This window comes from Papaver somniferum, chromosome 8 (assembly GCF_003573695.1).
Source record: "Papaver somniferum cultivar HN1 chromosome 8, ASM357369v1, whole genome shotgun sequence".
Lineage (NCBI taxonomy): Eukaryota > Viridiplantae > Streptophyta > Magnoliopsida > Ranunculales > Papaveraceae > Papaver > Papaver somniferum.
In genome coordinates, this window is record NC_039365.1 from 4,503,723 (window position 1) to 4,575,811 (window position 72,089).

General features: G+C 35.6%; 2 protein-coding genes and 2 pseudogenes across 2 annotated transcripts in view; 3 read left to right on the forward strand and 1 right to left on the reverse strand.

Annotated features, from left to right (window-relative positions):
• Positions 1-24,697: 24,697 nt before the first annotated feature.
• On the reverse strand, positions 24,698-27,539 carry LOC113304961 (polyamine oxidase-like). Its single transcript, XM_026554080.1, has 4 exons — positions 27,402-27,539; positions 27,050-27,299; positions 26,713-26,906; positions 24,698-24,777 (listed from the first exon to the last, which is right to left on the reverse strand). Exons 1-4 carry the CDS (start codon positions 27,517-27,519, stop codon positions 24,698-24,700), a joined length of 642 nt encoding a protein of 213 aa, XP_026409865.1. The 5' UTR covers positions 27,520-27,539.
• A 977-nt stretch (positions 27,540-28,516) lies between these two features.
• LOC113304962 lies at positions 28,517-33,038 on the forward strand (annotated as a pseudogene).
• A 4,853-nt stretch (positions 33,039-37,891) lies between these two features.
• Positions 37,892-45,064, forward strand: LOC113301667 (annotated as a pseudogene).
• A 23,990-nt stretch (positions 45,065-69,054) lies between these two features.
• The window catches only part of LOC113304964 (polyamine oxidase-like), a 4,244-nt gene continuing 1,209 nt past the window's right edge, over positions 69,055-72,089 (forward strand). Inside the window, exons 1-4 of the mRNA XM_026554081.1 lie at positions 69,055-69,112; positions 71,179-71,433; positions 71,629-71,773; positions 71,976-72,089. The exon at positions 71,976-72,089 is cut by the window's right edge and continues 19 nt beyond it. Of these exons, the coding sequence (XP_026409866.1) occupies positions 69,055-69,112; positions 71,179-71,433; positions 71,629-71,773; positions 71,976-72,089 (572 nt within the window). The remainder of the gene's footprint in view (positions 69,113-71,178; positions 71,434-71,628; positions 71,774-71,975) is intronic.

Below are 72,089 nucleotides of genomic sequence, written 5' to 3' on the forward strand. Positions count from 1 at the left end.
ATGTATAATGATAAATAAGAGGGTGTGTCTATCTACCACCTCTTCGATGTGATCCTTCAAACCTCAATTTGAATGAGGTAGTCTAATAAACTAATCTCAGGGGCGCTTTGAAGCCCCTCATTCCTTTAAAAAAAATTACAGTTTTTTTTTTAATTTTTTTTCTGAGCGGTAAAGAATTTGATGATAGCGAGTTTCCACCTCATGTCACTGATATCATCACCAGTAATAACTTTACCACTCCACAACGACTTTATAGAATTTTATTAGTTTTAAAATAAATATAGAGTTAGAAGACCGTATTTTATGTACCCTATATTTTTGTTTTGTTTTAATCTTTTAAATAAATTCTCCTCGGGGGTTTGTCAGAAAAGAAAAAGAGCACCTTTTTTTATAGTTTTGCTTTTCTCTTGTCACGTGTTCTCTAATTTTACAGTTTGGAGTGAAATAAGTTGTAAAATGAAAAAACTGAACGGCTAACCAACACAACAGATATAACCATACTAAGTAAGTCTTTAAATGAAAAAATTGGACCGCTAACTAACACCGCATAGACAGCCATAGGGAAACTTCTTTATCTGAGTAATCAGATTGGATTTGTTCCTACAACCCTACTTTGGCTTCTTCTTGCATATCAGTTTTTTTTTCACCATTTCAGTAATTAATGATCTAGATATCCTCTTGATATTTATTTCCGTATGGTTTATATGTTTTATTTTTCTTTCTTAATTTTCTATCTTTTTCTTTTATATTCGACCATCATGGTAAACTTTTATCAGATTGGGTTTGTTCCTACGGGCATATTTTGGTTTTTGCATTTCAATTTTCTACAACATTCCAGTATTTACTTCCCGGGATATTGGTTGAGGTTATGTTTAGAATTATACGTCCTCTCATTTACTTTAATAGGAACGTTATTGGCATGGGAAATGAATGTTGTTTTAAGATGCATTTATCATGAAGTGGAGTATACTTTAAAAAAAAATATCATGCAACACCATGACAGGTGATCGAATTTTATATAGTGGTAAGAAGGTTGTCGTTCTCTCGGACTTGTGAAGATTAATTTAAGATTTAAGATTATGGAAAGAACAGAGACTATGGATTCCACCATTGACCAATTTTTAAGTGATTCAGTTAACAACAATATTTATGCAATTCATACGTTCAATTTGATTCTATGATATTGCCAATATTATATTTCCAAAATATTAATTGTTAATCGCAAGTATGGAACATCAAGAGCTCTAAGCTAAGCATGCACCATCAAGAGAGAACACAACTAACTAATCAAAATATTATAATCAATTATAGTTCAGTGCAAATAATCATAAAGAAATTGCAATAATAAATTAATAAGAAAATAACACTTTATTATTGGAACAACGCTTCCTCCATAATCCCAGCATGTGATTCTAGTTCCTCATTATTATAAAGAAAACTAAATAGAAGAAATAAAAGAAAATTGTGAAACTGGCTACCGGCTCTCCAATAACTTCCCTGGTTTCCTGTTCTCGACATCAATATATAAGATTTCAACAAAATCTAACCTTCCTCTTTTAATTCTCTTCCACATGTCATGTCCAATGGGAGTGTGCCACTTGTCTAAGAATACACAATATCACCTAATAAAGACTCGCCACATGTCCGACCACTTGATTTTCTTTTTATGGGAAAGAAAATATTATATGAGCACATACTGATCTTATGTACGAGGTAAGTACTCATTTTGTCATTATCTCAATTCCAAAATAGATGTCATGTATTAATGTGGTGAAGTATATATTATGCTCAAAATCAATCTTCTTTAGTTGCAAAAGATATTTAGTTTCCTTTCTTCCTTCACCATGTCGACATACCTCGTACAATAATTATTGAGTAGGATTTTTCATTTTACGTGATACCTCCTAAATCTTTCGAGAACTAATCACCAAGTCCTTCATCCTAAAATCCACGAGACCAAAATGCCCGAGATCTTTCAGAAAATGGATTCCTATTCGAAGAGTGCATATTAATTTCTTAAACCAACTTCAGGCCATCATCTCCTTCACTAACTTAAATTGGGCCTATCCTATTTAGATTCAAAAGTATCCACAACCCCTGTACTCCGTAGTCCATATTTTTTTTCTTGGAATCCTAGGTTTAGCCGATTTTCTTGGAAGAGCCCATTTTATTCATTTACCTACAAAAACACAATAAATACCAAAATAAGCACCAACAATATATAACTTGGGTAGTAAATATGTAAGAATTAATCGCACGTCAACATGCCCATCGTAGCAGAGAAAGCTCAACATTGAAGCTCACAATAAACGGAGAACAAAGATCACACATGAGGCATGAGCACTGGATTTCAGTTTTGCAGGAGACAAAAAATACTTGGCCACTTGAAAGTCTATGTTTCTGATACAAACCTTTGTATTCTTCTCAAAGATATCAAGAATCACCTTATAACATCAAGTTGGTTCACTAAGAAGTTCAATAATTTTGCACCTAAAATTCTACTATCTTGGTTAATTTCATCTTGAGCCTTTAGCTGGTTTTAAATTGTTTTCAGTGAACTCATTAGTAGTTTGTACTGAACAATCAGTACCAGTGTCCTACAGGCTTTACTTAAATACCTTGCCAAATTACGCCTTGGTCCGCAATTTCCCCTACAAATTTAGCATTTCCGGTTTGTTTGCTGTTTGTGTTTTCCTTTGCTAGGTGTGAAATGTAAGTTCGTGCAGATGTTTTCCTTTGCTAGGTGTGAAAAACTAAAAAACAAAAAATCTAACCATTCTACGAGGAAAAATGCAAAGCAGTGAAACTAAAGTTGGGTTTTTTAATACAAGTATCTCGAATTGGGGTTGTTAATACGAACCATCGCCTACTTTCACCTATTACGGTCTTTCTAATTATTATTTTTATCAGATGTATAAAAAGGCCTTCAACAAGATTAATGATCCCCTCAACAACTAGCAAGAGCCAGATTGGAGGTACAGACCAGTCATAATAGATTTATGTCTTTTTGTCCATTGAGCTAGCTCATGAGCCCCAGAATTACATAACCTAGATTGAAAAGAAAAAAATACAAGCTTCTATAGTGAAGAAAATAACTGAATGTCTTTGAAAAAAACATTTGTTCTAGAATGAGATCTTAAGCATCACTTTCTACAATGATGTGAGTAAGTTTCTGCTACACTGCTTTCTTTAACACAACCCAAATGCTCTACCTTCAGTTTCAACAGCAGACTGGACTTCAAAAACCACGGTAACACGAAAAGCAGTTTTCCTTGTAAAGTCTCTCATTACATAGCGTGCCTCATTGTCCAAAGAAGTTTCATCAAAAGCAACATCAATATTGCATTTTATCCGACCAAGAGGAGGAGGCATCCATTTATCCAACAAACCAATAGGGACACAGATGCTAATATTGAAGTTTGGTGTACTAGTCAGAAGCATGGCTTTGCCTCTATTTAGGAAAACTAAGTGGGATTCCTTAGTCTTTTGAAAGACTAAGTTATTTCTGCTACTCCATAGGGACCAAAAAAGGATAGTAACAAACAAGCATTGAGATTCATCAGGAAACTTAGAACTAGGATCAATTAAACAAAACATCAACCAATCAGTAAAAGTCTTGTTACTAAAAGCATGAGTGTTAATAGGGCTGCACATAACCGAATCGACCCGCCGACCCGATCCACACCCGTCGAAAAATACCCGTACTCGAACCGACCCACCTAGGTATGGGTCGACTATGGGTGAGGCACGTGAAACACCACCGTATGTTGGGTCGGTTGCGGGTAGGAACTTCCTTCACCCGAACCGACCCACCAACCCGCCCAATATTCCCTAGCATGCTAGCCCTTAGATTTTCTATCCTAGAATGAATCTCAACCATTGGATTGAAAAAATAAAATACCTAACCCTAACTAAGCATCGCACTCGCAGCCCACACCTATCACTTCGGCCTCTTCTTCTCCCCTTCTCAGAGACAAAGTCACGGAGATTCTTCTTCCTTCGTCAATTCGTTGTTCTTGAATCTTGATTAGTGAATTGAAGGTATGAATCAACTTAAAACTTGTCCCAACTAGTTGAACTCTATGTATTTTTGATTGTTCTTGACTTTCTAAATAAATCTAGGGATTCATTTGAAATTGATTTCAATTACTGAGTTACTGAAACATGCAACTCAGTTGCTAAATAAATCTAGGGATTCATTTGAAATCTAGGGATTAGAACTCAGTTGCTAAATTTTCTGCAACTCCTAGCGTTCTTCAAGAAATGTTAGCAGCGGGTGTTGTTGCAAAATTATGTTTAGTTCTTCAAGTCAACTCTACAACCAGAACTCTTGAGAATGCCAAATAAATTCTTAAGTTGCATTCTAGGGTTTGGAGAAACTCCCCTTGCGTACCTCGTAATTTGCTCTCTTCTTAGTTCTTATCCCTCTTCTTGATCTCCAAAGAAGAATATTTTTTATTATTTTTGGTAGATTTCTTATAATTTTTTCTGTAGATATCATTGAATGAAACAATATGTAAAAATGGTTGTGATTTTTTGTTTACACTTTTCTAACTTAACATGAAAATTGCTAAAATTGGGATAATTTTGATTTCCTGTTAGGATCCTTCTTTTTGGATACTGGTTGAATGAAATGGTTGGGTTGTTCCCATTTTAAAAGTGTTATCTACAACATGACTAGCTAGTCCAAAATCTACAGTATTACGTGTCTTGAATGAAATTCTATCTAGTTTTTGGTTGTAAATATTATGTTAACATGGATCGGTCCTCAGTGGTAGACAGTGGAGGACATATGATGTTGATACAAATGTTTCTTAAGTGAAACTTGTTGTTCATTCACATGTAGTATCATGTGCTGTGGAGAGTGTCGTTGATTTTGATGCTGACTAAGTTGTGATTGCAAATGTCAGTGCGTTGCCGAAAAGATGTTTTGTTTTCCTTGTTTGTTCATTTGCTTTCCTACTTTTTTTTTCCTTGGATCTCTGTCGATGGGATTTTTTATCCTTGGCATCCTTTTTTGATTGCTAATTAAGCTAACACTGACCGTTGTTTTATCTGCAATCATCTGTTTCCCTGTTCTCTTAACTGTAGAGCTAGAGATACTTATGAAATGACTTTTGAACTAAGGAAATAGTTATCAATTGATTGTATGACCAACTTGCCTATATACATACCTGTTTACAGTACCATTGACTGTCTTTTTAAGTATAGGCCCAATCAAATAAATAACTAACTACCCATTTTCTAACTACCCATCAAATTCTTTACAACTCAACCTTCAAATTCATATCAGGGTTAGGCAATTTAATCATTAACTAACTACCCGTTTCTTCCGTTGCATCAGAATCAGTATTTAGTACCGGAAAAAGAATTTTGGATCCTTTTCGAAGTTCCTTAAAGCTCAAGACACTTGAGGCGTTAATTTTGTTGCAAAATTGGTTACGTTCACCAATAGACATGGATTCTTCTACCCTTGGAATCGAGGAGGAGGAGATTGATATTGCTGAGTCTGGTATGTCTAAATTCTCCTAGTCTCTTCTGCTGCTTGTTATTTGTATGTTGGTCGAAATGCATCTTAGACATAAGTGTCGATCTGTTTTCAATATATCAGAGATGTTTTCTATTTCATTCATTCTAATTATGTTTTATGGAGTGATAAGTTAATACAGTTTTGAGGAACTTGATATTGGTTGTTCAAACCTTAGAAAACTTAGGCATCTGGAGTATATTTATATATGTATGTGTGTTTGGGAATTGGGTTTGGGTTTCATTATGGGGTGAAACAAAAACAGGTAGATTCAAAATGATGATTTTTTCAATAACTGTCTTACTCTTGGATTGAGATATCAACAAGTTTATGCCCATAGAATTGAAACTTGAATTTGGTTGATGTTTGTTAGTTATACTTGATTAAAGAATTACCATCGGGTTATAACTTATTATTAGTGTTGTCTTATGGACTGAATTGGTTGGTGTTAAAATTTTTGTTCATCTTGAATAAGAAATTTGGTTCTGATTTTCGTTTTGCGTTCTTTTGTTACAGTGCTGCTGCTGCCTTCCTGGAAGAAAGGAGCACGTCTGCGTTGGCGTTACCAGCAAATTGATTAATGGCTGCTTCATCAGCTGATCAGCATGCCTCGTCGGAAATGGTTTATCCACCCCTAGTAGTAAATTAGGTCTTAACAAAGAAGTTTATGGAAAATATTTGTCTCTTTCATTTTTAAGTAACTTTAACTTTCTACACTTGAATTCTGTAATTCTTCATGAATCATGATACAAGTAATTTGCAAGTTATGACGGGTAACCCACCACCCGACCCGACCCAATCCTCCTTATTGTGAGTCGGGTGAAAAGCGACCCATTGTTATGGTGGGTCGGTTGCGGGTGAAAAGTTCAATTACCCACCAGCAGTGAGTCGGGTGGTGGGTGAGGCCAAACCCGACCCAACCCGACCCATGTGCAGCCCTAAGTGTTAACACACAGAGAGGAAAGGGACGTAAGACCAAAATATGCATAACGGATACATTTGGGTGACAACATATAGTATAATCAACAACATTCATAGGAATTCTAGTATTAAGAACAATCCTAGTTGTTATAGCATTCTTAGAAGCTTTCCAAACAAAAATTTGAATTCTATGAGGAATTATAAGTTTCCAAATTTGCTTCCAAAATTTTTACGGGAGGACCTAAATCCTCTGGTTCCCAAGTAGGCAGATTTAAAGAAAAATTTATCATTCTTTAACAGATCCTTTTGGCTTTGTGCATTTCAATTTTCTCCAACATTTCAAAATTTAGTCCTCCAATTGTCAATGTAAATCTACTAGATTATTGTAGTTATACAATCAGTACAGCTAGTCAATGATAGCGAGATCCTAAAAATTATGTCATGGAACTTAAGCTTAGTAGCTTTGGACATTCATGAGTCCCCTTACCTTTGGAGCACTAGATGCAACAACCTGTACCAAATTGTTTCATAGTGGAGTTACCTTGACGTGCCTCTGGCCTAGATCAGCCTAACTGGTTTTAATACCTGAATTTCTGCCGGGTTTGTATTATGGTCTGACCTTATTATTCTTGGTTCAACAGACTGTCAAGCACAAAATCATCAGACTATCAAGGGACACAAAATCATTTTAAAGCAAGAACGTGTTCTCTTAAATTGAGTCATGAACATAAATCCCCAGGAGGAATGTTGTTTCATGGCGATGAATAAGCTTGTCAAAATAGTAAAAACAATAATAAAAAAAACTCAGAGCTACATAGCTTCCCAGTTAGTATCCTTCATGTTTTAAGAGCGTAAGTATCATTTTTTCGGGACCATTTTAGATCCTCATTTAAAATATATTTATTTGCGTAATAGGTCCTACGAAATAGAAGGGATGGAAAAATAAATTCAAAAATTTTTAAGAAAGCAAACCAAATTTGCGCACCTCTCTAAACCGGGGTGACCTTATTGGAGGATTTTAGGACAAAACTAGATTTTTTTATATAGAAACCACCTATTAATTCTCTCCCTCTATCTTCTCTTCTCTCTCCCCGCTCCTTCTCTTATTTGGTAAAAATCACGAGTGTTTATAAACTTCACTCCAGTGTGCAGAGGATCAACTTCATGTAAATTGTGTTTGATTAATTTGATTTTGTGTACTGGTAAAAAAGAAAACATGACCGTAACACCTAGTCTTCGACTCCCTCCATTTTGAAATTCCTAATCACTATACATATAACTTAGGTATGTTTTTTGGTCCATCATTTTAATCATCCTGAACATGTGAAGCAAAAACTTAATAATTAGCACCTTAGTCTCCAATTGCAAATTTGAACTCAATCAGAATCATGGAATATGTCAATTACCTTTAGTTTTATATCACTAGATAGTTACTCCACTAAAAAAGACGAGATATATGTCAATTATTCTCTAATTTTTAATATGAAAATGCCAACATGTAAAATAAAACGGTCTTAAGTTTTAAAATAAAAAAATTGAACCGCTAACTAAAAGATAGCCATATGAAGGATGAGTTCTACGTATGTTTCCAAGTCCAGATTGGTTTTGTTCATATGACCCTTTTTTTGCTTCTCACATTTCAATTTTCTCCAACATCTCGGTATCTAAATATCTACATATTTTATTTTGAAGTAGTTTTACTTCTACGGCGAATTCAATGTTGTTTAGATTTTGTTTGTTCTCTCTTTGAAGCATGTTCTATTCTCTTAGATCATCACTTCAACAATTTATGCTTCAAAAATAAAAAAATCACTTAAATACTAGGATTAGGAACATTATTAGCATGGGAAATGGATGTGGTTTTGGAATGGATTTATCATGTAGTGTCGAGTTTGTTAGTCAAACGACTCAAACGGGAGGTGGACCTAAGACCTAGTGGGCCTATCACTGCAGGGAAAGCCCAAAGTTGATGCTCTTGGTAAAACGAGAACATTACATGACTACATAACATGAGTACTAAAATTCATTTTTGAAGCACAGTGATGTCAAAAGAATGCCTAGGTTTGCAGTTGATTCTGGCTTTTCAAACTTGCTCACATGCTCAAGCCAAGCATACTACTCTATTCTGGAGCTAATTAGATTTCATACTGAACACCCATTATCCCATTATTATAGTTGGGAATAAAATTTGTATATCCAATTAATCTGGATATACCCCAATCCGGCCAGTTTTCTTATGTGCTTCTATATAATTTTGAAAACAGGGTACAACTGGTCAACGATAGTGAGATCCTAAAAACTAATGGAACTTAAGTTTGGTAGCTTTCCAAATTTACGAGTCCCCTTACCTTTGAAGTTTGGAGTTGCAGCAACCTAGGGGTTTTGATTCATGAATTTTTGTGGCAGGTTTCTCTTATGGCTCAACTGTCTAGTTAGTTTTCTTAGCAGGGGTGGAAAAGTAGTTCAGAATGTCGGGATTTCCTTATCATATTAAACATTTTTCTAAGGAACGTTTCCCGATAGGTGTAGTAAGTGGTAACTACCATCTCAAGGTTCATTTCACGACTCAACGGGTCTAAAAAACACCATTACAGTAGATAATAACAAAATATTATTACTTTTAAGTTAACTAGTTTTTCACCCATACGATGCACAGGTTTATTTATTGCTTATGGAATGTTGGATGCTCTTTCTATTACAAAACCTATAAATAAACTCAAATAAATAAACCAAAGTAATCTCAATAAGTAATTTTGAAAGAAAATAAAATGTACAAAAAAGGGATAAACATCTTATCATAATTATTGGTAAAGAGTATTTTAATTATCGACTTGCAACAATCACTTCACACAACGGAGCAATGGCCTGCTATGTTCAACACATTTGCATATATATATATATATATATATATATATATATATAACATAATATGTTTGTTATAAGTTGTTGTTAAACAAAAACAAACTTCGAAGCACAAGTAAATAAATTTTCATTGTTTTCTTTAGTTCTGCAGACAATGAAAAAAGTTGAAAATAGCGAACACGTTCTTAAGCAAGGTAAATTTAAACTATTTATTAGGAATTGAACTTCTTTTGGTGGGTTGAATAAAATCATACTATTCTTATCAAACTGAATATTCACACCTCTTTCGACTATTGTTTCTTTGTTGTATTTGTTTGTCTTTTTTTTTTGACGTGAAGTTCTCCAAGGTAGAGATAAGTATATAAGGACGGAGGTATACTTATCTCTACCTTGAAGATAATATATAAAATATTTTAGTTAATATCTTCCAATTTTCCTCCACAAGATAATATATAGAAAAGAAAATCTTTCTTTATCTGGTTATGTTACCTCACAGGTGGAAGCATAACTAAATTGCCAAAAATTATTATGACCAAAAGTTGCTTTCCTTGCCATAGCATGCATTAGGGGCACATATCAAAGATCTGCAACTGCAACATCAAGTAACAGAGGACTGCAAATTTTATATAAAATATAGAAAAGAAAATCTTGATCAGCCAAATCTAATACTATTACAATTCAGAGAAAATCGTGTACAGTTAGGGTTTTGATATCTAATTATCTTATGATGTTAAGTTAGGATTTTAATATCTTATTAAATTTGCAAGAAAAGCACACCGGTTCTACTCCTTTGTTCCTTCAAATCCCACTTTATGTTGGCATGAAACAACATTTTCAAAAAAGAAAAATCTAACTATAATCCAATATTTTAATTAAATTAGATCAACAATATCGAAACCGAATTAAATCGAAGAAATGCCATAAAAATGAAACTTATTATTATTATTTCCACGTACTGCACATTAGTTTTATATTGTCTGAAACTGGTCGATCATAGGCACAAAATCTAGGAACGAAATCATAAGAACAAAATCATAAGAACTATATATAGCAATAAAGATAAGTATAAAATCATAAGAACTATATATAGCAATAAAGATAAGAAACAAAGATCACCAGAGAAAGTATAAAATCATAGGAACTATATATAGCAATAAAGATAAGAAAAAAGATCACCACAGAAAAAGATGCTCATTATTTCGTTGATCTAAATTAATCAAAATATTGGATCGACCGAAAATACTGATCCTAAAAGGAATAAAAGAAAAACAATGGTTGCCCAATAAAATATGTCTGATCGGGCAAACCACGTTTAAGAAAAAACTGTCATTGTGAAAGATAAAATTTCAAATCATCTCAAAAGAAGAAACAAAGATCCAAATAAACCAAATATAAAATATAGACAACCAAAAACACTGAACAATAAAACCCTAAAACGATCAAAAAGAACTGTGAAATACGAAAGATAAAAATTCGTCACCTCAAAAGTACACAAAATTATTCCATCAAATCGCTCCATCATGCGTTGTTGAGAATATAACACCATCATCTACAAAAAAACCCAATTTCCAAAATAAAAAACCAAAAAAACCACTTAACAATATTGAAGAAAAAAACCACAGTGTAAACGATAAAAGTTTGCCATATTCGACCAAGCATAGAAATTTCATAAATATAATACGATATTTGGAAATAATATCAATTTATATTCTTAAATTTATGATAGCCATACTTATGCAATGAATAATATGATCGAAATCCATGTCAATCACAATTTTAACTTCTTTTTTTATTTTTATTTTTTTTCCAAAAAATTTGGTTCAGAAAAAGATTATCTAGGTTTTAAAAAAAAAGGTGAGCATGCAGAGGATAAAAACCTAAAAAAAGTTCAAGTTGATGGAGAACAGCGCCCAGAAACAAAAAGATTTTTAGGTTTCGCTTGGACCTTTTATAGAGAAAAAAAAAATCACCGCATTCATGCACGGCTCCTTTGCATACTCCTATTTTGTTTGCATTGCCAATGGATAATAAAACAAATAACACAAGCATATCAGAGAAATTTTTTGATGGGGGCGTTTTTTTGATGGGGGCATGTCGAACAAATGAGATGTTAACATGTGTCATTTATATTAATTGTTTTCATAAATCATGTTTCCAAAAATACCAAACATTAAATATAAACAATTGAGATAAACAAGATTTTCTCCAAAAATACATTTCTTTTATATTTTTGGAAAAGCTCCGGATCGTCTGTGACCTCTTTGAGTGTTTCTTCCTGTCCCACCACTGAAACGTAGCCACGTGTCTCAAGAATTTTATCCTAAATATAATTATATACTACAGTTGGAAATTTGAGACAATTAAGGAAGAAAAATATAAACAGTTAATATTTACCATATTGCTAATGCCTTTCTACGGAACTAGTTTCAAGCCGTTGCATTCCTATTTTTTCTTAAATCTTTGTGACACGGATGTTCAAGTGAATTAATGAAACCTAAATGGTTAAGTTTTACTGCATATTGTTTTTGCAAGGAGCCAAGGACAACGAAAAAATCACTTTTGTACTTAAGTAGTTGTTAGTCTCTTGTTCTTTCATATAAGATGTTGACACATGTTTTTCCTCCCAACAAATTTTGTTTCCAAAAATATAAAAGAAATGTATTTTTGGAGAAAATCTTGTTTATCTCAATTGTTTATATTTAATGTTTGGTATTTTTGGAAACATGATTTATGAAAACAATTAATATAAATGACACATGTTAACATCTCATTTGTTCCACATGCCCCCATCAAAAAACGGCCCATCAAAATTTTTCTCCTTAGTCTCCTTTTCTACCGAGCTTCAATTTTGGGCTTTGCTATATGACAGGCCCTCTAGGTCTTCTTCTTGTATCACTACATTTTCATTCCAAAAGCACGTTCATCTCCCATGCTAATGATGTTCCCGTCTCTTCCCATGCTAATAATGTTCTCGTCTCTTATTTAATTGTGGTTCTATAAACTTAAAAAGTAAAAAAAAAAAGAAAAAAGGATTTATAGAATCCAGATTGGTAGCGAGAGAACTAAACACTGAAATGTGAGAAAATTGAAATGCAAGAAAGCCAGAGAAATAGATTGTAATTGAAGAAAGCATGAGATCGGTCATCTTAACAAACCCATTTCGAGTTACTTGTGTCCCATTAAAAGTCCCAACTTTGGTTTCATTGTTTTGCATCTTTCCTCGCAGATAAAAATCCATTCAAGGGATGAAGAATTTCTTCTTCAGCTATTTCCGGTTAGGTTTTGTAATTGCGAAAAATCTCACAACTACATCTTTATTAAAATCTATAGAACAATCTAAGTTAACTCCATGAAAATCACAAGAACATTCATTAAGATCTTCAAATTTGATATAAAGTAATAAGAAAATCCTAATTTGGGAAGCAAATTATCTTTCTCTTTCCTAAATATCTTGTCTAGACTCTCCAAAAAGCTCTCTCCAATACAAGGTCGCTCGGCTCCTTATATGGGAGTTTACATACTGGAAGATAGCTAATAAAGCCCATATTTAACACGCGTTTACATTGACTCTTCTCGCATACTCTATAAAATCGCATGACTCTTCATACTTTTCTTGTGATTAATCTGACGTCACTCGATGCGTCATTCTGGATAAGATGTATGCGGTCATCTTCGCTTGACCATAATGATCTCCACTTCGCATATGTAATTCGTGTGCGGTATTTTTGTATCTACAGGTTTTATTTGGGGGTTTAGTGTTTTTTTTTCATTTTAAAACTTATTTTGTTTGTCGTATTATTGGTTGGTGGTTCCGTTTTTTCAATTTCAGACTTATTTTGTTGGTTCTTTGAGGGTAGATTTTTGTTGGAAAAGGAAAAGAGAATTACTATGAGAGATGAAGCATACCATGGGAAAGACAAAACCAACCCCAACGAAAAACAAAAACAAACAGCGCCACAAACTTGCATTTCATACCCAGCAAGGCAAACACCACCAACAACAAACAAACCTTCTCATTTTTCTTGGTTGGGGTCCTCTACCCTCTGCCAGGTTTTTTATTGCTAAAAACCCCATGCCGAAATAATTTAGCACGTTCCCTCTTAGTTCTAAGACTTATTTTTTTTTTTTTATATATGGATATGTGTCTATGTATGTATATGTATGTAAAATGCAAGCAAAGAAGGGCCAAAATTCGAAGAGCCAGCAAATAAGGAGCTTAAATAACATCAATGTATATAGTATCTACGCAAAATTTGTAGGGAAATTGAGGACCAAGGCGTAATTTAGCCAGGATTGTTCAGAGATTTTTATTTAAGTAAAGCCTGTAGGACACATGCACTGATTGTTATGGACAAACTTCTAACTACCGTAATTTAGTAGATTTACATTGACAATGAGTTTTTTGAGAACAATTTAAAAGCAGCCAACGGCTCAAGCTGAAACTGACCAAGACACTAGAATTTGAGGCACAAAATTATTGAACTTCTTAGGGAACCAACTTGAAGTTATAAGGTGATTCATGATTTCTTTGAGAAGAATACAAAGGTTTGTATCAGAAACATAGACTTTCAAAAGGCCAAGTAGATTTTCTCTGCTGCAAAAATTAAATCTAGTGCTCATGCCTCATGTGAGATCCCTGTTCTCCGTTTATCATGAGCTTCAATGTTTGGGCTTTCTCTGCTATGATAGGTCTTCTAGGTCTTCTGTCCTGATCCATTCTTATGTCCACTCCTCCTTGAAAGCAGTATACATGATCAGGGCCGTTCCTGAATGTTTTTTGCCCCGAAGCAAAAAAAAAATTTATGCCCCCTCCCAAAAAAAAATTTCCACACAACTGTAATAATAAAAGATAATTATATAATTATATTGACATCTAAACATAAATTTTACAAAGTTCGTCGAAATACTTTCACCCTTCGCGTATTCTTAGACGCAAACTCTCTAATGATGGATTTGTAGTCTATTTTTTCAGCTATGGTTATTTCAATAGCTATCATAACCAAGCCATTCAATCTTTCTTGCAACATTGAGGACCGAAGATAAGACTTGATTAATTTCAGTTTGGAGAAACTTCTTTCTGCGCTTGCCACGGTAACAGGGACGGTAAGCAAAATTCTATAAGCAACCCAAGCATTGGGATAACATGCTTCCAAGTGTTGCAAATAATGTAATACCTCAATTGGTTTCTTTATCTCGGCCGGCAGTGTCCTTTTCATAATCTTTAATTCAGTGTACAGATCTCTCCCATCAATATCTGAAAGTGTATCATAACTTAGATAATCTTCAAGTTTAGTACATGATGCCAATAAACTATCATCACTCATGGATTGTAATTTCTCCAAGTCAAATAAGAAACCATATATGTTCTCGTACTCCTTAAATTGTTGAAATCTACTTTGAAATGAACGCAAAGCACAATCAACTATGTATAGAAAATAATTTTTTCTAAAAGATTCCTCACCTGAGTCAGGAACTGTCTCCTCGCTAGCATCATCATCGAAATGCTTCTTCCGCTTTCTAACACGTTGTTCCTGAAATTTAGGACTAATACCCATGTCAACAGCAATTTGTTTAGCTTCAACTAGTGCAGCTTGGAAGCCATCTCCTATCTTGCTTCTCCCTGTTTGCCATCTTACGGGTATAATGCTTTCTAGAAAAACGTTTACCAAATTTATCATAAGGAAAGTCATAATCTTCAACCCTTCTTGGACCGTTCTCAACTAAAAAATCAAACAATTTTTGATCGATTTTACCCCAATTCTTTGGATCAAAAATATCTTGATTCGGTTCTTCCATGTTAAACTCAGTCGCAGTACAACCATCCATGTCATTTACCTCTTCATTAACATTCACACTGTTATTATTCTCATTTAATTCATTTACATCTCCCCCACCTGCCACAATATCAACATTTCCGGCAACATGTGCATCATTGCCATCTCTGTTTATCTCATTTATATTTTGATCAACATTTTCACAAGTATTGCTCTCAACTGTACGATTAACATTCTCCCCCGTATCAGTAATTGCAACATTCACATTATCTACCACAATGGTTTCACTTGTTCTTACCACATATTTTTCAAGAGACCCAGCAAGAGATTTTTTGAACTCTTCTTTCTTCTTAGATATTTTTCTATTTTGACATCCTGATGATTGCTTTCTTTTGAGTGGAGGCATGCATACGGGACAAAAAAAACAAGATTAATGAATTTCCTTATACATGAATAAAGAGCAATAACTATTTGAAAAAATGGAAATCAACAGTAAAAATATAAAATCAATCCAAATCATGGTGCTGGCCCTAATTCAAATCACCCAAATTAATTAATCATAAAATTAAATTACAATGATACCAAAACCCCCAAAATTTCAAAACCCTAAAACTCTATATGGTCCACCACCAGAACCTAACCCGGCCAACATCGCATCTCTACGGCCTAACGCATCAGTATCATAACCAATCGCTGCCTCGCTGGTCCACATTTTTTCAACACAACCGTCTTATCTTCAACACCTAAGAACTTAGTATTATCATATTTAACAAAACAGCCTTGTTGCTCTAAAACGCCACCATATGCGTTAGAAAAAAGAGTACCAATTTGACTCACTGCACGAGCTACACAGTTAGTACAATCCGGCATGGATAAATCACCTATGCATTGATATAAACCGTAAGCAGTGTCTGCTGATGAACTACCCATGATTGTGAAATTGTTATAGGTTGAGTAAGAGAAATGCTATTATTGGATATCATTTACTGTTAGTATTCCTTAGCCCAACTATAGTGAAGCAATCAGTTTAACCTACAAATTTAATTGTAAGGTCATAAGACTCATAACTAGCTACCTTTTCCAAAAATGAGTTCCCACTCTCATATGCCGTCAAGCTTAAATCCAAAAAGTGGATTTGCCACACACCTGCATCAAATTCAAGCTGCTCCTAACATTACATTTACAAAGTAAACCATCCAAAGGGGATATAATATTCTTTTAAGAAAATATCATTCTGACCGTAACGAAATATCAAATCAAACAAAACATTACACAAAGCTAAATAAATGGATGCAGAGAATACTTTATAAACCGAAAAGCTAATTCTAATTTTTCAAAGGTTTAACAATCAAACAAAAAAGACCAATGAATCAACTAATTGAACACCCTAATAAAGCTAAGCACTAGATAATTGTTGAAATTAAGCATGCCAACATAATTAGATCGATCAAATTAAAGAAAAGAAAAAAAAAATTCTAACCAATATATAAACCCTAACTTTCTCTATTTATATGTCTTTTAGAATCAGAAAACGGGAAAATGAAATCATATTATTGAGATCATATGATTCTCAATCAATGATTTAAGACTCATAGAATACAAGTGAAGTGGACATAGAATTACCTTTCTCCTTTCGTTTTAGGCTCAAAAAGAAAAGGCAACAGTGAAAAAGAGATCTAATTGAAGAACTGAAAATTTTAACGAGATTGACCAATATTCATCTCGAAAAGTCCATATTTAGATTAATTGAAACGTTTGCCCCAACCCTTTATACAGTTTCTTAAATAAGTCCCTAAGTAAACTTTTTTTTTTTTGACGATAAGCTCCCACCACATCAGACAAGGCTTTGCTGCCCCTAGGCCTTGCTGCCCCAAAGTGGGCCTTTCCCTGATTCCCCTTGGGGGCCGGCCCTGACATGATGTTGATTAACAAACTCCACTGCAAGATAAATGCATATTCCACTACATGATGTTGATTTTTTGTTTAAAGTATATTCCACTACATGATAAATGCATCTCAAAACCACGTTAATTTCCCGTGTTAATGATGTTCCTATTATTTAAGTGATGGTCGATAAAAGGAAATGAGAGGAAAAAAATCTAAACAAAACTAAAATAAGTAAATGTTGAAATGTTGGAGAAAATTGAAATGCAAGAAGCCAAATAAAGCTTTAAGGAACAAATTTAACCTAATTAAACTTTACCACGGTGGTGGAAGATAAAACAAAAATAGAAGAAAATAAAAAATCTAAACCAAAATGAAATTAATATGAAGAGGACATCTAGAGAGAGAATATCTAGAGGAGTAAAAACCGAAATGTTGGAGAAAACTGATGTTGGGTTCAGAGCAATCTACGTTCTAATACTACGGAAACAAAATAGCTAACAGGAAAACACTTGATCTTTCGGACTGCTCCATGAACCTCACTACGATATAGGATAAGAAGAAGAGAAAGAGAACCACAGAAATGCAAGCCATAAATAAGAGCAACAAGAAGTAAAGTACTCACATACTTCCTCCGTTCTTTTTTAATAGGCCGGTTTTGTTTTTAGCAAAATTTAAGGAAATTAAGAGAACTAATCATTGAAAGTGGTCCTCATGACACTTGTCAATAAAAGAAGTGAAGTGAAATGGTCCCCATGACACTTATTAGCAAAAGAAGTAAAGTGAAGTGGTCCACATGACACTTGTCATCAAAAGAAGTTAAGAGAAAAGTGGTTCCAAAAAATTAAAGTAACATTTGACTTTCCCAATTAAGAAACTGACCTATTTTTATGAAATTTTTATTTATAGATACTGGCCTATTAAAAAAAAAACGGAGGGAGTATTTAACGTGGTTCAACAATATACACAATGTGTGTAATATTGTCAACATTCACCAAACGTCTACGACCTCTTTCTTTATTATAGAACCACCAATTGAGAATTACACAAGAATTGAATAATCAATTAATCGACTCACCAGAATATGACAGAATACAAGAACTCTCAAAAACGTCCTATAAATCCAAAGTCATGTCTTCACCCATACGAGATAATGTTTACCACATTATCATTCACAACGAGACGATCTTCTCTGCACACCCTAACATAGATTATCATGGACGCCTTCAGCTCAACAATGGTAATCTAATCCAGCACCACCAAGATGATCTTCTCCTTTTACAAGATGTCTTACCAACATCTCCATATGAATACTCCATAACAATGTATCTCTCAACATCGATAAGTACTCCAAAAACACCATAATGATGTACTAATTCCATCATTAATGGTTTCTCACATTCACCCCAAAAGGTGGGATGAATCCCCTAACATCTCTACGAGAATTACCTTGAGAATTCCATAGCTAAAACTCATAGCCTAGGCCTCCTTATATAGTAGATATATTACTTAGGATTATTAAACTTTTGTACCCAGCAAATGACCAACATCTAGGAATGGTACCCAATAATTGAAAAATTAAGGGTTGGTACCTAGACCCGTTATTGACTGTCAAGTCAAGATGTTGACTTAGTTAAGTTAGTGTTCTATAACAGAATGACCATTATTACGCTCTTATCCTCATCTATGATAACAATGTCTTAAGAAGTCCCAATATCCGTCAGTGATATAACACGTGTTTCAATCTCTACGGGTCTCAACATCCACGCGTCTCAATTTCTAGTTTCTTCTTTATTTTCTCGGCCTCTTTTCTAGCACAGAAAGAAATAGCCAGGTTTCACCGAGCATGATTCAATCCTTGTCGATGTGGGTGAAATCTTCATAGAAATGAAATTAATAAGCTAATCGTCTAGATTCAAGCTGCAGAAAAACTTTTGTCTCTTTCAACAAATAACATTCATTTTGTTGAATACCCAATCAATTTCTCAATCAAGGCAAATACCCCATTTCTAATCCCATTGATGACTGGGTTTTCGGAAAAGTAGAAGAAAAAGGAAATCTCGATATGGGTTTTGAATTCAGTTTCAAGATTGTAACTGCTAAAGAACTCCATCAAACCAATTTCAGGTGAAGGAGGACATAATCGTCGACCACATGAACCTGATTTGTACGGTATATTTTTATGAGATGGCTCTTAAACATTGGTATGGATTAGATTTGTTTTATTCGAATTTGACTGTGTTTTGTTTGTTAAGTAAAGAGGATTAGAATTGTGATGGTAATAAGCTGTTTGTTAAAATGCTACAAAGAAATTATAAATCTGAGAGTAAATTGACACCATTCGTTTGGAGTGTTTTAAATGCGTGTTTTAGTTTCTTTTGATATCAACGACATGTACATGAGCAGAAACTACAACACCTGAACTGAATGGTAGTAATAGTGAAGATGCGTAATTTAAGAAAGCTAAAAGCGAGAATACATCAAAGATATGGTGTTTTAATGACCCGGAATCACAAAGAAGAAAAAAAAGAGTTGCTAGTGATGATCGTTGATCTTGTATCCAGAGAGAATGAGACTTTGAAGAAAGCTAGTAGGTGCTTGTTCCATGAATTACCACTCTTTTACTTTTTTAGTTCATAGATTTGGTTTCATTTTCCGTGGTTTTGTTTATGACAAAATTTGATGATCGCAGACTTTCAAAATTGAAGATGATAAGAATATTATTTTGATGCTCAATTTGATTTTTCTTTGGCAGACTCACGTGCCCACGGCAATATAACGGAGTGAACTAATTGATTTGTATTAATCATTTAAATTGTTAACAGACAATTTGTATTAATCATTTAAATTGTTAACAGACAATGGGGTCAACAGGTATCTTTAACTGTCAATAACAAGACAAGATACCAACCCTTAATTTTTCAATTATCGGGTACCATTCTTATGTGCTGGTCATTTGATTGGTACCAACGGTTAAATAACTCTATTACTTATCCTACAAGTTTAGGGTTTCCTAACTTAGTTATTCAGTTCCTAAACTTTAGGATCAAGCAAAAAACCGGCCAAGTTTTGGTTTATCCCAAACCCAAAACTCCACCGATCCAAAAGCAAAGTTTGACTTCCTTTTCAAACTTAAACACCGACCTTAACGCTATCTATTCGTAGTTTGAGTATTTTTTAGTTTGAGTATTTTTTACAGTATCTTTTTTACTTTTCATGGTCACAATGCCAACTATTCGTAGTTTGAGCACTTAATCTTACTAGCGTTTAGCTAAAACTGGTTAGCTGCCCATCTAAGAATGTGGACCCCTGAAAACAACTGCGTCGATCATTGTCAGTTTGGTCCAACCCCTAAAAACAATTGCAAAGCCGCTAAAGGCTAACACTAAACTTGACCAAGACGTTAGAAATTTGTGGCACACAATGGTTGTGCTAGAGTAAATAAGTGTCCGGGGGGTGTAACTTGATGTTGTTATATGGAGGTGTGTTTGCATCAAAAGGGTGGACTTTCACATAGTCAACTACTTTTGTGCTGCAAAAATCTAGTGTTTTTCTCTTTTATCACGAGCTTTCAATTTCGGGCTTCCCTGCTATGATAGCCCTGCTAGGTGTTTGAACCTCTTCCGGTTAATTAACAAACTCAACCCTACATGATAAGTCTATTCCAAAACGGCATTCATTTCCCATGCTAGTAATGTTCCTAATCCGTGATGATCAAAGATAAAAGAAAAAACAGAGAAAAAAAAAATCTAAAACATAACCGAGATTGATACCAGAGAAGTAATCACTGAAAAGGCTTCAAAAGAAAGAAGGCTTCAAAAGAAAGAAAAGAACAGAAAAAAATGGAAATACTGAAATGCTGGATAAAATTGAAGGAAAATTTCTTGTTTGGTCCTAAGCCCATAAGGTTATTTATAGCAGGGTCCAACTAGATTTTACTCTTATTTTAAGGTCCAAAGTTATTTGAAAACATGGAAATGACTAATATACCCCACTGTTTAAGTACGTGTAAAATAACATACTACCATAGATTTGAGTACATAACTGATACACTGTTTACAAATTTGAGTAAATATCTACCACACTGCTTACAAATATGAGTACACATATGCTACACTACTTAGGAATCTGAGTACTCCTCAATTCACTTTACTTTATTGCAGCACCAGCACCTCTGCAGTCAACCATTCACCACTGCCTTCAGCTCCATCTTCTCAGTAATCTTCTATCTTGCTGCATCACAATATTCTTAGCTTAAACCACAACTGCAACAGCTACATCAACACCATTGTCATTTCAATTCTGCTGCAACACAGACTATCAAATGCAAGTAAAACATCGTTATCATATAGGCATCTAAAAGATGATTAATTTATCTCGCAATAACTCATGTCATTTCTGTGTCCGTCCTATGCAATCTCTAATTAAGATTCAATTAAGTGCTTTGATATGCACCAAATTTATGCCTATAATTATGAACACAATAGAATATGATTTCTAAACCTACAATATTACAAATTTTTCTAAATGCGAGCAAAGTTTTTTGTACATGGAATGTCGTCTGATGGAGGATATTACCCTTTGTATTTGTATTCATCATTCACATCTGAGAATGATGGTCTGCTAAGTCGAAAATAATCGCATCTAAATCAGAACCCAAACCACATTTTTCTTAGTGTGAATCACCTCAAACATGACCTAGCATCATGCAACTTGGGGAACTCGTTCAAGTTGGTATATGATGTGTAATTCTTAAACATATGCCGGGAAATATCTAGTCAAACAGAAAAATTATTGTTAAGCTCCAATAGAAAGGCAGTACATTCCGATAAATCCTATTGCATCGGGATCGATATCCTAAATTAGCTAGAAGCAAGAAAATAAAACTGCAAAATAAAATACCCATAAGAACAAATCAAGGTAAAATATCGTTATTCAAAGTGGATTCCAAGAGGAAATCAAGTAAATGAGAAAAAAGTAATGTTAAGACCTGAAAATTGTCCCGCATTCCTTAACTGACCAGATATTGCGAGAACTTTGCACATTCAGACTGAAATATCTCATATAATGCCTCTAGTAGCTCAGAACTAATTTGCTCATCCAAGGAAATCAAAATTAGGGTTTTGAACGAAACTTCAAAATTTCAAATTTGGTGCTTTGAAAATTAACAAATCTAGGGTTACCTGGTATCCCTGTAAAGACTCATTTTGTAAGTCTATCGAACTCATTTTTTTAAAGAAGTAAATAAAAACGAAGAATCAAAGTTAATACGCACCTGATCAGGTAGAGAAAAACTTAACTGAATGTCAAGAAGAAGTGATGAATCCGTAAAATCTAACCGAATAAAAGCACATATTTCAGTATTCCATATATGTACTCCTGGATCAAACCAAAAAAATAAGAAAAAATCTATAAATTCATAGTAAACACAAAAATAAACAGTACGTCATATATGTACTGATGGTTAATACACAAAAGAAAACTGAAAAACAAACCAAAAACCATAAAAATATCAGATCTACCAATGAAATAAACATAAAACATGATTTTTTATTTAGATATGAACTTGTTTCATCAAAATCCACCAGTATATCATATACGTACTGATGATTGATACACAAAAGCAACTCAAAAGCATATAAAAAACAACCAAAATGAAACTAAAATCATCTGCATGTGAAAACCAAGTAATGAATCCATAAAAAACAGAATCAAAACACTTTTTTTTCCCAGTATTCCATATATATACTTCTAGATCGAAGAAGAAAAATATTCAAAACTACAAAAATAACAAAATTAAAGCATAATTTTTCAGTACATCATATATGCACTGCTGATTCATAATCTAAAATTTAGCTGCATGTGAAAAACAAGTAACGAATCTATGAAAAAATAGAATCGAAACACTTTTATTTGAGTATTCCATATATGTACTTCTGGATCAAACAAGAAAAATCTCCAAAACTATAAAAAACAACAAGATTAGAGCAGTATATTTCTGTATACCAAATATGTACTGTTGATTCATAGTCTAAAAATCAGCAGCACGTGAAAAACAAGAGACGCATCATGAGATCGAACTACCAAAACCGCAAAAAGAAAGTGAAAACATCATGAAATCGATCGAATTTTCATGATTCAGTTGAGAAACAAAACAAAAACAAAGAAGAACTGGAGAAAAATTAAATAACATACCTGTAAAACCACTAAACATCTTCACAAACCCTAGGTCTAAACTTCATAAGCGGCAGCAGCAGAGAAGAGGAGAGGGAGAGAGAGAGAGAGAGAAAACGCATCTGAGAAGAAAAAGAAAATTGAGGAAAGCTGCTTTTATTTCTGTTATATATAGTGAAGGCTATTTTGGGAATTCTTAAAATGCGCGTAATAGGTTACACACGTGTGCAGGACCTGGGCTTAAAAAATTGGGTCCATTTTTCTCTTTTCTTTTAATTATGGACCTCCGGTTACTGGACTTTAGTGGGTGGACCTGCCACTAACTAAGAACACTATAATAGATTCTATAGGTAATTCCTACAAAATTGAATTGCAAGAAGCCAAAGAAGGGCCATATGAACAAACCCAGTCGAGGTGACCAGATATATGTAAAGTTCATCCTACATCTATTTTAGGAATAGCAGATAAACTTTTTCATTTTAAAACTTATCCTGTTCCATGCTGTTTTGATTGCATGCAGAGAATTCCAGGCTACAAATTAGAGAATTCTCTACCCTTGGTCTATTTTAGAAAGTTACCACACCATGCCCATTATGAAAGTGAACGATACTTAGAACAGTGTTTAATGTGATATGGTCAGGATCAATGGAGGATACTAACAGGCTATGTTATATTAGGCGCTAGGCAGGGCGAGGCGAGGCGCTCAGAAGAGAAAAGAAAATAAAAAAATTTGCTCATAGTGTTTTGCCTTGGGGCGTTTTATTGCTAGGCGCCTCTCGGGCCTTTGACAACATAGCTTATAGGGAAGCTAAGTAGCTCATGTGGAAAATAAGTATACTTGGCTGAATTATATGATCTGTCATGATGCAAAGTTATTCACCGCCTTGAAACAACATTTTTCTGCGGGATTTTGTTCATGTGGTTAGAGGGCCAAGGAAGGAACTGATCAGAGAACAAGAACATCTAAATTTATCAATTATCAATGCAAAATTTGTAGGAAAATTTTGCGTTTCATTTCCTCATTCAATCCCTTCAGGGGAAAGCAGTACATCATTTCGTTTTTAATTATAATCTCTAAACAATCCTTGCCAACTGCTATCTACGGCCTTGCACAATTATTTCAAGTGAACAAGCTGCTAATTCCACAAACCTTGCTTCGAATCTTTTGAAACTCCGAATTAGCGTACGGATCAAATTTTCTTTTAAAATAAAGTATAATTTTTTATCCATTGATCTCGTATGAAATCCCATACCCAACTACTACTTTCATGCTCTCATGCCGAGGAGGTTATGGTACTTGGTATAACCATAGAGCCAGTGACCCCAAATGTGCGTACTGGTGCTGATGTTGGTGTCCCTGAATTTACGAATTATCCTTTGTCTTTTGGCTTTTGTTGGTGCCCCTAATCCATTGGTAATAATATTGATGCCCCTGAATGGTTTGTATCAGAAATTTAGACTTTCAAATGGCCAAGTACAATTATGCCTCATGTGTGATCCCGTTCTCTCTTATCATGAGCTTCATTATTGGGCTTTATCTGCTATGATGGGCCAGCTAGGTCTTCAGTCCTCTTCCCCTCTTATGTCCACTCCTCCTTAAAAGTAGTAATACAGGGTGTTGTTTAACATACTCCACTGCATGAAAAATCCAAAAACCACACATTTCCCATGCTAATGATGTTCCCATTATTTAACTGATGGTCAATGAAAGAAGATGAGATGCAAAAAAAAAAAAATATACACATAAAACAGAAACCAATACCTTAGAGGTAATTACTGAAATGTTGGAGAAAAACGAAATGCTAGATTCCAAAGAAGGCTTGTATAAACAAATCCAATCTCATTAGTTTTCTCCATGATTGTCGAAGATAAAAGAAAGAGAGAAAAGAAATAAGATCTAAACCAAACCCAAATTATATCCAGAGGATGTTTAGGAAACTGAACACCCGAAGGTTGGAGAAAATTGATATGCAAGTAGACAAACAAGAGTGGCAACCAGAAAATTGATATGCAAGTAGCCAAACAAAAGTGGTAACCAACTACTCAGTAAGAACAAACGAATCTAATTACTCTTCTATAGTTGTTTTAATTAGCGATTCATCTTTTCATTTTAAGGCTTTCTTGGATTTTAGTTAGCGGACTGTTCAGTTTTTTTTATGGAAAAGTTATAAAATTTAAACCAAAAAAGAAGTCAGGAATTTTTTTCTTTTTTTTTACCAATAATAAGATAGCTAAATCTTAAAAAATATTCAAAAAAAATCTTGCTTAAAATATTTAGATCATGAAAATCTCAAAACACGCCAGAAATATATCAATGAATAGTTAATCACAAAATCCAAGATTTCATCATAATAATAAACAAATTAGAACACAACATCCACGATTTTATCGTGATAAATCGAATGATCATCACATAACAAATAAATAACGTAAAGTGTCCAATGTTCAGTGTCTGTTTATACAGTCTTAAAAAAAATCCTAATTACAACCCCAAATTATCAATTAAACTCTAAAATAGATAAATCGGAAAAGAAAAAAAAAACTAATTAGCCCGGTCATGGGTACTAACCTTTTGATCCGATGATGAATCACTTTTGCGCGTATCTTGTTAGTGGTCCTGCACATCAGTTGGAATTTTTGTTAATATTTTAGATAAATATTGAGAACAAAAATTATAATAAAAAAGAAGCTAATACAAAACAAACGAGCATGAAAAAAACACCAAAACAATCAATAGTCGTCTTAATTTCACTATTATTTTTCTCAACTTTGTTTTTCCATAATTAAAAATAAATATCTACCGCCACTGATTGCGGCAATATGAAGACATCTAACTTCATCAATACTATGTTATGGTGGCCCTTCCTGTCCAACCACTTAAACGTAGCCATGTGTCCATGATAATCTATCTTAAATAAAAATATCTGAGAACAGTTGGAGATTGAGTAAATAAAAAAAAACAATTTAAAACCATTTAAGACTTACCATTTCGGTTAGTATCTCCTCACGAACCTATTTACAAACCAGATAATGCTTTTCGTTCTACACTTCGGTCCTAATGTATCACACCAAAAAAAACACGTTAAGACTGAAGGATTAACCAGAGTAACCGTTGTTTACCACAATTTATTAACTGCTAAAAAGTTTGATGAATCACAAAATTGCAGATAATTCCATTGATATTAATAATGATATGATTAATAAATTGTATTAGGCAGGTTCCTATGAACATGTTCTAAAGGATTGACCAGTGCAACCATTATATTAATCGATGTACTACACAACCAGAAAAAAAATAAGCTTGCTGTTTCAGCTGAAATTGATGTGGAATATCTTTTAAGTTCTACAAGCATTTCTAAGATTGACGACTAACAAGTATTGTACTAGAGAAAATTTTTGATGGAGACGTTTTTTGATGGGGGCATGTGGAACAAATGAGATGTTAACATGTGTCATTTATATTAATTGTTTTCATAAATCATGTTTCCAAAAATACCAAACATTAAATATAAACAATTGAGATAAACAAGATTTTCTCCAAAAATACATTTCTTTTATATTTTTGGAAACAAAATTTGTTGGGAGGAAAAACATGTGTCAACATCTTATTTGTCCCCCATACTCCCATCAAAAATTTATCCAAGATTGAGATATCTTCTTGTCCTTGACATGACAAAGAAATCGACAAATGTTGGCTGAATGCCGAGCGTTCATCTGCTGCATCGTACGCTTCCTGAGCTACAGATTCTTCATAAAGCCCTCCTCTGGGTTATAAAAAAGGGAATGAGATGATAGATATACATATATGAGTTAGTTTTGATTCAGGATCTTCTCAGTGAAGTGTATAAATGCGTTTACATGCTGCTAGCGGAATTTTCATAAGGATCGATTGACATGATATACGTACATTTGTGTGTAAGTATGACTCGCGATTTGGTCGACATCAGAGTAAAAGGTTCTGAGGCAGATGTTGTTCACCAGAGTCCAAATGGGATTTACTTGTTCCCCGTTAACCCCTTCGACCCAGCTTGCACCCACCTCTACGGGTACACCTGCAAAGTTAGTCTTTCTGATACGACCACCAATTCTGTTAGTTGCTTCCAGTATCAAAATGTTCTTTATCCCTGCATCAGATAAAGTCTTTGCAGCCGTTATCCCTAAAAGCAAACATCACGAAAATATGATCAGCGAGAGATGTATAGGTCCATAAATAGTGCATGCAAATTTGCATGATGATCAATTTGCATGATGTTACACACCCGACATGCCAGCTCCGACCACAATGACAGTTGGAGTATGCGCTCGAGCAGCCATAGTTTGTGGCAGATCATAGAGACCCAGGAATATTACAATAACTATTAGGAGAACTGAAACCATTGGTGCTTTTTTGTTCTCTATATTAGATTACTACGAGTTTCAACAAAGTAGTTTTTCTTCAAATCTTTTGATTAGTCTGGTCACCTATTTGTAATAAAATGTAGGGACTAGGGAGTTTCCCACTGTCTTCTTTTACTAATGCATTAGTATAATCTTGGCTTGTTTGCATTCCATAAAATAATATTTTAGATAATGGCTTCAGGTTGATGGCTGCAAGTTGAAAGAAGAAAGCGAGAGGGACGGGGTTGTTGTTATTGCAGAAGAAAGAATGCAAACAAGATCTTTAATTGCATACGGAAATCACTACTTTAAAACATTGATGATCTAGTGGTTAATGATTCAGTTGGTATAATGTCAGTGACTAATGAATCAAACAACGATTTTTCAACAAGTGTATATGGGTTTTGATTATGTTAAAAACTTGCTAGTTTTGTTGGGTAGTCATTTGTTGTGATAACTTGAAGCAATCGAGCTATGTTCATTTGAACTTGGGTCTCATTTTTGTGTCTTATGTGAATGTGAAGGTGCCCAATCCCATTATGGATTGTATATTAGAGGAGATAATGAACAGCGCCATAGATTTTTGCAGTTTCGTCGAACCCAATAAAAATAAAAGAGCATGTTTTATCCGCCGATGAGTTCAGTGAAAACAACTGCAAACCGGCTAAAGGCTTCAACTTGACCAAGAAAATAGAAATCTGAGGCACAAAATAGTTGAACTGTTTACTTTCAAATGCCAAATTACTTTTCTCTGGTGCAAAAAAATGAAATCTAGTGCCCATATAGTCTTAGTCTCCGATAAATTTTTGGTGGGGGCATTTTTTGATGGGGGCATGGGGGACAAATAAGATGTTGACACATGTTTTTCCTCCCAACAAATTTTGTTTCCAAAAATATAAAAGAAATGTATTTTTGGAGAAAATCTTGTTTATCTCAATTGTTTATATTTAATGTTTGGTATTTTTGGAAACATGATTTATGAAAACAATTAATATAAATGACACATGTTAACATCTCATTTGTTCCACATGCCCCCATCAAAAAACACCCCCATCAAAAATTTTCTCTCTCAATCTTGGCATCCCAAAGACTCCAAAACGAGTTAGGAAACTTATTTATATGTGGTTTGGTTCTCACATACATAACAATAAAAAGATGGAAATCATTATAAATTTGTGACTAAATTTTGCAGTGTTCCGACAACACCGCTTGATATGGCAGTCGACTATTACACTTATGACTACGAGTTTGGTGAGCCACCACGAGTGACTAGTTTACTAAACACGGAGCCCTTGCCAACATTTACGGATTCCGGAGAAGATCTGTACTTAGTTGCAGATCCGTGGGGTTTTGAGAGTGTTGTTTATTACCTCGCTAAGCAATTCCTAACTACTAACGACGCTGGAGATATCACTGATCCTCGACTTAAGCTGAATAAAGTAATAACATATATCAGCGACGTCTGGTTATTTGTAAGCTTAGATGGTCTTTTCAATATTGATAAATTTAAAATCACAGGCCGTGACGGAGATACAATATTCGGAAAGAGGCGTCGTAGTTAAGACTGAGGATGGATCAGTATATGAAGCTGCATATGTGATGGTTTCTGTCAAGGTTCGAAAAACGGCCGTTTTTTCCGTAAAAACGTCCGTTATAACGCTCACGCCCATATACCGTGCCCGTGAGGCTCACCAACACGCTTACCTAAATAACACCGATAAATAGAAAAAAATGGCGTTATTTAGACCCGTTATAACCGTTTTCACACCTGTGATTACCGTTTTCTTAAAATTAATATTTCAGTTTTTTTCTTCTAAATAACATTTTAACACACGTTTTTTACACCGTATTTTCCGTTTTCATACCGGTTAAACCCGTTTTTAAGGAAAAAAAAATTGAGTTGGAGAAATTCTTATACAATTTTTAATTTCAAACTTACAACTAAAATTTCATAAATAATCATTAAACACTTCAAATTTTATAAACTTACAATAAGTAACCTAGTGACAGTAGTGCTTGAAATTTTAAACTTAGACAAACCAACTTGTACCGGCATTTTTTTCCGACTTATTCAAGTATTTTCTGTTTTCTCGACGATTCTCAGTTGATTCCTCCTCCTCTTCCTCCGCCTCATATTGGTTCGCGTAATGCATTTGCCTGTCGTAGTTAACAGTATCGTCATCTTCATAACCATAGTATTCTTCCTCATTATCATTACGATTATCTACTTCATTATTGATATTAATATTGGAATTATACTCTTCATTAATTCCTCGGGTATCTTCTTCTGGACGATCTTCAGTGTAATGAGAATTGTATATGGGATTTTCATTTTCATGACCTTGTGTATTGTCTCCAAATGTTAGGTTACCAAAGTCATAAACAAAGTTACTCACTAGCAACCTTTGATATGAGATTTCAACTTCTGGATCATGCCATTCGTATGGTGGAGGGAGAGGCTCTGGATTATTAGCTGCTTCCTCTTCCAATTCATTTAACCAATGTTCTTCCTGAGGTAAAACTGGTGTTTCATCATCCCCTGCTATCCAATCAAGCATATTTTCATCTGTCAGCAGGCTATGAACATCGTGGACATCGATGTTATGTCGCTTTGCTTTACCTTGAACTCTTTGCTGCTCCAATCTTAAATTGTACTGAACATATACCAAATCGTTTATTCTTGACGAAACTAAACGGTTGCGTAGTTTGGTGTGAATTCTTTCAAACACACTCCAATTCCTCTCGGATCCAAACGATGTGTTTGCCTGGCTTAGTATCTTTATCGCGATCCTCTGGAGTGATGGAAACTGAGCACCGTATGACAACCACCATCTTACAGGATCACCTTGCAGAGCAGCCAATCTTGCTGATGGTGATGCAAATTGGCCTTGCATCATTTGCATTCTTCCCGCCTAAAAATATCAAAAACTGTGAATAGAAATTCATATAATTACGAAATTAATTGTTAATAAAAATTCACACCTCTAGCATGCATGTCGCTTGTTCTTGAGGGCTACTAATCATTTTTGATATAACTTCACTGGGACAAATTTGGGGCTGAGAAATTTCATTGTTGATGAGATTGGCTGCTGGGTTGTAGATATAATATGGATTCAGAAAATGCGCTGCAGCATGAAGAGGAGAACTCAACTGATCTTTCCATCGTCGGTTAATCACACCTACAATAGAATTATTTCGAGTTTTACCCAAAACCCTTTCTATAGTTTCCACACATGTAGCAAGTGCATGAAACAAATAACCCATGGTAGGTTTATCTGAATCCAAGAAACATATCATTTTCAATAAAGGACCAACCATCATGCATGCATTTTGGCATGTGTGCCAAAACATCTCATTCAAAATAATGTTTTTCACATCTTTAGCCGTACGAGTTTTTCCTTCTGGCAAGTTCACAAATTCTTGGTCTACAAAAAGACTCTCGATTGCATTACGTTGATCAATGATACTTTTGATTGCGATAAAGTTTTGACTGCTTTTGAATCCGAATATGCATTATTGAAATATTGGGGAATGCATTGAACTATTCGAGTGACAACTTGAACATATCAACTTTAAGAGCCTAGGAGTATTATTTGACATCAAAGTTTTGACTGCTTTTGAATCCGAATATGCATTATTGAAATATTGGGGAATGCATTGAACTATTCGAGTGACAACTTGAACATATCAAGTGGATAGTGATAGTATGCGTGTATAAATATTGTCGGTAGACGATAACTACAATGCATTGTTATAAGTCATAGACTTAGGGTTGTGAATTTTACTAGATGTCCATAAATTTGTATGTTAAAAACCCATACACAAATAAATAAAAAATCAAATAAATAAATTAAACCAAAAAAAATGAAAAAACGTAGTAACAACGTTATTTAGACCCGTTGTAACCGTTTTCACAGCTGTAATTACCGTTACATAGGAAATTCAGATCATAAATTATTTATTTTTCTTATTTAACCGTTATCACACCCGTTATTTTAAAAAAACGTCAAAAAAACGTGTTTTATTCCTATATAACGCGTTTTTGACCCAAAACGTGCTCACACCCGTCAAAATACGTTATAACGGTCACGCCTAGTACTTGTGACCTGGGCCGTGACCCGTTTTTCGAACCTTGGTTTCTGTTAGTCTTGGTGTGCTGCAGACAAACCTTATCAACTTTGAGCCCGATCTACCGGTTAGACAGTTAATTTGTAATTTTCTGAAAATATGGAAATTCTCCACGAAACTAAGACAATAATTACATTAGGAAAATTCGGTCAATTGTCCAAATATTTTTAAAACATGGTTCTAAATTAATACTCGTCCATTAGAACTTCTAATGGACGAGTAAAAATTAATATGAGTGAAATGGACACCAAAAAGATAGCAAGAATGAAACTGGATTCATCATGCTTAAACTTCAAAAATAGCGTGATGAAACTGGATGCATCCTGATGTAACCTAAAAATAAGGAAAAATATTTTTTAATGAGTAGGATGAAACTGTTTACATCATGGCTATTTTTACGTTTTCGCCCATTTAAACGGCATCAAATTTTACATATCTTTTTCCCCCAAAAATTATTGATTTTGGTCTATTTAACCAATTTTGTGATTACATAACTCATGATCAACAATAATTTTAATTTGGTGCAGGCATGGAAATTGTTGGCCATATATCAGTTTAATATGGCCATCTACACAAAAATCTTCCTCAAGTTCCCTTGTAGATTCTGGCCTACTGGTAGTGGCACAGAATTTTTTGTTTACGTTCACGAAAAAAGAGGGTATTATACACCGTGGCAGGTAATATCATTAGTCGAACTATGAATTACTTTAGTTAAAACTATTTTGTGATGATCATGTTTTCTCCATCGGTGAACTGCAGCACCTATAAAATGAGTTCCCAGGTTCCAATATCCTCTTAGTAACGGTAACAGATGAAGAGTCTAGACGGATTGAGCAGCAACCAGATTCAGAGACCCTGGCTGAAATTATGTGCGTCTTAAGAAACATGTTTGGGTATGACATACCCCATGCCACAAACATACTTGTTCCAAGATGGTGGTCAAATAGGTTTTTCAAAGGATCATTTTCCAACTGGCCTATTGGAGTTGATCAGTGCGAGTTTGATCAGATTAGGGTATGTACTATGTAGCTTATACTACAGTTAATTAAGACCTTGTTGGTTGTAATGAACCTAACTTTCTGCTAAATATTGTTAATGTGTCTACCCCTTGGTTATTACTACGGATTAAAGGCACCCGTCGGCAGAGTTTATTTCACGGGAGAACATACGAGCAGGGAATATAATGGTTATGTTCACGGTGCGTACCTCGCAGGTCGGTGTTCCTTCTCCCATCTTTACGTAAGCTAGATATTTATGTGATATATAATTGATCAAACAGTTAACTAACAGGGTTTTTTCACTGTTTTCCAGGTATTGATTCTGCATATATTTTGATCAAGTGTGCCAAGAAGAAAATCTGCCATTACAATATCAAACCTAAAGGGACCTAAGTTATAATGCAGGGGTTTCGCTTACCGGAAAGCTAGTAGTAATTATCACGACTAACATTGTGGGTAGTTTTAGCGATTGGAAAACAGATTGAGTTTGCGTGTTTGCATCTTTGGATAAAGGCAGGTAGCAATACAAAAATTCTATTGTATATAACCTTCGAGCCAAATGTAGCTTGAGATGGATTTGCATGAATTTACACGAATTCTTCGATGCTTTTGTATGTTGCAATGTATATTTAAGGGAGGATGGCAATGTATATTGCCTGACTTTTCAAGTACCTAAACTGGATCTTAGAACTAGAAGTTATCTATTTACAAGTTTTAGTTCTTTCAATGTTATTTCGGAACCGTTATCTGTCACCGAGGGAATTAAACAAAGGTAACGAGTTGGACAAAAAGTAACTACCATCTCAACTGAAGGCACGGATGTTCATTTCACAATAGGTCTAAACAAAAAGTTCCCGGGTAGAGATTATGCCATGACCAGAATCAGAGTTATTAAATAGTTTCTCTCTTCCAAATTTCGAAAACCTTATATTGGAATGTTGAAAAATTAAACGCTCAAGTAAAGTTAATGTACCTTGATTGTGCTCCAAAAAACTTGAAAAGAGTTTTATCTATTTTGATTGATCCGGATAATAAGATCAAAAGAACTTTCAAAATTTAAACTAGACTGAATTTGAAACAGGTTGGAGAACTGGAAAATGACTTCTGTATTTATTTGACTGTTGTTTTAAACTTAAAACAACAACCAAATAAAATTTCTTCCACTATTTACTGATTCCTTTTGTTTCAATTTTCTCCAACATTTCAATTTTACTTGCGTGGATATCGGCGATTTCAGGTTCGTTTAGAACTTTTTCTTCTCCTTTTTCTTTGTCAATCGACTATCACGTAAATAATAGGAACCTAACTAATTTGTCTTAGCCCATCACAGTTATATGAGACACAATAATTGTGCAATTGCGCGTCTGCATGCATATTAATTGAGTGGAGCAAATTCTAATATGGGAATTGGGAAATGGATGTGGTGTTGGAATAGAATTTTTATATATAGACTATTGGGCTTGTTAAGAAAAACCTCGTCCGCTTCGAACTCTAACCACTAACTAGGTTACTGCACACACTATCCAAACTTTAGATGAACTGACCTAAATCAATGTACTTATGTATAAGCAGTAATTAGACACCAACGTCAATGTGTTTAGGTCCGACTTCGAAATCGACCATTGGGCACCTTCACATTCACATAAGTAGGCCTGTTAATGGAAATCCGTTAACCGTTAGCCGAATCCGATTACCTGGTTACCGTTACGTTTAGTTCCATTATATCCGTTATCCGTTACCGATAATGTAGCGGTTAATTTTATCCGACGGTGACGGCAACGAAAGACCTATTTCCGTTAGCCTTAGTTCCGTTAACCGCTAACGTGTGCCTAGCACGTGTAACATTCATCTATACCTAGGTTACTCTACTCGAATCAACATCATTTTCATATTCTTCTGTTCTTCAACTCACAAACGAGAGAAGAAAATTGAAATTAGGGTTTTCAATTCGTGAAATTAATCATGACCCAAAGCGAAAGAGGAGCATCCAATTAAGTTGGTTCATCAAAAACAAGTCATCCCTCTCAATCACTTTCAGTTGCATCTGAATTACCTTCTGCATCTCAAGTTCAACAATCAGGAATTCAATCAACACCTGCTGCTGTTGCAACAGAAGAAGCAGTAGAAGAAATAGAAGTAGATGAAGATCCAATTATAGCTGAAGCAAAGAAGAAACTGCGTGCAGTAAGGTCTGATGTTTGGGATGATTTTGAAAGGTTAACTGAAAAGAAGATGGTAAAAGGTAAGGAGATTGGGATACTTGTAGCTAAATGCAAACATTGTAATAAGAGAATGACTTCACCCAGTAGCCAAGGAACCAGCAAATTGCATTACCATGCCAAAACTTTCCAAAAAAAGCCTGCAAACAAGAAAGTACAAACAAAGATTACTACAGTCAGAACAGGTAATGCACAAACTAAGCTTGCTAATTGGAAGTATGATGCTGATGCTACTAGGATACTAGTTGCCAAAATGATTGCTAAACATGGTTATCCAATCACTATAGTTGAGCATCCATATTTTGTTGAGTTTGTGAAGTCTTTAAATCCTGCTGCTAAACTTTACACTAGGAATACAGTTAGGGAAGATATCATGAAACTAAGAACTGAGTTCAAAAAAGAATTACAAGACCAATTTGAGACAATTACATCTAAGTGTAGTTTAACAACAGATATGTGGTCATGTAAGCATACAAAGGATGGTTATTGTTGTGTGACAATGCATTACATACATGATGATTGGAAACTGATTAAGAAAACACTTGCATATACTTTAGTGCCATCACCACATTCTTGAGAAGTTCTAGCATCTGTAGTGAAATCAGTATGTCTAGCTTGGAACATAGATACTAAGCTTTTTGCTGTTGCTGCTGACAATGCTAGCTCCAACAATGTTATGATGGACCATCTGAAGAAATGGCTTGATAGCAAAGACTGTTTAGTTCTTAATGGGGATATGTTCCAAATGAGGTGTAGTAATCATGTATTACACTTGATTGTAGGGTGTGGAATGAGAGTGGCTGCTCCATTTATAGATGCAGTTAGAGAGTGTGTAAAATATGTCAAAGCAAGTCAGGCTAGAAAAGAGAGATTTGAATTTTCTATTGCTCAAGTTAAGCTTCCTTCTTCAAGGTCTGTGGGTTTAGATGTGGATACCAGGTGGAACTCCACCTATAAGATGCTAAAGGATGCAATCTTTCTGAGACAAGCTTTTGTTAGGCTAGCTGATTTAGATAATGACTTCAAGATACTACCAACCTCTAAGGAGTGGGAACAAGGAGTACACATATGTGAATGTTTGGAATTGTTTGATGTCATTTCAACCAAATTTGCTGGGATTAAGTATCCCACATCAAATTTATATTATAATGGGGTGCAAGAAGTTAATAGATGCATTAAGATATGGGAATCAAGTCAGCATGAGTACATCAGAGACATGGCCAATAATATGAGGATGAAATTTGATAGCCACTGGAAAGAAAGTAACACTTTGATGGGCATTTGGGTTGTTTTAGATCCTAGGTACAAAGCTAAATGGGTGGAGTTTGTTATGAAGAGAGTATATGGTGTGGATCACTATAAAAGTCACTATAACAAATTTGAGCTTGCACTCAATGCTCTTTTCTGTGCTTATGAAACAAACACTACAGCTCCAGATTATTTTGATACTGCAATGCATTCAACTGCATTTGAGAGCTGTGCAGGTACAAGTACAACAACATCATATGGATTTGGTTATGATGATTTCATTATGGAAAACAATATGTTTGAGGTTGAGAAGTCAGAATTGGAGACATAATTAGCAGAACCAGTTCTTCCTAAAGGCACAGCTGCTGAAGAAATGAGGTTTGATATCTTAAGTTGGTGGAAGAATCATTCTGCTAAGTACCCAATTCTCTCAAGGATTGCAAGAGATGTATTGGCTGTTCCAGTGACAAGTGTAGCATCAGAATCCATGTTTAGTATTGGTGGCAGAGTTCTCACATCTCACAGGAGTTCATTAGCTCCAGATCTTGTTGAAGCTTTGCTTTGTTTGGGTGATTGGCTACCAGATCTCACTCTCAGTGAGAGCAATAGTTGTGTTACTGGTAAGTTTCCTTATATCTTAATATTTTACTAGCTTTTACTGATAGTTGTGACTGCACTGACATTGCCACTTTTATTGGCTTATTGCATTGACATTGCCACTTTTATTGGCTTATTGCACTGACATTGCCACTTTGCCAACTTAAGTTGCTTCACTGACATCACTGTCTAACACTTTTCATTTTCCTTTCAAAATGCAGAAGTTGAGGACTAAGGAGGAATGCAGTTGGCATTGGCAGTGGAGAATTTGGAGATGGAGGAATGCATTTGTAGTTGCAGATGCAGTTGGCATCCCTTTGTCTTTTCTTTTGCAAAAACTTGGTTTTTTTGTTTTGATAGAACATGTGATGATCTGAACATGTAATTTGGTTTAGAACATGAACATTTGTATGTTTTAGAACTTGTTTGCTTGGATTTAGAACTATTCTATGTAATTGGTTTGTGTTTTAAACCTGCTTTTGTGTTGTCCTGTGACATACCGGTTAATACCGGAAAATTAACCGTTAGCCGATAAGTCCGACGTAACGGCAATGGTTTTGGATTTTATAATTCCGTCGGCATTTAACGGATAACGGTTAACCTATCTTTAAACGGCAAACGGTAGCGGCAGAGCCATTATTTGTTACGTTAAGTGCCGTTGACAGGCCTACACATAAGACACAAAAATGAGACCCAAGTTCAAATGAATATAGCTCGATTGCTTCAAGTTATCACAACAAATGACTACCCAACAAAACTAGCAAGTTTTTAACATAATCAAAACCCATATACACTTGTTGAAAAATCGTTGTTTGATTCATTAGTCACTGACATTATACCAACTGAATCATTAACCACTAGATCATCAATGTTTTAAAGTAGTGATTTCCGTATGCAATTAAAGATCTTGTTTGCATTCTTTCTTCTGCAATAACAACGACCCCGTCCCTCTCGCTTTCTTCTTTCAACTTGCAGCCATCAACCTGAAGCCATTATCTAAAATATTATTTTATGGAATGCAAACAAGCCAAGATTATACTAATGCATTACATCTCGAGTAAAAGAAAACAGTGGGCAACTCCCTACATTTTATTACAAATAGGTGACCAGACTAATCAAAAGATTTGAAGAAAAACTACTTTGTTGAAACTCATAGTAATCTAATATAGAGAACAAAAAAGCACCAATGGTTTCAGTTCTCCTAATAGTTATTGTAATATTCCTGGGTCTCTATGATCTGCCACAAACTATGGCTGCTCGAGCGCATACTCCAACTGTCATTGTGGTCGGAGCTGGCATGTCGGGTGAGTAACATCATGCAAATTGATCATCATGCAAATTTGCATGCACTATTTATGGACCTATACATCTCTCGCTGATCATATTTTCGTGATGTTTGCTTTTAGGGATAACGGCTGCAAAGACTTTATCTGATGCAGGGATAAAGAACATTTTGATACTGGAAGCAACTAACAGAATTGGTGGTCGTATCAGAAAGACTAACTTTGCAGGTGTACCCGTAGAGGTGGGTGCAAGCTGGGTCGAAGGGGTTAACGGGGAACAAGTAAATCCCATTTGGACTGGTGAACAAGATCTGCCTCAGAACCTTTTACTCTGATTTCGACCAAATCGCGAGTCATACTTACAAACAAATGTACGTATATCATGTCAATCGATCCTTATGAAAATTCCGCTAGCAGCATGTAAACGCATTTGTACACTTCACTGAGAAGATCCTGAATCAAAACTAACTCATATATGTATATCTATCATCTCATTCCCTTTTTTATAACCCAGAGGAGGGCTTTATGAAGAATCTGTAGCTCAGGAAGCGTACGATGCAGCAGATGAACGCTCGGCATTCAGCCAAAATTTGTCAATTTCTTTGTCATGTCAAGGACAAGAAGATATCTCAATCTTGGCATCCCAAAGACTCCAAAACGAGTTAGGAAACTTATTTATATGTGGTTTGGTTCTCACATACATAACTCTTAGATTTTGATATATAGATCAAAACTAAGATGAATATCATTGATCATGATTAAAAACAATTAGAAGATAAATCAATGATAAAAGAATGATAAAGAAGAAAATAAATCTATATACCAAAATAATAATGGAAGACGATATTTAACGTGGTTCGATCATCTTGATCTACGTCCACGGACGAAACCAGTGGCGGAACCAGAAAATGAATGTTGGGGTGGCTTGAAAACAAAGTGGCTTGACTTGGACTGGCTTAAGCCTATTATTTAGGCTTGATTTTTCGTAACCAAACACAATTACATTATAAAATTTAACCAATTTTTGGACTTTGGGCTGGCTTAAGCCAGCCCAAGTCACTACATGGATCTGCCACTGGACGAAACCCTTTAGGGTGAATATTATTGATCTCCAGAATTGGATGATACTGAGATGATTTGCAATTACATGGAGAGCTCTTATTTATACTGTTAGATTTAACTAAACTATGATGGTAGTTATTTTAGGTATATTCTTTAACTTGCGCTTCACTCCACGTGCCTTGGTTGCACGGTTACTTGACTTGGTCTTCACTTCACGACACGGTTGCCTCGGACCTTTTTTTGCTCCTCGGCTTCTTGTGTACGCTGCCTATACCTTATATGGTTGCCTCGGTCCTTCTACATGATAACCTCGGCTACCTTGTGTATATGTGATATATATACTCTAATACTCCCCCTCAAGTTGGACACGTAGAGAAACGTAGTGTGCAGCTTGAACTATTAACAAAGACAATATGGTACCAAGACTTGATTTGACTTAAAAACTGTCGAACACAACTTGATATCTTGTACGGTTGATTATTAACCACGAGCTACTGAGATGAAATCTGTTGATCATTAACCAAGAGCTACTGAGATGAAGTTGGTGATGGAATTGACTGTAAGCTTTGTCTTGCACCATATGAACTTGACTTGACAGACTTGAACTGAACTTGGATGTACCGTTTATAATATTGACTTGGACAGGCTTGGACTGAGCTTGAATGTGACTGGCAGACAAACCATGCCAGGAGAACTTGTATCTTGAACTGTCCACTAACATCAAGCACGAGACTTGAACTGGACTCTCCCTTAATTAATGACAGCACCAACGAAATAGTTATACGGAATTGAATTTGGTGACCTAATTGGCTGCAAGTTTTTTTTTTTTTTTTTTTTTTTTTTTTTTTTTTTTTTTTTGTCACCGGTTGAAATAGCCATACAAACGAGCAAATGTCTTGCAGGTTACTGGATTTGGCTTACTTTAATAGTTGGCTACTGAATTTGTTTAACCAACAATAACAATGTACTCTTCCACGGACCATTTTTGCAGTCTTGTATTAAACACGTCATCAAGAACGAGGAGGAACTAAAATCACGAGGTAAAATTAAAATCAACTCGGACAAACTTGGATGGACTGCCTATGCTGGCAGTAGAATTACCGGAGGAAGATGAACGGCAGTGACTTTCTATGTCTCGGTCTGATTTTTTTTTTGACATGATATTGTCATTATTGGAATAAAAAGTCTTCCAATAAGTTAGTGGATAAACTGCTATCAGGTGATGGATTCATGTCGATGATATTATAAGGTGTGGGTTGATACACCACAATATTTTCAATCTGTTTCTGACGTAAATTAGTTTGAGTAGGTTGACGTAATAATAGCATTATGTACGTTCATACCCTACAGTTTTATCCAAAGGTGTTTGGTGTGATGGATCATGTGTAGGTTGATGCACTACGAAGAAAAAACTTGCTCACTTTACCAAACACAAGATATTGAGTGACATATTTCATCAATCAGTACCAATCACGATAACTGCCGGAGGAAATATATGATCGGCAAAGAGAGTTCTCGAAAGTGAAACTGATTTTGGAAATATTATTGAGGGAAACCCTAAAAGCAGGAAAGAAACTGACCACATGGAATAATTGATCACCATGGACTAAGCTCGAGTACTGTGAGGATTAGTAAATAGTATAGGGAACACCATCAACCAAAAGGTCTGTGATGGGAGAAGAGAAAAATATATGATTGATACGGTGGATCAAAATAATACCAACAGCAACAATCTAGCACAAGGTTTACAAGATATATTTATTGGAACTTGACTTCGGTGAGGATTGCCGACACTACAACAAACAAACGCAATTGTGACATTTTCGGCATTACAAAAAACGTTCAAAAAGGATACTCATTTGTGACATATTTGTACGTTGCACATATGTAGTGTTAACTAGGTACCAAAATGGCGTGAACATATTACTTGGCAACACTTAGCGTTGTAAATAAAATTTAAAACAAATATAAATTATTTTCACGACGTTTTTACTTGTAGCGAATATTACCGTAAATTTTTTATAGATAACTGAAATGGGTAAATGGAACGCGTCAACTAATTTTTCCTCACAATCAGCGCCTTTTTTTGTTAGTGGTAAACATATATCCTTTAGTAACCCGACCACCCGTGTAAATCAGAGAAAAAAAGAAAAAAATAAGATAGAAAGCAACTAACTGCCCACAAGATTTTATTTCCATATATTAGAAAACTATCTGGAGTAACCCTAAAATTTTAGCCTTCTTCTTCCTCCTCTTTTCCTTCTTCTAAACAGATCGATAATAATGAAAACTAGCGGCTACCACCGGCCACCAAATCTTGTTTAACCACTCTAGTTTAATGTATTCAAAACAGACATCACATGGTTGAGATTAATTTCTTTCCCCCTTGTTTTTTTGTTGTGATTTTATAGTTCTTATTTTTCATGTGACATCCATGGAGAAATTGGGCAAAACTACATATCCAACAAGGTACGTTATTGATATAACCGCACAAGTTTTTGAAGACGTATCTTTTTCCTTTTTTTTTTTTTTGGTTAGGTTAAGAAATCTCTGCTACAACCTCTGCAAATTTTTGGTTCAATTGGTATTCCTCCTGTATGTTACATTAGATGTATCAAAATCGTCATTGGTTTGTAAACATGGGCTTTTGATTTTTCATTAACAAGTCGCTACATGGAATTCCTTTTTCCAGTAAACAATGCAACAAATCCTTCAAGAGATCGAAGAATATGATGAGTCTCCACTCTCCAGTAGTCAACTTCAACTCAAAGAACGAACTTCAGGCTTCATTGTTGAGTGAGCCTAATTTAGATCTAAAATGTACAGTGTGTAATTTGATTAAAAACCATGGATTTGTAGAAGTACTTTTGGTTCAATTGTAATGTTTTTTTTCCTTGAACGTTATGTTGTAATTTTCTTTTTTCTCAAAGGTTATTGTAATTTTTGCTTACCGGAAGTATATGATCATTTTTTTCTCATCGGTTTTCACTATATTTATTTGCATGAAAATATTTATTTATCTTAAAAATAAATTGCTGTAAATACGGTCAATTCCAAAATGCAGAATATTATACTAAAGAAACGCCGACTAATTTTTTATTAATTATTCACAAAATAAATAAAAATAATTTACTAATAATGTGGAAAAATAGCTTATGTGGCACACTGGTTACTTGTGACGCAAAAATTGCGCTAAAAAATCCCCTTGACATAAGTGACGTTTTCAGCGTCGGTTGGATTATTTGCAACACCTCTTTTTATAACGCAGTGACCGACAGGCGATAAACATTATAAAATATATTTGTGACATAATATCAAATATTTGTGACATTATTTTTCATTGAAAAAACCATGTTTTGTTGTAGTGCGAAAGTGATAACGACCACCAATAAATTAAAACTCTAGAGATTTATAAGGACTGGTAAATCCTAAGATTTAGCTATAGAATTTATAGAGAGACACGGCGGTGAGAAGAACCGGACGATGGAGAACTGATTTGTTGGGAACAACTGATGGAGGAAACCTTCCATGTAATAAAACCATGAGAAGTTAAAAAAAATCCGACGAAAAAGAACTAATCGGAAAACCCAATATGTACGCCTTGAATATAATCAATCACCGTATATGACGTATGTGATGTAGAAAAGAAAAGCTATAAAAACTTACATGAAAACTTTAATTTGAAAGATCGAGAGCGCACGGCTCTGATACCATCTTAGATTTTGATATATAGATCAAAACTAAGATGAATATCATTGATCATGATTAAAAACAATTAGAAGATAAATCAATGATAAAAGAATGATAAAGAAGAAAATAAATCTATATACCAAAATAATAATGGAAGACGATATTTAACGTGGTTCGATCATCTTGACCTACGTCAACGGACGAAACCCCTTAGGGTGAATATTATTGATCTCCAGAATTAGATGATACTGAGATGATTTGCAATTACATGGAGAGCTCTTATTTATACTGTTAGATTTAACTAAACTATGATGGTAGTTATTTTAGGTATATTCTTTAACTTGCGCTTCACTCCACGTGCCTTGGTTGCACGGTTACTTGACTTGGTCTTCACTTCACGACACGGTTGCCTCGGACCTTTTTTTGCTCCTCGGCTTCTTGTGTACGCTGCCTATACCTTATATGGTTGCCTCGGTCCTTCTACATGATAACCTCGGCTACCTTGTGTATATGTGATATATATACTCTAATAATAACAATAAAAAGATGGAAATCATTATAAATTTGTGACTAAATTTTGCAGTCGACTATTACACTTATGACTACGAGTTTGGTGAGCCACCACGAGTGACTAGTTTACTAAACACGGAGCCCTTGCCAACATTTACGGATTTCGGAGAAGATCTGTGCTTAGTTGCAGATCCGAGGGGTTTTGAGAGTGTTGTTTATTACCTCGCTAAGCAATTCCTAACTACTAACGACGCTGGAGATATCACTGATCCTCGACTTAAGCTGAATAAAATAATAACATATATTCAGCGACGTCTGGTCATTTGTAAGCTTAGATGGTCTTTTCAATATTGATAAATTTAAAATCACAGGCCGGGACGGAGATACAATATTCGGAAAGAGGTGTCGTAGTTAAGACCGAGGATGGATCAGTATATGAAGCTGCATATGTGATGGTTTCTGTTAGTCTTGGTGTGCTGCAGACAAACCTTATCAACTTTGAGCCCGATCTACCGGTTAGACAGTTAATTTGTAAGTTTCTGAAAATATGGAAATTCTCCACGAAACTAAGATAATAATTACATTATGGAAATTGGGTTAATTGTCCAAATATTTTTAAAACATGATTTTAATGGACGAGTAAAAATTAGTATGAGTGAAATGGACACCAAAAAGATAGCAAGAATGAAACTGGATTCATCATGGCTTAAACTTAAAAAATAGCGAGATGAAACTGGATGCATCATGATGTAACCTAAAAATAAGAAAAAATATTTTTAAATGAGTAGGATGAAACTGTTTACATCCTGATTATTTTTACATTTTCGCCCATTTAAACGGTATCAAATTTTACATGTCTTTTTCACCCAAAAATTATTGATTCTGTTCTATTTAACCAATTTTGTGATTACATTACTCATAATCAACAATAATTTTAATTTGGTGCAGGCATGGAAATTGTTGGCCATATATCAGTTTAATATGGCCATCTACACAAAAATCTTCCTCAAGTTCCCTTGTAGATTCTGGCCTACTGGTAATGGCACAGAATTTTTTGTTTACGTTCACGAAAAAAGAGGGTATTATACACCGTGGCAGGTAATATCATTAGTCGAACTATGAATTACTTTAGTTAAAACTATTTTGTGATGATCATGTTTTCTCGGTCGGTGAACTGCACCACCTAGAAAATGAGTTCCCAGGCTCCAATATCCTCTTAGTAACGGTAACAGATGAAGAGTCTAGACGGATTGAGCAGCAACCAGATTCAGAGACCCTGGCTGAAATTATGTGCGTCTTAAGAAACATGTTTGGGTATGACAGCCCATGCCACAAACATACTTGTTCCAAGATGGTGGTCAAATAGGTTTTTCAAAGGATCATTTTCCAACTGGCCTATTGGAGTTGATCAGTGCGAGTTCGATCAGATTAGGGTATGTACTATGTAGCTTATACTCCAGTTAATTAAGACCTTGTTGGTTGTAATGAACCTAACTTTCTGCTAAATATTGTTAATGTGTCTACCCCTTGGTTATTACTACGGATTAAAGGCACCCGTCGGCAGAGTTTATTTCACGGGAGAACATACGAGCAGGGAATATAATGGTTATGTTCACGGTGCGTACCTCGCAGGTCGGTGTTCCTTCTCCCATCTTTACGTAAGCTAGATATTAATGTGATATATAATTGATCAAACAGTTAACTAACAGGGTTTTTTCATTGTTTTCCAGGTATTGATTCTGCATATATTTTGATCAAGTGTGCCAAGAAGAAAATCTGCCATTACAATATCAAACCTAAAGGAACCTAAGTTATAATGCAGGGGTTTCGCTTACCGGAAAGCTAGTAGTAATTATCACGACTAACATTGTGGGTAGTTTTAGCGATTGGAAAACAGATTGAGTTTGCGTGTTTGCATCTTTGGATAAAGGCAGGTAGCAATACAAAAATTCTATTGTATATAACCTTCGAGCCAAATGTAGCTTGAGATGGATTTGCATGAATTTACACGAATTCTTCGATGCTTTTGTATGTTGCAATGTATATTTAAGCGAGGATGGCAATGTATATTGCCTGACTTTTCAAGTCCCTAAACTGGATCTTAGAACTAGAAGTTATCTATTTACAAGTTTTAGTTCTGTCAATGTTATTTCGGAACCGTTATCCGACACCGAGGGAATTAAACAAAGGTAACGAGTTGGACAAAAAGTAACTACCATCTCAACTGAAGGCACCGATGTTCATTTCACAAAAAGTCTAAACAAAAAGTTCCCGGGTAGAGATTATGCCATGACCAGAATCAGAGTTATTAAATAGTTTCCCTCTTCCAAATTTCGAAAACCTTATATTAGAATGTTGAAAAATTAAACGCTCAAGTAAAGTTAATGTACCTTGATTGTGCTCCAAAAAACTTGAAAAGAGTTTTATTTATTTTGATTGATCCGGATAATAAGATCAAAAGAACTTTCAAAATTTAAACTAGACTGAATTTGAAACAGGTTGGAGAACTGGAAAATGACTTCTGTATTTATTTGACTGTTGTTTTAAACTTAAAACAACAACCAAATAAAATTTCTTCCACTATTTACTGATTCCTTTTGTTTCAATTTTCTCCAACATTTCAATTTTACTTGCGTGGATATCGGCGATTTCAGGTTCGTTTAGAACTTTTTCTTCTCCTTTTTCTTTGTCAATCGACTATCACGTAAATAATAGGAACCTAACTAATTTGTCTTAGCCCATCACAGTTATATGAGACACAATAATTGTGCAATTGCGCGTCTGCATGCATATTAATTGAGTGGAGCAAATTCTAATATGGGAATTGGGAAATGGATGTGGTGTTGGAATAGAATTTTTATATATAGACTATTGGGCTTGTTAAGAAAAACCTCGTCCGCTTCGAACTCTAACCACTAACTAGGTTACTGCACACACTATCCAAACTTTAGATGAACTGACCTAAATCAATGTACTTATGTATAAGCACTAATTAGACACCAACATCAATGTGTTTAGGTCCGACTTGGAAATCGAACATTGCTTAATTACAAACACAATTTAATTTATTTCCTACATATATTATTTGAAAGAAATAAAAAAATCGTTTCCTACATATCCATACAAGGTGACTTTCGAAGGATTTGAAGGGGCATGGGCTTATTTTTCCCATCACTTGCAAATTGCAATCTTGCATTAAATATATATAGAGGTTCCAAAGATTTTTTAATTTTCAAATATTTGTCCAAGCCTTGAACGGCAATACCAAACTCATTTTTTGTTTTCTTGACTATGCGATATATTTGTAAATGTTGTCTAAACAATTAGTCACCCACTTTTTGTATTCATGAGTTTACTATGTGATACATTTTTTAATTTTGTCTAAACAATCGAATCTAATATATGAAGGGGAACTATGGTTACCAGAGGATGACTAGTTCACCATGGAATCATGATGCCATAGCTCAAGACAGTATTTAAGAAGAAAGAAGTGTTTGTAAATGTGTTGAAATGTTAGCTTCAATTGCGACACATCTACGTTGGATTGATCAACCACCGATCTATCAACGACCCTAGTCCTTCTGGTGCAGTTTATATGCCTTTTGGCGCCGTTTAGATTAGTTAAGTTGGAATCTATTTTTCTTATTTCAAATTTATCATGAAAAACTATGGTTGGTGAAGTTAGGAACTTGCAAAAAAAGAAAAAAAAAAGAAAAAAAAAGTTAGGAACTTGCAACAGGGATTCCTTCAGTTTAATAATAAAATTTTGTTAATATTCCTTCAGTTTATAATTTTAGAGAAATTATAAAATATTAATTAACGGATTTCAACTATAACACTTTTTCTTTTGTAACCGAAGGAATCCTCATTGCAAAAAAGAAAAAAAGAAAATGTTAGGAACTTGCAACAGGGATTACTAATTAATATTTTATTATTTTAGAGAAATTATTAAATAATAAAATATTAATTAATGGATTTCAACTATAACACTTTTTTTTGTAACTGAAAAAGAGATGTTATCATTTCTTAAATTTGTTCAGTTTTTTGGCTAAAATAAAATGATGATAATACTATTTTTTTCCAGAAAAGGAGGTAATATTTATTAATTCGCGTTTAAAATGTGTCACGAGCTCAACTAACAAAGTATGTCATCCTTACCCAACTTTCCTAACCCAAATTGGTTAGTTCCCGCATCTTGTGTTCTAATCTGTATCATACATAACCGAAATTGTGGAGTTTTTTTTCTTATTTTTAATTCAGTTTTGGTTAGATTACATGCAAACATGCTGGAACAATTGTTGCGCCAAAGCCGACGAAAGCATTAAGTTTGCACTACTACAAAAGTAACTCGGTATCGCCAAGAACACAATCACACATATATATGACAAAGACTTATAAACTTTATTATGACCATCCCTCATTGGTTGTCCGCGGATCCCATTATCAAGAAGTGTATCCACGACCGCTTGCACTAATTTTTCTTGACACATAACTGACTCCCTGCCATAGATACAAGAAGAACAAGTATTTAACGAGGAAGGAATGAGCAATTTTATACATCAACGTATATAGGGAGAAATATACAAATCTAAGAAGACAAGAAGACAACTCGTTTAGTTCAGGTGTGTTTTCTCTAGTTCTCTCTATGATTATTTATACATATCAATGGGACTGGTGATGAGTGCTAAAAAGTGCATATTTTTATATATTTTTCTTGGCATTTAACTCATCTTTTGTGCATTAATTCTACATTTTATCACATATTCTGTATTTTCATTGTTTTCAAGAATAAATATTTTTATTAATTAATTTTGCATTTTTAGGTAATAAATAAAGTTTGGATGAATAGCGGAGCGAAAAGAGCAGAAAAGTAGTGAAAAGCCGGAAGGAATAACACAAGGATGCCACGAAGAATGTTGTGCACAAGACCAAAAGGCTAGAAGTGGGATTGAAGAGGAAGAATTGTTCTTAAAGAAGATATGGGCTTGGCATACCCAAGGCCCAAAACCCTCACCCAAACCCATTTCCAATATCCATACCCGCATTCATCTTCAGCCGTCAGATTGGATCATCTCAGCATCCTACGGTCGCTTCACCGTCGTTCATCGAAGTCTGAAGCTCCTGTCAAACACTACAACACCTAACTCCATCTTGGACCGTCAGTTTTGATGTATTCCATATCCAACGGTCACTCCACATCCATTTACATCACATCGTTGGATCTTTCCCTCATCCTATCATCCTACGGATTCCCCTCACAAAACATCAAGATTTGATGAGTCTGCTCAACACCCAAACAACCAAATACCCTATACCCAAAACAAACACACCCTAGCCAAAACCCATCGAGCCATCTCCTTCTTCCCCTCTTCTGCAACAGCGAAGCTGTCTCCATCACCACCACCATAACCCACAAATCACTCAACCACCACCACTCGAGCCATCATCACTTCTAACAACCAAGACCTACCTTTCTAGCCACTTATAACATCACCTCCTAATCGTTTCATCTCACAGGAACCCTAGGTTAGGAGTTGATGAAATAGGTGAGGTTAGAGGATAAATATAAGGCATGGGTAACATCAGCAGACGAGAAGGAAGCATGGGGGAGAGCTATCAGTCGTTTTCAGAGATTAGGTAAGGATTTTTTGTAAAACCCTAATTTCATAAATTGGGGATTTTTGGGGGAAAGTTAGTGTACGTCTAATAAGGGGCATGGGTGAAAGTTTTCGAGTAGTTTTCGAGTTATTAGGTGATTTAATCTCACTTTTTGTCAGAACCCTAATTTCACTGATTTGGGGATTTTGGAATTTTTTTTGTTGTAACTATAAAAGGGTGTTAGGAGTTGTGAAATTCGGCATCTCTAGGCTAGCCAGTGAGCAATATTTGCAGTTCAATATTAATTTCAAAATTCATTTTCAATTCATCCATGTTGAATCTCTCTTATGCATAAAGGTTGAATGTGAATTGTATGTTGTGTAATGTGGAGCATGTTTATACCTGTTAGTATCATGATTACAAGCATGTCCATGTTCTAATTCACTTGCTAGGGTTTAGAGGAAGCTCTTGATCATATGCTAGGAATGTTAATGTATTTGTATGTTCTTTTATTGAGCTGAATTGCCTTAGGATGAATGCTTAGCCATTTGGGATACCTGCTTGTGATCACCTGTGCTGTTAGAAGACAGCTGATACTAGGAGTGGAGCTAGGTCTTTGGCCAAGAATTCAATCCACTAGAGAGATTGCCTTAAGCTAAACTAGCTAGAGGAGCTAAATGCCTGTGATTAGTTGTGCTGATTAAAGACAACTGATGCTAGGGGTAATTTGGTTAGGATAGTTAGTAGAATCCTCATTGTAGTCTTTCATGAAAGAACAAGACATACATTGCATCATAATTTCCTTAGCCTAGGGTCAAGTAGTGGAATCAAAAACCTTAGTACCTTCTTTTGAATTCAGATAACTTTAGAAATTTAGAAAACTTTAGAAAATCCTCCAAGTCCCTGTGGACAAACCTCTATTTACATTCTATCTTCATCAAGACCCTGTATACTTGTAGGTAAAACATAGGTTGTAGTTTTTAGGTCTCATTCCTTGAGCTACCAAGTTTTTGGCGCCGCTGCCGGGGACTCGGTAGCGGTTTGCTTGTTTTCTGTTTTCTTTCTTGTTAATCTTGCTTGTTCCTGACCTGCAACTTCCTTGTTTGCTGCTGCTGTGAAGATGTTGTTGCTGTTGCTGTGAAGCTGCTGTTGCTGTTGTTGCTGCTCCCTCCTGCTTGCTGCTGCTGTGAAGCTGCTGGTGCAATTCTGCTGAGCTGTTGATTAAGGTTGCTAAGGAAGATCCAAGCCCAACTGGGCTAGTGCAACAAAAAGGGATAAAAAGCCCAAATTTGGGCTTCCCTTCAAAAATCAAGTAAGCCTAACCCATGAGCTAACCCAACTGGGCCTCATTAAATTTCTTTGGGCTTGTATTTAAGTATTTATATTTGGGCTTGTAATAATTTTAGTTTTTCTTTTTCTTTTTCTTTCTATTTGGGCTTGTAATAATTTGTATTTTTCTTTTTCTTTTTCTCTTTCTTTTATGGGCTTGTAATTATTTGTTTGTTATTTTTTCTTTTCTTTTGTGGGCTTGCACTTTAATTTGGACTATAGGTTTATATCCCATCCATTGGGCTCCTAACCTTACAAAAACAATTCTATTGGGCTTAGAGGCAACAAAATTCTGTTGGGCCGTGAGTTAAGATTTTTCTCACCAAAATTCTTCAAAGAACCCAAGAACCAAAAGCCTTTTAGTTGGTTGGGCTTTGTCCCAATTAATCCAAAAATTTTCTAAACCCATTTTAAACCAAAGTTTCTAACCCTTTCAAACCAAAAATTTGGGCTCTACATTTTATAAACCAAAATCCATTGTGAAACCAAAACCCAACAAAACCAAATTTTAGGTCGTGTTTTTTTTTCATTGACTGTGGGCTTGTTAATTGTTATTTCATTGATTAATGATCTTATTAGGATATGATTGTGACCTTTAGAGACCAATCAAACCGACTAATTAGAATCAATCCAATAGACCCAATTGACATACCCACATCTTCTGAGGAAAACACACCGGACCAACCTGAGATAATGGAAGAACCCCGTAGTCTCAAGGATTACATGTACCCCACAAGGACAAGCCAACCCTCGTGCATTGTTTTACCAGAAGCTACTGGTCATTATGAGCTAAAATCGAGCACAATACAAATGCTTCCCGTGTTTAGAGGAATTGAAAACGAAAACCCTTACCATCACGTAAGAGAATTCGAGGATATTTGTGGAACTATACGTTTCACTCAGATGTCTGACGAAACCCTAAAATTGAGACTATTCCTTTTCTATTTGAAGGAAAAGGCCAAGTCATGGATGTATTCCTTACATCCACAGTCAATTAGGACATGGGACAACCTCACAAAAGAGTTTTTCAAAAAGTTCTTCCCTAATCACAAGACTGCGACAATTCGTCAAAGTCTGAACAACTTTGTACAATTAGAAGGTGAAACCTTAGCTAGATATCTTGAGAGATTCAATGAATTGTTGCTTAAGTGTCCCATCATGGTTTTGAAAAATGGAGACTTGTGCAAATTTTGTATGAAGGTTTAGATGTCTCCACCCGAACAATTGTAGAGTCTATGTGTAATGGATTCTTCATAGATAAAAGTGCTGATGACTCTTGGGCTTTCCTAATTGAAGTTGCTGAAAAAACTCAACAGTGGGAGTCCATTCGTGAACCTAGAAAGACTACACCTGTAGATAAGGTCCATAGAATTGAGTCTGATTTTGAGGGAAATGCAAAAATGGCAGCACTAGCAAGAAGAATAGAAGCGTTAGAACTTCAGAAAAACGTAAAACCTTCTACCACTGCTTTCTGTGAACATGTCGAAATGGCTATCTGTGATATATGTAACGGTTCTGACCATCAGGTCAGTGATTGTCCGGAAATGCATGCATTCCAAGAATCTAGGCTGGAACAGGCACATGCTATGTTTCAAAAACAAGAGCATAACCCTTATTCACAGACCTACAACCCAGGATGGAGGAACCACCCCAATTTTTCATGGTCTAAAGGACCCATTCAAAGAGGACCATCTCAACCCACTCAAAGCTATCAAAACAATCAAGGCTATCAATACCCTGAAAATCCTCAACAACAGTCGTACCCTCAATACACTGCTGACAAGAAATTGTCTAGCATCGAAGAGAGTATCAATCATTTGACCCAACATCTGATGAAAAATGAGAAAGCAACTGATCAACGAGTCTCCGCTCTAGAACTACAGATGGGTCAAATTTGCGTTGCACTGAATACAAGAGAAAAGGGTAAACTTCCTAGCCAGCCCCAACAAAATCCAAAGAGGATATTTCAAGCAGGCACATAATCTTGCAATGAAACCTCACCCGATCAAATCCATTCCATCACCACTCTCCGAAGTGGTAAGATTGTTGAGAACAATGTAGGCATACCACAATCAAATGAATCTGATCCAAACATATCATTGCCTGCACCACCAAAGAACACCTCCAACTTAGAAAAGGAGCCTGAGCACATTAGTAAAGCCGACAATCCCACTGTTGTGAATATCCCTCTAACTCCTAATGCTCATGTTGCTCCATATCCTCAGAGGTTAGTTCGCCAACAGATAAGCACCCACTACAATGAGATGTTAGAACTGTTCAAAAGATTCAACATCAACATTCCTTTTCTTGAGGAAATTAAGCAAATCCCTGCATATGCCAAATTCCTCAAATACTTGTGCACTCAAAAGCGCAAGATTAATGTGCACAAACGTGCTTTCTTAGCTGAACAGGTGAGTTCCATCATTCTGAACAAAACTCCACCTAAGTTTAGGGACCCAGGTTGTCCAACAATTTCTTGCACTATAAGAAACCACATGGTCAATAAAGCTTTATTAGATCTAGGTGTAAGTGTGAACCTCCTGCCATATTCTGTTTATGCGCAGTTAGGTCTTGGAGAATTGAAGCCAACACCCATAATTCTCCAATTGGCGGACCGATCCGTCAAGTCCCTCGAGATGTAATTGAGGATGTTTTGATTAAGGTTGATAAGTTCTACTTTCCTGTAGACTTTATTGTCTTAGACACTCAACCTGTACAAAACCCTGATAGTCACATTCCTGTCATTTTAGGACGTCCTTTCTTGGCGACGTCTAATGCGATCATCAATTGTCGTAATGGAGTGTTGAAGCTGTCTTTTGGAAACATGACTGTAGAGCTGAATGTGTTTAATGTTAGTCAACAGCATGTGAATCTTGATGATGAGGATGTACATGAGGTCAATATGATTGAGAGTTTGATACAAGATTCATTGACTGGCATTATGTCAAAAGATCCCTTGCAAGCATGTTTGGAAGATGTTAACTTGGAGTTGTATGATGATGAATACATTGGTGAAGTCCAATCTTTGCTCGAATCTATACCTCAAATGGACATCACTAAATGGCAGACTATAGTGGAACAACTCCCACTTTCTGAGAAGTCTGTTATATCTTCGGATGAGTCTCCTAAGGCCAAACAGGAATTGAAACCATTACCTGATACTTTGAAGTATGCATTTCTAGGTCCTTCTGATACTTTACCTGTTATCATTTCTTCACGATTAAACATAGAACAGGAAAACAAGCTTTTAGGAGAACTTGAGGAGCAGAAAGAAGCCTTAGGATGGACCATCTCAGATCTCAAAGGGATAAGTCCCACCATTTGCATGCACCACATTAATATTGAAGAGAATGCCAAAACATCTAGGGAAATTCAAAGGAGACTTAATCCTAACATGAGAGACGCTGTTAAGAGTGAGATCTTGAAGCTACTTGATGCGGGTATCATATATCCGATTTCAGATAGTAAATGGGTTAGTCCCATTCAAGTTGTGCCTAAGAAGTCAGGCATTACTGTAGTTCAGAACGAAAAGAATGAGTTAGTCCCTTCATGTACAACCACAGATAATTCAGAACGAAAAGAATGAGTTAGTCCCATAGATAGTTTTCTCGAGATCTTTATGGATGATTTCTATTTGTTTGGTTCCTCTTTTGATGAATGTTTGGACCATCTGGTCCTTGTGTTGTCTAGATGTAAGCAAAAGAATCTGATTTTAAACTGGGAAAAATGCCACTTCATGGTAAACTCCGGCATAGTTCTAGGACACATCGTTTCAGAAAAAGGAATTGAAGTAGATAAAGCTAAAGTCGACCTCATTCAAAATTTACCACAACCCCACTCTGTGAAGGGGATTCGATCATTTTTAGGTCACGCTGGGTTCTACCGGCGATTCATCAAAAACTTTAGCCAAATCTCAAGACCTTTGTGTAATCTACTTGTCAAAGATTTGTCTTTAACTTCGATGCTGCTTGTGTGAAGGCATGGGAAGAACTCAAAACTCTCCTCACCTCAGCTCCTATTGTCCAACCACCCAACTGGGAACTACCGTTCGAACTCATGTGTGATGCCTCTGATTATGCCGTTGGCGCTGTTTTAGGACAGCGTGTTGATAGACTACCATATGTGATATACTATGCTAGTAAAACTCTTAATGATGCTCAACTCAACTATTCGACTACCGAGAAGGATTTACTTTCCGTGGTATTTGCATTAGACAAGTTTAGATCTTATTTGATAGGATCTAAGATCATCATATACACTGACCATGCGGCTTTGAAGTATCTTCTTTCTAAGAAGGATGCTAAAGCTCGCCTTATTCGATGGATACTCTTATTACAAGAATTCGACATCGAAATCCGTAATAAGAAAGGTTGTGAGAATGTGGTTGCTGATCACTTGTCCCGATTAATTAGTGAGTCTATTGATGAATCTGAGCTGATTAGAGAATCATTCCCTGATGAACAATTGATGTCTGTGTCAAACCTTCCTTGGTTTGCCGACATTGTTAACTACCTTGCTACAGGTAGAATGCCCTCACATTGGTCGAGACAAGACCGCTCCAAGTTCTTGGCTGAAGTTAAACATTTCCTTTGGGACGACCCATATTTGTTTAAGTACTGCCGAGACCAAATCATTAGGAGATGTGTACCCGACATGGAACAGAAAGATGTGATATCTTTCTGTCATGACCAAGCATGTGGAGGGCATTTCAGTGCCAAAAATACCGCTGCAAAGATCATGCAGTGTGGGTTTTACTGGCCATCGCTGTTTAGAGACTGCCATGAGTATTGTATTGCTTGTGAGCGCTGTCAGAAACTAGGAAGTATCTCGAGGAGAAACATGATGCCGTTGAATCCGATTTTTATCATTGAGCTATTTGACGTGTGGGGGATTGACTTTATGTGTCCATTTCCTATTTCTGAAGGAAAATTATACATCCTAGTTGTTGTTGATTACGTTTCGAAGTGGGTTGAAGCTGTTGCAACCAAGACGAATGACCACAAGGTGGTACTCTCATTTCTGAAGGAGAACATATTTTCACGTTTTGGTACCCCTAGAGCTATAATCAGTGACGGTGGTTCACATTTCTGTAACAAGTACTTTGAGTCTTTAGTACGCAAGTATGGCATAACCCACAAGGTTGCAACTCCGTACCACCCTCAGACAAGCGGACAAGTAGAAGTTTCTAATAGGGAAATTAAGCACATTCTGGAGAAGACGGTCAACCCGTCAAGGAAAGATTGGTCATTGAGATTGAATGATGCGTTGTGGGCCTATAGAACAGCTTATAAGACACCAATTGGCATGTCCCCTTATCGTCTGGTGTATGGAAAGCCATGTCATCTTCCTGTGGAATTAGAACATCGAGCTTACTGGCTATCAAGAAACTTAACTTTTCTCTTGACAAGGCGGGTGCACAACGGAAACTTCAACTCAATGAGTTAGAAGAATTAAGGAATGAGGCTTATGATAGTGCCAAGCTGTATAAGCAAAAGATGAAGTTGTTTCATGATAAGCGTATTCTGCGCAAGTCATTCACACCGGGTCAGAAAGTTTTGTTATACGACTCTCGGCTGCATCTTTTTCCAGGAAAATTGCGGTCCCGATGGACCGGCCCGTTCCTAGTACGCACGGTATTCCCTCATGGAGCTGTGGAACTTGAAGATGTCTCCAACAAGAACATTTTCAAAGTGAATGGGAAGCGATTGAAACCGTTCCTTGAACCACTTCCGCCTGACATTGAGGCAACCGATCTGGAGGATCCCGTCTATGCGTCCTGATTGGTCCACCCTTGTACATAAACCAGGTTGAACGTTCCATTTTATTTTATGTTTTTCCTTTTCCGTATAGTTCTTTCTTTTGCACTATTTAAACATTGAGGACACTGTTTAATTTAGGTTTAGGGGTGATAATCAGTATATACCCTTATAACATGCTATAATTGAAAACAAAACTCCTCCCTCTTTTTGAAAAAAAATGAAAAATCAAAATAAAAAATTATAAAAAAAAATCATAAAAATGGAGCTCATTTACCTTGAAATGTTGACTCTTGTGCAAATATGTAATTTTTAGGAGTCTTAGTCTAGATATTTAGGCACCCCTGATTCTAGTACAATTCACATAGTGATAAGAAACTTGCACGCGCACGATCTACCAATACATGTATAGCCTCATCCTTGAGGTGTTCTATCGGAAGTTTTAGTTGCCAATCACTTTAGAATACTGAACGAAACTTGACTAGCTTGTTCTTTGGTTGGTTGGGTTAGAAGGTGGAGGTTACATTAAAAAAAACAACCATCGAATTTAACTGGGTGCATCAAAAAGGGATACCTCTTGCAAAGTGTCATGTAATTTTTTGTTTCTTTTTCCTTATGTATCAAAAGTGTTTCCTTGTTCCAAAAAAAAAAAAAAAATCAGAAAAAAAAATAAAAAAAATCAAGTATTCAAATTCCATTTGTGTCATGTAAAGAAAATAGTTCTCTCTTATCCAAAAATAAAAGAGAGTAGTAAATAAGAGTCATGTAAAGAGTCATTTTGTTGTTTCATTGTAATAAGCAAGGAAGGGTGCAAGCCATTGATGTACAACGCGAGTAATTGTGAAATACCTCCAACTCATTCACAATTCTCGTAAAGTCCGGACAGCTAGCTAGATTTCGACATCGGTTCTTAGCCTGAGAAACTATCTCTTGGTGATTAGTAGTCATAACATCCGATCTTTCTTTAAACATGTGTAGATACACTTTACACTCTTATCACATGTCTTTATTTGTTATCAGTGCTAGGATTGTGCCTTTGATAGCTAGATTGACATCTCCATTTTGCTGTGAGCTTAAATTGTCTTGCACATGTCACATTTGATGGAATCTGAGCTTATATTTTGTCCTAAAACTTTGTAGGTACGTTCTAAGCAAACCTTCACGAGACTTCACTCGTCCACTAGGGACACTTAGTGGTTCAAAAGGCTTAGTGCATACGCTAAATGCATTCGAGAGACCAGCGACAGTGGTATAGTTAGGATTTCCTTAGTTTTGTTTTACTTGAGGACAAGTAAAATTGAGGTTTGGGGGTATTTGATGAGTGCTAAAAAGTGCATATTTCTATATATTTTTCTTGGCATTTAACTCATCTTTTGTGCATTAATTCTACATTTTATCACATATTCTGTATTTTCATTGTTTTCAAGAATAAATATTTTTATTAATTAATTTTGCATTTTTAGGTAATAAATAAAGTTTGGATGAATAGCGGAGCGAAAAGAGCAGAAAAGTAGTGAAAAGCCGAGAGGAATTACACAAGGAAGCCGCGAAGAATGTTGTGCACAAGACCAAAAGGCTAGAAGTGGGCTTGAAGAGGAAGAATTGTTCTTAAAGAAGATATGGGCTTGGCATACCCAAGGCCCAAAACCCTCACCCAAACCCATTTCCAATATCCATACCCGCATTCATCTTCAGCCGTCAGATTGGATCATCTCAGCATCCTACGGTCGCTTCACCGTCGTGCATCGAAGTCTGAAGCTCCTGTCAAACACTACAACACCTAACTCCATCTTGGACCGTCAATTTTGATGTATTCCATATCCAACGGTCATTCCACATCCATTTACATCACATCGTTGGATCTTTCCCTCATCCTATCATCCTACGGATTCCCCTCACAAAACATCAAGATTTGATGGGTCTGCTCAACACCCAAACAATCAAATACCATATACCCAAAACAAACACACCCTAGCCAAAACCCATCGAGCCATATCCTTCTTCCCCTCTTCTGCAACAGCGACGTTGTCTCCATCACCACCACCATAACCCACAAATCACTCAACCACCACCACTCGAGCCATCATCACTTCTAACAACCAAGACCTACCTTTCTAGCCACTTATAACATCACCTCCTAATCGTTTCATCTCACAGGAACCCTAGGTTAGGAGTTGATGAAATAGGTGAGGTTAGAGGATAAATCGAAGGCATGGGTAACATCAGCAGATGAGAAGGAAGCATGGGTGAGAGCTATCAGTCGTTTTCAGAGATTAGGTAAGGATTTTTTGTAAAACCCTAATTTCATAAATTGAGTATTTTTGGGGGAAAGTTAGTGTACGTCTAATTAGGGGCATGGGTGAAAGTTTTCGAGTAGTTTTCAATGTATTAGGTGATTTAATCTCACTTTTTGTCAGAACCCTAATTTCACTGATTTGGGGATTTTGGAATTTTTTTTGTTGTAAATATAAAAGGGTGTTAGGGGTTGTGAAATTCGGCATCTCTGGGCTAGCCAGTGAGCAATATTTGCAGTTCAAAATTCATTTTCAATTCATCCATGTTGAATTTCTCTTATGCATAAAGGTTGAATGTGAATTGTATGCTGTGTAATGTGGAGCATGTTTATACCTGTTAGTATCATGATTACAAGCATGTCCATGTTCTAATTCACTTGCTAGGGTTTAGAGGAAGCTCTTGATAATATGCTAGGAATGTTAATGTATTTGTATGTTCTTTTATTGAGCTGAATTGCCTTAGGATGAATGCTTAGCCATTTGGGCTACCTTCTTGTGATCACCTGTGCTGTTAGAAGACAGCTGATACTAGGAGTGAAGCTAGGTCTTTGGCCAAGAATTCAATCCACTAGAGAGATTGCCTTAAGCTAAACTAGCTAGAGGAGCTAAATGCCTGTGATTAGTTGTGCTGATTAAAGAAAACTGATGTTAGGGGTAATTTGGTTAGGATAGTTAGTAGAATCCTCATTGTAGTCTTTCATGAAAGAACAAGACATACATTGCATCATAATTTCCTTAGCCTAGGGTCAAGTAGTGGAATCAAAAACCTTAGTACCTTCTTTTGAATTCAGATAACTTTAGAAATTTAGAAAACTTTAGAAAATCCTCCAAGTCCCTGTGGACAAACCTCTATTTACATTCTATCTTCATCAAGACCCTGTATACTTGTAGGTAAAACATAGGTTGTAGTTTTTAGGTCTCATTCCTTGAGCTACCAACTGGACACATTCTTAAACAAGGATTACTTTTCCTACAATTACAGGGTTTCCTAACTTAACTCTAAGAGACAAACCTCTTAAGTGGCTATACTTAGGACACAAGTACTAGGTTTCCTAAACAACCTAGATTTCCTAATCTAGACCTTGACCGACCTACCAACAATTCTCAACCTCGGATCATGCATTCATGCATAAGACGATCAATAGATAAAATCGCCTCCATTTTCCAACGTCGATTGAATCATTGTTGGCTGCCTATGTATCCTCAATAGGAATCAAACATGACCGTAGTTCTCTGAAATGACCTTGTTAGAAGGCCTCCACCAGGTTCCTAAGAACCTCTACCCTAAAGAAGGACTCTTACTAAACAGGAAGGATATAATTTCAAACAGTGTCGAAACTTGATTCTAGATACTACTTTAGCCAACATAACAACTGGATTTTCTTTGGTATAGATCTTCACAAAAAAAATGTCTCCTTCTTCAAGAATTTCCCTTACAAAGTGAAATCGCACGTCTAAATGTTTGGTTATTATGGCGTGATGCACTTGATTCTTAGCCAAATAAATTGCACTTAGATTATCACAATGCACATGCAGTTGGTCATGCACAACTCCTAAGTCATATAGCAAACCTTGTAACCATATAGACTCTTTAAATGCCTTTGTCACTGCCATATACTCCGCTTCAGTAATTGAAAGAGCCACAATAGACTGCAAGATCGATATCCAACAAACCGATGTTCCTTCTACGGTAAATATATACTTTGTGGTTGAACGTCTCTTGTCCAAATTACCAGCATAGTCAGAATCCACATACCCAACACGAAACTGATTGGTACTTTCATACTTCACAAACTCTAAGACAACATCAATTGTACCATAAGATACCTCAAAATCCACTTCACATCTTGCCAATGTCCTTTACCAGGACAATGCATATAACGGCTTACCATACTAACTGCATGTGAAATGTCCGTCCTTGTACATACCATCGTATATATCAAGCTACCAACAACCTCAACATAAGAGGCTTGGTCCATATACCTTCGCTCTTCTTCAGTGGTTGGAGACATAAGAGTATTTAACTTAAAACGGGTAGAAAGGGGAGTACTTACAGATTTAATTCCTTCGTAGACGCCAAACTTTTGTAACACCTTCTTCACATATGCCCTCTGAGAAAAACAAACTTTACCCTTCTCACTGTCACATGGAATCTCCATTCCAAGAATATTCTTAGCTTCTCCTAGATATTTAATCTCAAAGTCAGATGCCAACTTGTGCTTTAAATTATCAATCTATTTTTTGTTATTCGATGCAATCATCATAACATCGACATACAAGAGAAAATATATAAAAGCCCATCATGTAGCTTGTTGAAGTATACACAATGGTCACAATGACTTCTTGTGTATGTTTGTCCTATCATAAAATGGTCAAATTGTTTGTACCATTTTCTTGGAGATCGCTTCAGCCCGTACAACGATTTCTTCAGTTAACATACATAATATTATTTTCCATCAACGTTGAACCCGCTCGGCTGAGACATATAGATCACCATGTAAGAACGCATTCTTTACATCAAAGTTGAACTAGGTCTAACTCATATTGTGCCACGGATGCCAAAAAAATTCGGATTGATGAGTGTTTCACAACTAGAGAGAACACCTCATTGTAGTCAATCCATTCTTTTTGGGCATAACATTTTGCAACTAACCTTGCCTTGTAGCATACTTGATTTACCTGAGATCCTTATTTCTTAGCATATACCCATTCGCACCCAATGACCTTCTTACCGTTCAGAAGCTTCATAAGAATCCATATGCCACTCTTGTCAAGAGACTTCATCTCGTTCTACATTACATCTTCACATTCTTTGTACTCTTCACTGCATACAACTTCTAAATAGGAAGTAGGAGTACCATCTTCGACAAATGGTAATGCATAAGATAAAAAATCATCCATCCAACCAGGTTTCCTAGTTTGTCTTCTTGGTTTGCTGGTTTCTATGATCTCAGTGACCGTAGCTTATGTATCTATTCCTATTCTTGTACCTATTCATTAACATCGTTGCTATCATTTGGAACTTCAGTAGATATTTCTATTGTATACCCAATGTCATCAGAAGTATGTTGAACAGATACAGACTTATATGGAAGTAGAGGAGTTGCATCAACCTCCACCTACTGCAAAGGCATACTAGTACTGGTGCTTCTTTTCTCTACCTGTCGAGAACCCAAGACTTTACCATAGACATATCATCAAGTATGATATTTATACTCATGACTATATTCTTCTCAACTGGGTTCCAAATCTTGAACCCTTTCACTCCACTCTTCATACCCACAAAGATTCCTTTCACGACGCGGATAGCAAGCTTGTTTTCACCAACATGATACCACGCAGGAAAAGCAAAGATATGAATTGAGTAATAGTCATAGGCTGGCTTACCAAACCATTTCTCCATAGGAGTTTTTACCTTTTAATGCAGCTAATGGAAACCTATTAATGAGGAAGCACGCATACGTAACTACCTCATCCCAAAACGGCTTACCTAATCCGTAATTAGATAACATACATCGTACCTTCTCTACCAAAGTACGATTCATACGTTCAACTACCCCATTCTATTAAGGTGTGTTCTTAACTATGAAGTGCCTCTTTATCCCGTCATCCTGACATACTTGCAAGAGAAGATCGCTCTTGTACTCTCCACCATTGTCCGAACGTAGTAATTTGATCTTTCTGCCAGCTTGTGAAAAAGCGGGGGTCTAACAACCACACCCAATATTTCGTTTAGGAAATATGTATGGATTAACTCCAATACATTTCCAAGATAATCAACTCGACGGTCAAACTCAATCAAGGAAAATACATCCAAGAGTTATATCTATGTTTCTAAATTTAATCAGCAAATCAGACAAATAGAAATCCGCGAGCCTGATTATTATGAGAAACAACTTGAACGATACCAAATACCAATGTTCAAGTGTCAATCAATTTATATCAACAAACAAAGGTTCGATTATCTAATTGATTGAACTACGCACAACATGTGATATTTCAATTATATAGAAAATATAATGCGGAAAAGAAATAACACAAACAACAAAAATTTTGTCAACGAGGAAACCGCAAATGCAGAAAAACCCCGGGACCTAGTCCAGATTTGAACACCACACTGTATTAAGCCGCTACAGACTCTAGCATACTACAAGTTAACTTCGAACTGGAATGTATTTCAGACCTAACCAATCTCCCACTGATCAAGGTACATCGGCGTTCCTTATGCTGCTGAATCCCAGCGGGACTCTACGCACTTGATTCCCTTAGATGATCTCACCCACAACTAATATTTTCTACGACCCAAAGTCGAAGAATTGATAAACAAATCTGTCTCTCACAAAAAAGTCTATTGAATAGATAAATATGTCTCCCATAGAAATACCTACGAGTTTTTGTTCCGTCTTTTGATAAATCAAGGTGAACAGGAACCAATTGATACACCGTACTTATATTTCCGAAGAACAGCCTAGTAACAATAATCTGAACTGTATAGTAGTGGAACAAGATATTTTGGAATAACAAAGAATGAGACTAAGAGCTTTGTGATTACTTTTCATCTTACCTATCAGAGATCGAATCTCGAGAAAATTTTAGAGAAGATAGTACTCGATACGATAGAACAAAGTAAGATCAGAACACGCAACTACATAGAAAATTGTTGGGTCTGTCTTCAGAATACCAATACAGTCTTTAATTAGTTAACCTATAATGGTTTTAAAAAAACCTAGGTTAAAGGGGAATCGATTCTAGTCGCAACTAGTATCACACAGGAGGTGTGGGGACTAGGTTTCCCGGTTGATAGAGTTCTCCCTTATATAGTCTTCAAATAGGGGTTTGCAACCAATGTTACCTTGGTCACAAAGCATTGAATTTTCATCATTAGATGAAAACCTGATTAGATTCAAGATAATATCTTTCAACTGTTAGATTGTCTTAGCTTGTTACACACAAATAAAATGTAACTATATTTAGATATGGATAACCGTACCTAAACGTGTACACTTAGTTGGTTCAACATTAGTTAACCGAAGTTATCCATATGAACATTTTCATATCAACCTTGTTTATCTTAATCAAAACTAGTTTAAATGACTCAAATGAAACTATTTATAGAGTTGTTCAATTGTTTATATTCTCATAGAAGTATACAAGACACAATTAAGCAAAATCGATTTTTATTCACTCAAATCAATTCATGAACATTATAGCCATGGTTTGCAAATATTGAATTCCTTATTATATAAATGTATTTGTTCACGAAAAACTGATTTTAGAACTTAACCCACTCAGGTATACAAACTGGTACGCATACCTAGAGTTCCCAGACCTGGTCTGTTCGCCAGTTTGCAGACGGGTACGCATACTATCAGTCACGACCGAACTCAGTTGAATCAGTACGCATACGGGTATGCATACTATGGTTCCTGGACTTCAACTGTTGAATCAGTACGCATACAGGTATGCATACTTAATTCCCGGACTTGGAATATATCTACAACAGTTAGCATAAAAGTACGCATACTTTTCTATATCCAATCAATGCTTAGTTGTTCTAAACTCTCATTTTAATCATTGAAACATTCTTAGGAGACGAGAATATCTGTCTCACACAAACTATTAGCTTCAAAGCAATTTTCAAGTAATCAATTGATCAATACGAAACATTCCGAGTCTATATCAAATGACCGTCTCACACAAATCATGTAAGATGTTACCAGGCGATTTTCACATGATCATCTTTTGACTTTCATCAAGAATAAAAGATGAACTTGGTTAAAGAGAAAGCTTACCAACACATATATTTCGAGAAATATGCAAGGGAGTTAAACTCAGCTCGAAATATCAAATTGTGTATAAAGTAAATTCTATATAAGTATATGACTTTTGTCGCAATGTGAGATAGAATATAAATATATTTATGAGTGATAAATGAGTTTAAGTCTCCACATACCTTTTGTTGATGAAATTCCACAATCTCCCCTTAGTAGTTCTTCAATCGATGAACGTTGTGAAGTCTAAATCTCAACTACACATTCTATCCAAATCTGAGACATAGCTAAAATTACACTAGAAATCAAGACTTATAGTTTTGGAAACTAAACTTGAAAAACAAGCTTGAGATAACAATGCTTACGAGTTCGTCCGAGAAGTGCTTTAACAGTTTGAGTCTCAGTTGCTTTTTTCCACCTCACAAAGACTTCTAGAACTTCATCCTTACGCCTAGAATAGTCATTAATGAACGACACAAACCAATTTTTCCCTCCCAACGATGCATTCTTGAAAGGACCCCAAACATAAGTGAACATAGTCAAGAACTTCACTTGTATTGTGGATTGCTGTGCCAAAGCTTGTTTTAGATTTCTTTCCCTTTACACAATGTTGACAAAATGCTAACTTGCAGGAAATAGCACCTTTCAACAAGTCTTTTTGAATCAAACCGTGCGAAGAATTATCACCAGGATGTGCAAGTCTCATATGCCATTGCTTCGTTGTCTCAGTAGCGGCGCTTTCGATGTTTTCGGAAATCCACATATCCCCCCGTAGTTGTACTTCTATTCAAGTAGTACAAGAATTTATGATGACGTGTCCCCTTCATGATTACCATATATCTAGAGATTACCTTTAGAACATTATTATCTACGAACAATTGGTAGCCCTTAGCTTCTAAAGTTCAAAGTGAAATCAGATTCTTCTTTATGGCAGGTACAAATCTTACCTCCTTCAGCTCATTAACCATACCATCGTGTATCTTGATATGAACACTACCAATCCCTATCACCCTGAAGGTATGATTGTTTTTCATGCGTACTTCTCCATCAAGCTCTTCAAAACTTGATAACGAGTCCCGATATGGGAATATATGATACGTTGCTCCAGTATTTAATACCCATTTACCATCTGTACTAGCACAAGTTGACGGTGTCACAGTCAGCGAGAAATCAGAAGTATCATCTTATTTACTTGTTCGCCTCAATATTACTGTTGTCTCATTCTCTCGCCTTACGCTTGGTATAATCCTTAGCCTAATGACTGAATTCATGGCACTAAGCACACTCATCTTTACGTAGACGTGTTCTACCCTTAAAACGTCCTCTACTTTTACCATGATCACCAGTCTTCTTTCTCATATCTGTTGACCAACCTCTTGCAAGAAGAAAATCATTGTTAACTTCACTTGCAAGGTCTTCACGATCCATGTTCTTGAACTCCTCACTACGCAATGTTATAGTGACCTTAGCGTATGCCATCTTATCCTTTCCATGCATTAAAGTTTTAATCACAGGTTCATACCTTTCAGGAAGAGAGTTTATCAAACACAAAGCTTGTTCCTCGTCGTTGATTGTCTCATCGTAGTTAACCAACTAAAAAAGAAATTTATTATATGAATCTAGGTGCTCAGTTAGAGAGGCACCCTTGTTCATGTTATAACAATACAAATTCCTCTTAAGATGTATCTTATTGGCCATGTTCTTCGCATGATATTCCTTCTATAGTTCTTCCCACATATCCTTAGCTAAAGTCTCGTGCTGATAATTGACTCTTACTGCCGTCGCTAAACACCCATGAATAGAACCAAGACATAATTTATTCATCTTGTTCCACTACTTGTCAGTCATATCCGCTAGAAGACCTCCTAGAGCTTATTCTAGGTCAAGATGATCAAGAACAATTACGTTTGTTCTTCATAAACCAAATTTATTGGTTCCCGTAAACTTTTGTACCTTGAGTTGTGATCTATGTGAATAAAGTATTTTTTCTTTTAATTCTTTATCTTTACTTGTGGACTCCGGATGTTCAACTGTCGGATCAACTGGTTTTTCCAGATAAACCATTGTTCACAAAGAACCAAATATAGATAAAAATAGAACCTTTGAGATTAGTACTACCTCAAGAAAATCTTCTGAAAAATATCTTTACTTTAACTTCAATCTGAGTACCCGTATCCAAGAGCGGCTCCTTGCTCTGATACCAATTGTTACTCTAAAGCATGCGGAAGCGTTAGGTTTGCACTTCCGCAAAGGTTACTCTGTATCGCCAAGAACACAATCACACACACACACAAGAAGAACAAGTATTTGACGAGGTTGAATCGTCGGGAGGAATAAGAAATTTTATATATCACCGTATATAGGGAGAAATATAAAAAGCCTAAGAAGAGAATCTTTTAGTTCTGGTGTGTTTTCTCTAGTTCTCTCTATGGTTATTTATACATATCAATAGGAGTGGACACATTCCTTAACAAGAATTTTACTTTTCCTACAAATATAGGGTTCCCTAACTAAACTCTAAGAGGCAAACCTCTTAAATTGCTATACTTAGGAGATAACTACTTGATTTCCTAAACCAACTAGATTTCCTAATTTAGACCTAGACTGACCGACCTACCAACAATGACATGAATTCTTCTGACTTCCAAGATTAATAATCTACATGGCCGGCTCCTTCTTTTCAACAATTTGGATTTTAAAGTGTCTTATCCTGCCGGCTTAAGGGAATCAAAATCATCATAAGGGAATCAAAATCATCAAAAAAAAAAAAAAAAAAAAAAAAAAAACTAAACATGAAAACCAGTGAGGCTATCATGGCGTCATCAACTGGGTATAATAACTACCAGGAAAAAGAGACATGCCAACGGCGACCAGTTTTTAAGATTAAAGGATTTGAATGGTGTCGAATTAACTGGTCATTATGGCCCCTCGTATTGTTGATCATAATGATATTTAAGGTGTACAGCTCGGCTATTGCTCAATTTATCTTTCTCACTCAATTAAATCATCTCAATCCAATTTCTTACCTTTAACTGTAAATTTGTTAAATAATACTTCCTCCGTCCTAGTTTACTTGCTAAAATTGTGTTTTTTTTAACAAAAATGTACCAAAAAATTACTATATTTCCCACTAAAATTATCTAATTATCAAGAAAAAAATAAAAACTAGGATACAAAAACTTGTATATTAAACAAGTGATTTGAAAGATTGATGGTGTATGTGGAAATAATTTGAATTTGTTTCAAGTTCTTACAAAATCCTATTTTGACAAGTAAATTAGGACGGAGTCAAATATCATTATATGTGGAATACAATGATATTTGACTTTATAATCTAGATATGTACCGAACAAGATGTAAAAAGTGTAAATAAATATCTCTGAGTCAGTGTATAAGTCTAGTCAGACTTCGAGTCCGACATAAAAAAAAGAAAAAAATACAAAAACAAACAATAATACTGGATTGACCGGGAAAATTTACCGGGAATTCTCCGCGTCTCACACAAAATACCCGCCCCCTATTTTCTCCCTGTAGGGCCCGTGGCTTTCCTTTTATGTGAGACACGGGACAATCCCCGATAGATTCTCCCAATCATTGTAGCACTACTCTAGGGTAACGTGAGCCAAATCAGTTTTAGATCCCGAATCATGGGAAACAACCGGACCTGCTAATGGACTTCTTCCCAATCACATATAGTCAGGCGTGCAGAGTTATTACCAGGGTACTATATATGCCCACCCATGACAATTACCTTAAAATTGAGTTGAAGTGTGACAAATTAGAAAGGCCACATGAAAACAACTAACAACTGATGCCGTGCGAGTTTCGGAGTTTGTAAAGGCAATGCTGTCTAGAATCTAGATAATTAATACACAAAGGAAGTCGACTGTCCTCTCCCGGGTCAAAAAGGAGAGCCCTTTAGAAATAGTGTTAGATCAGATAAGACTAGAGTTGAGATGAGAGAGCTATATTCTTTTCTGATTTGCTCTCTATAATTGTACTTTTGAGGTAGGTAGACCGTAGTCATCGATCGTACCAGATCTAGGCTAGCTAGATTCTTTTCTGATGTTCCCTTACAATTGTACATTTGCTTAAAATTTTCTTCTTTTTAATAATTTAATAAATTTTTAAAACAAATCTAATAAATTATTAATTGAATTTTTATCAAGATAAAACGTGAAATTAAAAATAATAAATTTCACCGGTAAGAGCATGATACATCGATAAGATTGAATTTACCATGTGTTTTTGGAGATTCCAAATCTGATTAGTAGTTAAAAATAAATAAAAAGAAGAGGTGTATATATATTCAAGTTTTTTACTCCAGCGTTCGTTGTAAATTGCTTTTGGATCTAGGTGCCTTATTAGTGCAAAGGCGTTGTAACTTGTTGAGGGCCTTCTCCTTGTGTGTAAATAATTCAGTCTCTGCTGAGTTTTCGGAGTTACTTTGGTTTTTGAATTGCTCGTTGTTGTTTTGTGGGAGTGGCAGATATATCGTACTTATGTTATCGTTTTGGATAATTGTATCATGTTTTGCTTTTCTATTTACTTTTTTCTCTACTCCCTTTCTTCTGCCGTTTTGGTTTAGTCCCCATCATTTTGATTTGCTTGTCATTTCTCAATAAAAAATCAAAAATTCTGGACGTACCTCCCTTTCAAACAATTTTAAAACCGCACCCTCAAGTCACAAACTCCCCACAAACCTGCCCCTGCAAAAACTACCTAAAAAGAAACTACCTAAAAAGCCTGGTATGCACATAGTTCCTATTAGAATAAACCGTCAAGCAGCTTAAGTTAACGAACTAAGAATAATATGACTGTATCAATGGATTAATTTGAAGTAGTAGGTGACTAGTGATGAGGTATCGGGGTTACCAGAAACCTTATAAATATAGAGTTCATTACCAGTATGTTTTGTAGACAAAACTAGCTAGTAATCTAGTTTAATATAGAGAGCAAAAGTATTAGCTAGTCATGGGTACGGAAAGAATACCGGTGGTTTCAGTTATCTTCATAGTTCTTGTAACATTCTTGGGTGATTTTCCACGAACTATGGCGGCTGCTCAAGAGCCTACTCCGACTGTCATCGTGGTTGGAGCTGGCATGTCCGGTGAGCAACACACACATATATATGTTGGACTAACTTCAACATAGAAGTCACTAATAAACTGGTTAGGACAAGATTAGGAAATTGATGTAATCCTAAGGTAATTAGAAGTCATCTAGTTCTAAGAAAAGGAAAGACATGTAATAAGGTAATAGGACTAAGAAAAGGAATTCATATTTCAATATATATATGATCATCAAAGTTGTGGTTGATTATATGAGCAAGATTAGAGCTTGTATTTAGTTTTGAGAGATTTTCTAAACATCAATAAAGAGAGTTGTCTTTATATAAGCTAAGTTTCATCTTGCAGTTGCCATTAATTGGTATCAGAGCTTTCGTAGGTATCCTGTTTATTAGGTATGTGGAGTGTCGTATAGCTTCTCCCCATAGATAATTAGGTACCTGCATTGCCTTTAATGAAGTTTTCGCACCAGTTGCTAGACTAGAGACAATTCGTCTCTTAATAGCAGAAGCAACATTAAACTCATGGGAAATTCACCACTTAGACGTTAAGACAGCATTCTTACATGGTGAATTGCGAGAAGACGTGTATGTTGAACAACTAGAAGGTTTTGAAGTAAAAGGACAAGAGCATAAGGTTTATAAGTTATCAAAAGCTCTATATGGTCTAAGACAAGCTCCTCGAGCCTGGAATACAAAGTTAGATCAAATCTTAACAGAAATCAGATTTGTTAAGTGCTCTAAAGAAACATCAGTATACAGAAGAGAAGAAAAGGGAACGCTTCTTGTGATTGCAGTCTATGTAGATGATCTATTTTTGACTGGCAACTCCCTTAAGGTGATCAATGAGTTCAAGAGAGAAATGTCATCAAAGTTTGAGATGTCAGACCTCGGAAAACTCACATATTACCTTGGCATAGAAGTCCATCAAGGAGTAGATGGGATTCAGATTAAACAAGAAGCTTATGCAAGGAGAATTCTGAAAGAAGCAGGACTTGAAACTTGTAATCCAGCTAAGATATCAATGGAGTTTGGACTTAAAGTTTCAAAGGCACAAGAAGAAGCAGAGATTGATCCAACAAGTTATAGAAGAAATGTTGGATGCCTTAGATACTTATTACACACAAGACCAGATTTGGCTTTCTCTGTGGGAGTACCAAGCCGCTATATGCAGAGTCCACGCAAGTCTCATGGTGATGTAATAAAGCAGATATTAAGATATCTAAGAGGAACAATCAGCTGTGGATTGAAGTATGGTCGAGGAGGATCAAAAGGAATTGTTGGGTATAGTGACAACAGTCATAATATTGACCAAGATGATGGAAAAGGTACAACTGGTCATATATTTTATCTAGGTGAAGCACCTATTACATGGTGTTCACAGAAGAAAGACATTGTAGTCCTCTCATCCTGTGAAGCTGAGTTTATGGCTGCAACAGAAGCAGCTAAACAATCAATATGGCTTCAAGAACTGTTGGGTGAAATCAAAGGAAGAGAACCTGGAAAAGTTCTCATCAAGATTGATAATAAGTATGCAATTGCACTCACTAAAAATCCAGTGTTTCATGGGAAGACGAAACACATTCACAAAAGGTATCATTTCATACGAGAATGTATCGAGAAGGAGATCATCAACGTTGAACACATACCAGGAATTGAGCAGAAAGCAGATATATTGACAAAGGCATTAGCTCGGATCAAGTTTGAAGAAATGAGACAACTGATTGGAGTACAAGATATGTCACGGGTAAGCTTGAAGCTTAACGGGGAGAATGTTGGATTAACTTCAACATAGAAGTCACTAACAAGCTGGTTAGGACAAGATTAGGAAATTGATGTAATCCTAAGGGAATTAGAAGTCATCTAGTTCTAAGAAAAGGAAAGACATGTAATAAGGTAATAGGACTAGGAAAAGGAATTCATAGTTTTATATATATATATGATCACCAAAGTTGTGGTTGATCATATTGTCTTTATATAAGCTAAGTTTCATCTTGTGGTTGCCATTAATATAGTCGTGATTATCATGAAAAATTACATGCACTAGATATATATATATATATACACGTATCTCTCTCTGATTAAATTTTCTTGATGTTTGTTTTTAGGGATATTCGCAGCAAAGACGTTACCGGATGCAGCAATAAAGAACATTTTGATACTTGAAGCAACTAATAGAGTTGGCGGTCGTATCAAAAAGACCAACTTTGCAGGTTCATCCGTAGAGTTGGGTGCAAACTGGGTTGAAGGGGTTAAGGGAGATCAAGTCAATCCCATTTGGACCATGGTGAATAAGATTGGCCTGAAAACCTACTACTCTGATTTTGACCACCTTGCCAATCATACTTACAAACAAATATATGAATATCTTGTCAACCGATCGTTATGAACAACATTTCATTAGTCCAACAGTGTGTAATGTACTTATGTATATATTACTATGTTTATAATCAGGGGAGGGGTTTATGAAGAATCCGTAGCTCAACAAGCGTACGATTCAGCAGATGAACTCTCTACATTCAGCCAAAACTTATCGGTTTCTTTGTCTAGACATATCTGTTTGGTTTATGAAGAATCCGTAGCTCAACAAGCGTACGATTCAGCAGATGAACTCTCTACATTCAGCCAAAACTTATCGGTTTCTTTGTCTAGACGAAAACAAACAGATATGTCAATCCTGGCATCCCAACAACTTAAAAACCAGTTAAGAAACTAATTATTATATACTTTCTCTTACACACACACAGAAAGAAAAAAATGAAAAGTAATAACTGTGACTAAAATTTTGTAGTGTCCCATCAACACCGATTGAAATGGCAATCGACTACTACACTTATGATTACGAGTTTGGTGAGCCACCACGAGTAACTAGTTTGCAGAACACAGAGCCCTTGCAAACATTTACCGATTTCGGCGAAGATTATTACTTTGTTGCAGATTCAAGGGGTTATGAGAGTGTTGTTCATTACGTTGCTAACCAATTCCTAACTACTGATAAGGCTGGAGATATCACTGATCC

Bases quoted from the DNA above. Each gene is read 5' to 3' on its own strand.
- LOC113304961 (XM_026554080.1), bottom strand. From the start codon at position 27,519: ATGGTTTCAGTTCTCCTAATAGTTATTGTAATATTCCTGGGTCTCTAT. The intron at 27,300-27,401 runs GTGTGTAACATC...GTTTGCTTTTAG, and splicing joins GGTCGGAGCTGGCATGTCGG to GGATAACGGCTGCAAAGACT. The intron at 26,907-27,049 runs GTACGTATATCA...TTTATAACCCAG, and splicing joins AGTCATACTTACACACAAAT to AGGAGGGCTTTATGAAGAAT.